At 36.6% G+C, this 72,089-nt stretch overlaps 2 protein-coding genes across 2 annotated transcripts; both read left to right on the top strand.

Moving 5' to 3' along the window:
- The first annotated feature begins 39,773 nt into the window (after positions 1-39,773).
- On the top strand, positions 39,774-41,090 carry LOC109166104 (uncharacterized mitochondrial protein AtMg00810-like). The gene has a single exon (XM_019314994.1). It carries the CDS (start codon positions 39,774-39,776, stop codon positions 41,088-41,090), a length of 1,317 nt encoding a protein of 438 aa, XP_019170539.1.
- A 4,370-nt stretch (positions 41,091-45,460) lies between these two features.
- Positions 45,461-50,365, top strand: LOC109166103 (transcription factor MYB39-like). Its single transcript, XM_019314993.1, has 3 exons — positions 45,461-45,593; positions 49,640-49,769; positions 50,014-50,365. Exons 1-3 carry the CDS (start codon positions 45,461-45,463, stop codon positions 50,363-50,365), a joined length of 615 nt encoding a protein of 204 aa, XP_019170538.1.
- Positions 50,366-72,089: the final 21,724 nt, after the last annotated feature.

Here is a 72,089-nt window from a genome sequence, read left to right as displayed (position 1 = left end):
GTCCAAGATTGGAGTCTCCGACGGATCCTCCATCTTGCGGGGGCGTGTTAAGCCAACATGTGGCTAGAATGCTTTTAGTTGTTACTTGTTCTATTTGTGCTCCTATAGACTAGTTAATGTCTCACGGATAATCCATCTTGTTTGTGTGCTTAATGTGCGTGTGTTGTGTACTTAAAGTGCTTCAATTAATGTTTAATGTGCATCCAACCACACAACCGCACGGGAAGCCCTTCCCGCACCTGATCCCTTCTATATATATATATATTAGGGTTGCATTCAAATACAAACCTTCTTAAAATACAAAACCCCCTTAAAATACAAACTTGAGCTCGTGCACACATAAACATACTTACATGCACAGCGCGCACTGCCAACAATTTCTGGGATTAGCACGTGCACACATTAACATAATTACATGCACATAACGCGTAGGAGGAAAAATGGTGAGCTGTCGTAGGCTCCCAAATTAAAACCTTACAAACGTAGTAGCGGGAGTAAGGATCGATCCCACGAGGAGTAACTAGTTTAACTTTTGTGCTCAAATTAAAGGTAGGGGGGTTTAGAATATATCGTGAATAAAGATAAAATAAAAGAGAATTTAAATAAACAAGTAATTTAATAGAACGAATAAAGAGATGAAAATAATATATTGAAACACTTATAATAGAAAACCTTGGTTAGTAAAGATCCACCACCGGAGTTTAACGCTGATCATTGATTCATAAAGTAATTAATATGCAATTGAATATTTGTCGTGAAATTATTTCATTTCTGTTTTCCCTTAGTTGTAGGTAAATAAAGCACAAGCGGTTTAATTACCCCTAACTACTAAATAACCTAAGACAAGCGCTATAGATTTAATTTAATAGCAGCAATAGGAACTAGGAAAACCGACAAACTAAATAACACAAGCACAAGCGGTTGCATTTAATTTAGGAAAATATTCTACCCGAGTCCAATTATCACTAAGCCGTCAATAATTAACCCAGTTGCTACTGAATATTAGAGTAATTTGTAGCACAACATTATCTAATATAGCAAATAATTATATCAAATAAATAACTAGTAGGCCTCCCTAGCAATTAAATGACACAATTATTTCAAATAACTTAGAAGAATATTTAATACTCAAATGCATAAAAATATATAATAAAAATAAATAAATAACCTTACAGCGTAATGAACTCCGGGGCTTCAATTCACTAAACCAAACAAGAAATTAGCCGCGAATGGGCATTGATAACAACCTTAAAGAATATTCTAGAGGAGGGAAGAATGAACATTTTACAATAGGAAACCTACCCTATTTATACTATTTCTAAAAATAGACTTAGATGCACCTCCACCGCACATTTCCTCATTTTGCGCCAAGCGATGAAATCATCCATGAATGCCACTTGAGTCGTCGAAATTTGCGCTGAAGTTTTGATGAGGTCCTATTTCCCTTGTTGCGCTGTACGTAGGAATCAAACAAGTATAATATTTCATTTGTTTTGTTTAGTTAGCAGGTTGGGCCACCACGTTAGAGTTAGAGTTAGGATTAGGATTATTATTATTATTATTATTATTATTATTATTATTATTATTATTATTATTATTAGTAGGGAGAGAAGGATAATTGTTATTATAAAACACTAATTAATTAATTAAACTCTAAGAATAAATAATAATTATATAAAAGTACTTAATTAATGCAAAAATATTATAAAGACGTATATAAAATAAGAGTGTAAAATATGCCCGTCAAAAAATCACAACCATCTATCAAAACTAGTGCACACATTAACATACTTACATGAACACAGCGCGTATGAGCAAAAAACCACAACCATCCATCAAAGCTCGTGTACACATTAACATACTTACATGCACACTGACCACACTGCCAACAATATCTTGGATTAGCTCGTGCACACATTAATATACGTACATGCACACACTTTGTATTTTAAGGTGTGTTTGTATTTTAAGGGAGGTTTGTATTTGAAAATAATCACATATATATATATATATATATATATATATATATATATATATATATATATATATATATAATATTGTTTTTTAAAATTAGGCCCCCAAAATTTTGGGACCATGTGCGGTCGCCCTGACTAGGGCCAACCCTGTCTATTATCCACTTGAGAACAGATCAATCACATGGAAACCAACCTATGAATCTTCAAAACTGTAGGTCTTCTTTATTCATGTTTTTTTTAATAATTATGTTTTTAATAAGCATATTAATAATTTTATTAAAAAAATATTTTTTTTAAAAAAAATAATGAATAATAAATCTTATTATGTATATCAACTTCAAGAGTCGGTACGATGCTTTTCTCCAACTTTGTATATTTGCTTGCTCATCATGTTCATTCTTAATGATCATATTGTGCATTATGATGCACGCATTCTTAAATATTCCAATAATATCTTATAATTTATCTTTTCTAAATCTTGAAGATAATTCCTTTCAATCTATAAAATAATACATTATTTCTAAATCAGGAAATCACAACTCATTATTTCTAAATCAGGAAACCACAACTGTACTCTTTGAATTCTCAAATCGCCTCTTAATCATTCATCTCACTCTTTGTATTCTATACTCCTCTCCAGTCTCTTTGGCACACACAATCCGAATTGCTTCATACTCAATTGAAGAAGATCAAATCTTTTGTCGTGTGTATGTTGATTTTTCCCAAGATCAAGATACGGGTAATCATCAAGAACAAGAACCCTAAAATTTTGGACACGTATTATCAATGGTTATCATGAATTCCTACCACCACATATTGGTAACACTCGACCATGAAGATCACTTCAAACTCATATGCAAACTGGACTAACACCTGTTGTGAAATTAAGAGGACGCATTCGACATATTGGAAACTTGAACCCAAGTGATGCATCAAAGAAAGATATTATGCCTCGTAATTACAGGAATGAGATTATGATATTTCCTGTTACACAATGCATTGCGAGTGCAGCACCCTTCGTGGTGGCAAAAATGGCTCGCGGATTCTCTTTGTTATGCAGCCTATTACAAGCGTATATAACGCAGCTCGTAATAGACTTTCTGATGCTAAGCTACTCTTTGTTACGAACCTCCGTTATGAGCATAATAACGCTCGTAGTATACAACAATGACCTTTTTCATCCTTAGCATTACGAGCATTGTTACGAGCATAACTTTGCTCGTAAAAGCAGACTTTTGCTTTCATCATATTTTTGCTCCATTTTGTCTACTTTACTCTTGACTTGATCTTATTCCCTACAAAACACAAAAAAAAAAAAAGCCTCAAAGTTAGTCCCTAAACACAATTTATCACATTCAATGCATTTTAAGCACAAATGAAGCAAATCTAATTCCAAATTGGCCACTAAATGCTCCCAAAAGTAGTAAAATTTGACACTCATCACCGACAATAGACCACAGAGAAATCAACATATGTTATCGCCCATAGCTGGTTGACTAAAACTTAACCGATGAGAATTGAAGGAAACTGTATTATGTGAACAGTGGTTACAATGTACATGTAAGGAGAATATATACAAGAGGAATTATAGGGAGGCTTGAATAGGGAGTCATAATATGACTCAAATACAAGAGTCCTAATTCTAGTCCTAATGTTCCCCCTCAAGCACACGGTACACTTGTAACTTGTAGCTTGTCTCTGATAAAAGAAAATCTACGACCAGGCAATGCTTTGGTAAATATGTCTGCAAGTTGATATTTTGTTAAGATGAAGTTAACATGTATTTCTCTAGCAGCAACTCTATCTCGCACAAAGTGATAATCTATTTCTATATGCTTGGTATGAGCATGAAAGATGGGATTGGCACACATATATGTAGCTCCAAAATTATCACACCATAGTTTAGGAACTGAAATACCTCGAACATGGATTTCTCGTAGAGGGGACATTATCCAAATTACATCAGCACAAACATCTGCTAGAGCTTTATATTCAGCCCCAGTCGAAGATCTAGCAACAGTTCTTTGCTTCTTGCAGACCCATGATATACGATTAGACCCAAGAAAAACAGAAAGCTACTTGTGGATTTTCTATCCTCCGGACAGCCATCCCAGTCAGAATCAGAGAAGGCATGAATTTCTCTTGAGGATGGCTGTCTGAGTTGTAGACCAAAATTAACAGTTCCTTTAACATACCTTAAAACTCTCTTTAGTTGATCCCAGTGAGCAGTTGTAGGGGCATGCATATGTTGACACAACTGATTTATTGCAAAGGAAAGATCAGGACGAGTAATAGTTAAACGCTGTAATGTACCAGCTAAACTCTTGTATTGTGTTGAATCATCATGTAACACTGTAGTAGCAGTCACAGGTTTCGATGTGGGAATGGGAGTAGACAATGGTTTGCATTCTGCCATTCCAGCACGTTTTAGAATATCATGCATGTATCTCTGTTGGGAAAGTAAAATTCTATCACTGCATTTGACTGCCTCAATTCAAAGAAAAACTCCTGGCTCACCAAGATCTCTAATTTTAAAAGCGATGGAGAGTTTCGAAACTAGTTGAGTAACTAGATTAGAATCGCTGCCCATTATAAGGATATCATCCACATAACCAACAGATATACACAATCAGATCCTTGAGAGTAGTAAAATAGGGATACGTCCGATTTTTATGCTTGAAAACCAATATATAGTAGAAAGGTGTGCAAACGATTAAACCAAGCTCTGGGTGCCTTTTTTAATCCATAAAGTGATATTTTCAACAAGCAAACATAATCCGAATAGGAGGCATCAATGTACCCGGGTGGTTGCTTCATATACACAACTTAATAGACCCCCCAGATGATAAAGCAAGGGAAAGAAGTAACCTGCCTGTGGTTGGTTTAACCACTGGACTGAATGTGTCAAAAAAATCCTGACCAGGTACCTGATTGAATCCTTTTGCTACAAGCCTTGCCTTATGTCTTTCAATAGTGCCATCAGCTTTTCGTTTTGTACGAAAAACCCACTTACACCCAATAATATTCATGCATGGCTGAGATGGTACAAGTTTCCATGATTGATTTTGTAGGAGGGCATTAAATTCTTGATCCATAGCCTCCCGCCGTTCTGAATACTTAACGACTTGAGAGTAACAAGTAGGATCAGAAGGACAAACTTGAACCGTTAAAGTTGATGGTAGAGCCTGAGATCGGCTCCGAGTGTTCATCTCATGAGTCCAAACAGTGGACTTAACAGTCTTCCCGCGAGGGCGTTTCACGGGCTGAACCGCCTGATCATGCGGCTCACGCTCGGGCGAGCGATCGGCGGTGCTAATATGCGGCGGAGCAGGCGGCACGGACTCGTCGTCAGCGGAGCTGGGTTGGGCGTCTACCGTGCCGAGAGATGGAGAAGCACCAGCCACAGGGTGAAGAACAGACTCAACCCACGGGTGATGCTGCGCCGGTTTAGATGTCTGTACAGTATTGTTAGTAGCAAAAAGATAAACTGTCTCATCAAACCTTACATGCCTGCACACATAAACTTTGTTAGTCTGTATGTCCATGCATCTATACCCCCGAAATGACTCAGGATAACCTAGGAAGACACACAGGGAGGACCGGAATGAGTGTTTGTGACGATTGTATGGCCTGAGATACGGATAACATAGACACCCAAAGACACGAAGAAAAGAGTGTGAAGGATTGGAATTATGAACTTTAAAATGGGGACTAAGATTATTTAATACAACAGATGGAATTTGTTAATTAAATAAACTGCAGTTTCAAAGGCATAATCCCAGAACTTATAAGGAACAGAGGCATGGGCTATAAGAGCCAGACCAGTTTCAACTATGTGTCTATGTTTTCTTTCGACACGACCATTTTGTTCATGAGTGTAGGCACATGACTGTCTATGAAAGATGCCTAATTGGGTGAAGGAATGATGTAATTTTTTGTATTCAGCTCCTATATCAGAGTGAATGGCTTTAATTTTTCTGTTAAAAAGCAGTTCAACCATTGTACGAAATTTATCAAAGATGGCATACAAATCATATTTTAATTTCATGGGAATAAAATACCAAGTGTAGCTAGTATAATCATCTACAAAAATAACAAAATAACGATAGCCATCAACTAACAAAAGAGGAGCTGGACCCCAAATATCAGTATATACTAAATCAAGAACACTAGAACTGTAGGACTCAACGCGTGCCAACGGGAATCGAGAAGATTTACCCAATTGACACGCATTACACAAACTAGAATTACATCGAATAGAATTATTAGACCCACTAACCGCACGACTGAAGAATACGAAGTAAAACACGATGATGTGGATGTCCTAAATGATCACGCCACACTGACGGAGATGTACGAGCTGTAAGAAAAACGAAGGGAGACGGTGTAGCAATTGGAAGTCTATAAAGACCCCCATGACTATTGCCTTTAAGCAGAATTTCCTTGGTGTTGATATCCTTCACAAAAAAAAAAAAAAAAAAAAAAAAAAAAAAAAAAAAGACGGGTGAAACTAAAAAAAACACTTTATTGTCTATTGCAAATTTTGAACAGATAATAAAGATGTAGACAGACTAGGAACATGAAGGATATTGGACAATTGAAAGGGACGAGAAGGGGTATTAAAAGAAGCATGACCTACACGACTAATAGGAAGTGCCTTACCATCACCCACACGCAATGTGTCATTACCTGTGTACTCTTCTGATGTAGATAGGGCCGCAATATCTGGAGTCACATGGTTGGTTGCTCCAGTAGCCGGAATCCAAAACTGAGAGCCATTTGAGTGGTCATTCTGATATGTCAAATTTGCTTGTGGAGGAGGATCATAATGATTGTAACATGTTAATTAAAGCTGAGTACCCCGTACGACCACATAATTGACAAACCACCGGACCATTGTTACTACCACTACCGCCACGCCCACGGTGGCTGTAACACCCCTAAATTTTAAAACTTTTAACGCCTATGAAATAAAGGCAATTCTATTATCAAATCCTAAACAGAGCATAACTAAACATAATTGTCGGGGTGCTATGCCACATCTGAGCTGGAGAACTCAGATGCACAGGCTAAAGTATCCAAATAATAGAAATCCTCAAATCAATATCTAGTACAATTTCAAGGCACGCAGGCCGATGAAAGAACTCATCTAGCTAGGTCCACGGGTCCGACTAGCGCGCTCCGGAGCTACTCATCTGTGCCTGAAAGCCGAATATATCTGTTTAGCGAATAATGCTGGTAACCCACTCCAACGCATTAAGTACAATATAGGTAGATATATAAGGAAAATCATTTTGAAGCCGGAATACATATATACTTATGAAACTCTAATTTAAAACCGAGGGTAGACTCAATCAAGCAATGGTAGACACATTCAATATAATTAATCACACACATAAGGATTCTAGCATGCACCCTAAGGTCACAAGACTATTCCATATCAATAATATCAATATTCAATTACTATTTCAGCCATAATCAACAATAACACACGTTTACACATTTGGTGGTGCCGCAGGACCCTTCACGTGCCCATACACGAAGTGTTAGTGCATATAGCTCTGACATGGCCCCGAAGCACCCTATTGTACCGCAACACAAGGAGATTGATTGCAACCAATCGATGAACCACAACTCATTTATATCATAACGTTTGATCGCAACCAAATGGTGGACCGCAGCCCTATTATCATGTATGTCTGATCGCAACCAGATTATGGACCGCAGCCCTATATATATATATATAACAGCCGATAGTTCTCAACCCATCCAACTGCCTGTATAGCCGACCGATCGCAACTGGTCGGGTTAACACCTGATGGTTCTCAACCCATCAGATGGTCATTATAGCCAATTGATCGCAACCAATTGGGGTATCATGCACATTTAACACAGAAGCCAAGCAACATGCAACCCACATTAACATATAAGGAGGGGGAATCATCGGGGAACACTTATCCTAATATAATTCATACCTAATAAACCACATCAAACTACACACGACACTCCTAAGGGATCATACACCTTCCTCCTAGGCCAACGGGATACCAATTCAACTAGCATGCAATACATAAGACTCTTTTATCCTAAGAACGGTACCCGATACACCAACTAGACTCACACACGACAAACAGGGTACAACGGGACACAACGGGACACGGGGAAACATCAAACGGGGAAAAACATCACGACTCGTGCCGAAATTCCAGCGGGTGCCCGGCGGGCAGTCGCCTGCCCGCTAGGAAGAGGGCACGGGCAGTGGGTAGGTGGCGAGTACGCCTGCCCCCACCTACCCCCCACTGACTCCTATGTAATATTTTGGACCAGGGATCCTTCGTGGAACCCGAAACCATGTCCAGACACATTCAAACACAAACGACGACACCACGTATTCAAGTAACGGATTTAACCCCAGAATCACACCAATTACATCCTAACACGACCTCTAAACATGCCAAGACTCAACACTCGAACATGCAAAATCTCACCCAAACATACCAAGAGTTAACACAATACGAAATCCACGTTTATAACCCTAGGCCTCTAGTCATAATTAAAACACAAGATTGTTCATATAATTTATCGTAGAATCAAGAATTATCAAGACTATCACATAAGTATCAAGATCAACACATAAACCTCAAGATCATCTCATAAATACAATATAAATATCAGGCAAATCTTTATCAAGACTCGAGCATAGAATCAGATATCAAGGAAGCCAATGAAGAAGATATAACAAGGAAAATAGGTTTTGTTTATACATGGGTTACCTCTTAGCCTTAATTAGAATCCTTGGCTACTAAGGTTCTTTCTCTAAGATCTCATCCTCGTGATTTCTCCTAGGTTTGGTGACAGGGGAATTCCTGGGAATTCTTGTGTGCTGGAATCAATTGTGGTGGGATTTCTAGATGCCTCCTAAGTACTTCTATATATATATATATATATATATATATATATATATATATATATATATATATATATATATATATATATATATATTTAGGAATCCTAACTATGGTCTGAATGGTAAGGATTCACTTATTCTATTCCTTATAGGACTAAGGGTTTGGTTTAAGGATAAGGGTCCATGATCTATGGTGGACCCTTCTTAACTAATTAAGGGAATTTAAACCTCTTTTAATGGTAAGCAATTAAATAATTAGTCTGGGTTAGAGGCCGTAACACGCGGTTGGTACTGCGACCTCCACGGTGGTTTTGACCACCTCCGCCGCCTCGCTGTACAGCAAAGTCCACGGGTAGACCACTTAGGAACAGTCCCCCAGATGAACTCTTGTGCACCAAGGAAATCATCGAGCTCACCTAGGGTTACAGGTTGACCGCGCACTGAGAGAGACGCGATTAGATTTTGAAACTCCGACCGAAAACTCCAAAACACATAAAGATTCATCTCGTCCCTACTGGCCGACCGGCCAAGGCAAGATCCTCCAAAATAACACGGGCACGACCAATATAATCAACAACCGTGGAATCTCCCTAGCTTAGGGACTGTAGTTGGCCAAGGAGATTTAACGAGCGGGCGCGAGATGCGGATGCCAAAGATTGTTCAATTAACTCCCAAACCTCCCGTGACGTACGATCTCCAATGGCGAGATGCATAACTTCTTCACTGAGAGAAAAAATCAACATAGACATAAGAGCTCGATCATGTCGAAACCATGTTGCATGATGGGGATTTAGGTCGGCGAGGCTCCTTCGACAGCGGGAAGGAATGGCGGCGGACTGGGATTGGTCCCATCAACGAACGACATGAGACCATGTCCATCAAGAAACGGTACTACTTGAGTTCTCCAAAACAGATAATTTTATGGGTAAGCTTAATACTGATAAAGTGTTGAGCAGTAGAAAGCGAAGAAACAGTTGAGCTAGCGGAAGACGTTGTTAAGGATATGTGTGGTTGATGTTTTCTATCTCTGTGTTGTTCTAATTATTCTCCTTAAGAATAGCTATATTAGATTAACTGTTACAACTCCCTAGCTATTAACTCTCTCTTGTATACTATTTATACCCAGTTGCTTCACATCAATAATATTGAAGTTTATCTCTATAGACGTAACAGCTGTATTGGAAACGGTTCGTTTGGAAGATTGAACAGATTCGTTAGCCATTGCGATAGAGAGAAGGAAAAAATCCTAACTTAACTGATACCAGATGAGAACTGAAGGAATTGAAACTGCATGTATTATGTAAACAGTGCTTACAATGTACATGTAAGGAGAATATATACAAGAGGAATTATAAGGAGACTAGAATAGGGAGTCATACTATGACTCAAATACAAGAATCCTAATTTTAGTCCTAATATAACCAATAAAAATTACAAGGATATAAACCAATCTAAATTTCCCATGATTACTCGGCTCAAACTAAACCATCAATGCATCATAAAGAGATAAATAACAGTGTCAGCCTTATCCAAGTGCGACCAAGCTCCCCAATCTTAAAAGAAAAAAAAAAAACAAAATTCATTTATTATATGCGTACATTTGCATACCGGCATAGGGCGCATGGGCTGTAGCTATATTGCTAGGGTTAGACCTCGAGTTACTAAGGTTTGGTGGCAATTCCCCCACCAATTATATTTTTAGAGGTTGGATTAATTAACGTTGGAAAGTAATGTAAAGGTACTATATCAGTAAATCTGAATGGATACCTTTCTGATCATTATGTAATAATATGTACCAAACACTACGGGAAATTATGAAATTTCCGACCACCTGAAAGTGATCTTAAATTAAGTTAATACCAAAAAGTGGTCAGAAATAGCAACAAAAGTTTTTCCAGATACCAAAAGTGGTCAGAACAAGGCTTTTGACTTGATTTAAGATCACTTTCAGGTGGTCGAAAATTTCATAATTTTCAGTAGTGAAATTACTATTTCCAAATGTAGTATTTGTTTACGTAGTACTAGAACTTTTATATCTAGGGCCAATAATTTTGAATCGATACTATTTATACATTACTGCCAAAATACTACATATGGAGTATTTTCAGAAACGCAACAGTTGTTTACCTAGTTAGTTAAATTGTATTTTATTTTATTTATTACTATTATATTATTGATCAAATTGAATTTTGTTTATATGTGTGTACCCGACAATTGTATACTTTGTACTAAAAGCAACCCAAATAGTGTGGAGTTATTTTGGGGTTTTTCAATTCATGTAGGAAAGAGATGATGATTGATTGTGATTGAAGATTTCTTTTTACAAAAAGTCTTCGAGATAAATTGGCAAAATGTAGTTAATTGGCAAATATTGTGACATTTGCAGTGCAGTGCCCACCGGGCAATATTGGTGTGCTAATGAGTATTGACTTTTTTTTTTTTTTTTTTTTTTTTTTTTAAGTGCGATAGGATTTACAAAAAAAAAAAAAAAAAAAAAAAACTTATATTTCTACGAGATATATAATTTTTTTCTTTCCTACACTCTCTTTCCTCTACCTCACTCAACTTGAAAAGAAAAATAAAAATAAAAATAAAAATAAAAACTGTTTTTGGTTTCTCTAAGAAGGGATGTCAATCTCAGCCATAAACCAATGGGCTGGCCCAATTAGCCCTGAAAAATTATAGGGTTAGGACCAAAAAAATCAACTCAATAAAATGCTAAGTATTTTTTTTTTTTAGCACAATAGTAAGACACACATGCACTTGTAGGCATGAAATTGAGCACTTGAAAGCATAAAGAGGATCACTAAAAGGCAAGGGAAAAAAAAAGACACTAAAAGGGAAAATTAGAAGAAAATTAATTGTGCACTCATAGAAAGAAAAACATGCACTTGAAAGCTACAAAACGTGCACTTGAAGACCAAATTTTTGCACTCAAAGGCACAAAGATGAGCACTCAAAGGAGAAACTAAGTACTAAAACAAAACAGATGCACTTGTAGAAGAGAAATATGCACTAGAAGAAGAAAAATTGTGCACTTGAGTAAGCCCCGAGTCTTTCTCGTTCTCAATGGATGACAAATTGGAGGTTTTAGAGAGTTATCAAATCAAAGAGTGGAATTAATGTCAATCAAGTACCCGTCACAAATAATGTCATGTAACGAATTGTATTGTAGAATACAAACATATAAACGCTTATTGAAATTCTAATTGGGAAAAGATAGGGTTGAGTTGATCATCTCTCACATGATGCATATAGGATCTTTATGACTTAGGTTAGGATATTGCAAAAGTTATAATCTAGCGAAGCTTTGCTATGTCTGTTCACCTCTTGGTTTACCAGTATTCTTCTTGGCTTAGAACGCTTGTTAGGTGACTAAGGAACTAAGAATCACTTCATCAAACACTTGGCCTTCATTTCATTCCTAGCTTAGGCCTCTCGGATCTTAATGCTAGGAAACGCCATGAATTGAAGCTTCAAGTGATCTAGCAATCTCTTGCTTAGATCACTTGCTTACAACACCGCTAGGAGTTGGCCGGATCCCATAGAATGCATACAATTCATTCAAAGGCAACACGAATCTCATACAAATGCCTTATCTCAACCTAAGTAAGAATTACTCATCACATTAGCATCATGTTCAAGAATCACAACTCAAACCCTAAGAGAAATCTAGCCACTCATAGCTAAGTAATTTAACATTGCAACATGAAATAAATCAACAATTAAAAAATGAAAGCTATAAGAGAATACCAAATTAGATTGCAATAGTTGATTACTTCTACAATTGCTTCTTGAATTGAAGGTTGTCAATCTTCTTCTCCAAGAGTCTTCAACAATGAGAGAAGCTAGAGATGACCTGGAATCTAGAGATAGAATGTATACAATTTGAAAATTATAAAATGAATGATGTAAAATTGAGTTCTCATTTTTCAAATTCTAATCTAAGCCTTTAAATAGCCTTTCCCTCCAATGCCCACTTGAAATCCCGCGCTACTCCTTCCCATGCCTCCAACCCACGCACGTGGATCGGTCACTTATACTCAGCACGCCTCCTCCCACGAACGTGGGTTGGGTGCGTGGGAATTTTTGTTTTCATTCCACGCACCATCCCACACACTTGGGCCAACTGCATGGAACTTTATGTCTCCTCTCCATGCAAGGTCGCATGCGCGTGGGTTGGTCCCAACATGACTTCGAGTTTGCTCTTGCCTTGTGACGCTCCAGTGATGCGCATATGCCTCCTTTTCAAGCCTAAATTAAACCTTTTCAAAATCATAAAAATACAAAGTGTGGTGTAGTTTTGTCGTACATTGCATATTTTAGCTTAAATAACCATAAATCATGCACAAAGGATAGCATTTGACTACAAAATACACTCTTTTAGACCCTTAAATATAGGTGCCTTTGGCGCTTATCAGGGTGCATCATTTTCTGTCCTCAAGTACATCATTTTGTTCCTTTGAGTGCATAATTTATTGTATTCGATCGTGTTTATAGTATTGTATATGAGTGCACATATATGTTTTTTTCTAGTTTGTGTTGGTTTGCTTTCGAGTGCACATTTTGATTACTTTGAGTGCACATTTTAGAGTCTTGAAGTGCATTTTGTATCCTTCAAGTGCACATTTTGTATCCTTCAAGTGCATGTTTTCCTCTCTAACTGTGCATATTTTTTTGGTTTCGAATTTTCCCTTTTATGCCTTCGAGTGCACATTTTGGTTACTTTCAGTGCAAATTTTGGAGCCTTGAACTGAATTTTTTTATCTTCAATTGTGTTTCGATTAGGTTGAATTTTTAATACTATCTAATCTTTTTTTTTTTTTTTTTTTTTGCTTTGTTTGTTTGTGTTTAGTTGCAAACCCGCGTAAAAGGCTGAATGAAATTAGGTCAAAATAGATTGTAGTATATAAAAAAATAATAAAAAAAAAAAAAAAAAAAAAAAAAAAAAAAAAACCAAAGAAAGGATCAAGGAATACCTCTAAGGATGTTGGCCCTAGTAATGCAACACCTCCTGTGAATGTAACACGACCTTTACAAGTAAGGCACCCAATCCAGAAGCGTAGTGCTTACCCTGTCTTAAAAACAAGGGCATCCACTAGACTTGTTGAGATTGGATTTGATATTGTTGAGATTGGATTTTAAAAAAAGGGTTGCTATTGTTGAGATTGGATTTGATAGTCTTTTAAATTTAAAAATTGCAGAGCTCCCTACTAGACTTGGGTATTGGCTTGTAGACAATTATAATCTTGTAAATAGTACAGTGTATATGTCTGATGGGAACATGGGACTGGATTGGTTATAACAGATCAGAAGAGAATGTTGCCTTGGTTCTGGGTTTTCCTAGGGGAAATACAGAAATAAAAAGTTGGTCAAGGTCAAAAGAGGACAATGTGTGTGTTTGATGAATGGAGATATTTGATTGGGAAACCAGAGCTGCAAATTACTTATGCTGATGTTATTAATGTAATGGTTTCATGCTATGATGGGGGTGTATGGTTTAGAAGGCATTTTGCAGTCTTGGTCTCGTCTTTATATATGTAGATACCCCTAGCAAATGGTTATGTTAGGCCATTGATCTGTCATCATTTAGAGGATGTTTCCCAAATCAAGCATTTGAATCGGTGCCATTATGTTCTATGTGTAAGATTTTCCCTATTAATATATATTATATATTAGGGCCTTAATTAAGTGGTGCAAGTGGACTAGGCTTATTAAGTGGTCTGGTTGGACTGAATAACTAGAAGTTGTTAGTCAACCAGACTCTGTGCCTAATATAATCATGGATTGATGGGATACAGGATGCTGGATGTTAGCACATTCAATTACGGTACTCAGACTAGTCAGTAGATACCAATACACCATCTAGGGTTCTGAGTCAGGTCTGAGGCAAAACATGGCTAACGGTTTACCGTTAAGAGGCAACACAACAGGAACATCAACTATGGCTGGAGATCAACACGGCTACGCTTCCGCTATCATACGAGGTCAGGTTTCTCTTATACTATGGTTTATTATAGTTAGATTATTTAAATCTAACACTATGTAGTCTAATGGATTCCCGGGAGAGTTGGTCAAAGAATAAATCACCCATTTTCACTGGACCTATATTGTTCTTGCTGGTAAGGCTTATAACTTGTATGGTTTATGGTAAATGTAATAGATTAATGTTGAGAATACTTACATTTTGCATTTGATTTCAGGTTTTGTGAAAATATTGTGAATATCTCTACGCATTATGAGTCTGTGCATGTTGATGAAGCAGTAGTTGAGAGAGTAGATCCATGCAAAACAGTGCCTGAAGTTCAAAAATAAAAAATAAATATATTATATAAAAAAATATTTTGCTAAAAATATCTATTGGGTCGCAGCTTGGAGAATCGAGACCAATATACTGTCACAAAATGTGGCTCTGAGTGTTATCCAAGTATAAAGAACTAAAGTTGCGTCATGGCTGCGCTACTAGCTATAGCTTTCAGCATAATGGTACGTACTACTGGAAATTATGGAATTTCCGACCACCTGAAAGTGATCTTAAATCAAGTCAAAAGTCTTGTTCCGACCACTTTTGGTATCCGGAAAAACCTTTGTTGCTATTTCCGACCACTTTTTACTTTCGACTTGATTTAAAATCACTTTCAGGTGATCGGAAATTTCATAATTTCCAGCAGTGGTGTTTAATTCCGACAGTTGGTATCAACTTCTCCCAACAATTGATGGGAGAGGATTGTTGGGTGGCGACAACGACGACAGTCAAGTTTGGTATCCGGTCATCGAAACATATGTAGCAGCCGCCCAACAATTAATAAGTAGATTCATTTTTTAGCAGAGTGAGATCGACCAATGAATAATAAAAATACAAAATAAAATAAAATAAAAATTATTCTCCGGTAAAAAATTTTAGTCTCTGTAACTCTATTTCAAAATTTAACTCCGAAGGTGGACGTTTGAATGATTACCATTCATGTTTAGGATGAAAAAAAAAAAAAAAAAAAAAAAAAGTCACTGGCAATTCCAGCAGTAAATAAGATATATGCATGCAGGACGTATGAGATTTACTGCATCAGGTACAACAAATTAGGAATATTATTAAAAATATATATTACATTCGATAACTCTGACTTACTTATAAATTTAGAATAAATTTTTCTGTCCAGAAATAAAAAGAATTAAATCCAAAAATTAAATGCCACCGGCAACTTGCATGCATGCATGACTGAAAAATGTTGCAACGGTAAATGCTACGTACTACGGACTATAGTGTGGACCTGTTTTTACTTTTTATTATGCATATGCCATAGTTAATTGTGTATGTTAGTAAAATAATAACTACTATACTTGATTTTTGAGTCATTAGAGAAATTCACAACTAATATTCCAGAGTATATATTAGGTAAATTATGCTTGACGATTCTAACTAACAAAGGATTAAACTAGCTCTAGGTTATTTATAATTGATCAACTCAAATTAAGAAGGCTAATAGGCTAAGAGTATATATATAGGGTCCAGTTCACATGAGACTCATCCTTAGGTGAGGACGTGAAGGACTAATCTAGACTATTAAACCATAATGATGCACGACTCAGATTAAAAAGGGAGAAATTATACTGATTAAGGAAACAAATCTCTTTAAAATATTAAAAAAATATATCATTAGGGTTAAATCAGCCCTATTAGAAGTTGTGCATTGTTATACCAAATGTCGTGCATCCATAACTCTATAGTTGTGAATTCAAACACCGCAAAAAAAAAAAAAAAAAAAAAAAAAAAAATCCTATAATGGACATCGGATATGATGCACTGCACTAAGTGCACCAATGCACAATTCAGTAGCCTACGATGCACAACTCAAAACACTGCGTTGCACACTCAACGCACCCAAATGCACAATTGTACTACCCAAACATGTGTATGTCATATACACCAACATCCAAATATAAGCAATATTATACTCAAACAGTCAAAAGAACGAGCGAAAGAAAAAATAAAAAATACTGATCGCTTTGCATGGACGAACACTTAATCGATAATAAAGAATTGCGACTCCAAAACGCAACAGTGATCATCCAAGAAAATAGGAAATAAATTCGGCCATAGATTACCCATGCGTTCACACTGAAGAAAAAAAAAAAAAAAAAAAAAAAAAAACCTACTCCACTTTAACAAAAAATCAACCCATGTCATCTTTAAAAATCAAATATGGGTCATCCAAATAAGAGGAAATTTCAATTTTGGTCATATGACTATAGGGGTCTTATTAATTTCAGTCCCTGACTTTCAAAAATATCAATTTAGTACCTTAACTATGCAATTTTTGTCAATTTTAGTCACTCCGGCCAAATTGCCGGTCAAATTTCACCGGAAAATTTTAATAGTTAAAATAATGAGGGTATTTGGTCGTTTCACGCCTCTTCTCTTCTTCTCCGACGAGTCCATCTCTTTCTCTTCCGTTTCCGGCATTCTTTCTCCCTCTAAACCCTATCTTTAATATCATAAGCCTCCTTTCCCATCATCTTAGTTCATTGCATTCACTGGAAACTGGAGAGGAAGGGATGGACTCGCATGGGAAGAAGAAAAGAGACGTGAAATGATCAAAATACCCTCATTATTTTAACAATTAAAATTTTCCAGCGAAATTTGGCCGGAGTGACCTAAATTGACAAAAATTACATAGTTAAGGTACTAAATTGACACTTTTAAAAGTCAAGGACTGAAATTAACAAGACTCATATAGTCATATGACCAAAATTGAAATTTTCTCTCCAAAAAAAAAAAAAAAAAAAAACAAAAAAATGAACGCACAAGATTAATCCTTTCTTCCTCACTTGAATTGAACTTTATATATTCAATAACATGTTCTCTCTCTAAAATTATCAGTTAGAAGGAGAATTAATATAAACGTGGTGTTAGTTACTAAGCAAATATAAAGAAATAAAGTTATGTATTTGCTACTAACTACAGTTTTTTATCTAGTAGTAAGCACAATAATTATCATCTTTCGGATCCAAATCTATTAAAAACATGTTGTGCATCGTCTTATCATCGAAACATGACCACTTTTAGCGTAACGATACATGACCACGAATTTGTATTGCCCTGTCATCATGAACTAGTTGGCCGGGACAAGTGATCATCATAACTCATGCATCAAATTCTTATAGGTTTTAGCTAGGATAATAACAATGGCATTAATCAAGAATAAATGGATGGCACGTATACTATTAACAATGGAAGCAAATTCTACATCTGCCAAACACAAATATTATTATTACCAATATTTATAGCTCCCCAACACGCTCCAGTTACATTGCAGTGTGTCGTCTATCTCACTATTTCTTTACAAATAACGACTTTAACTTCACATTAATTCATGTTGTCAGATCGTTGCCATATAGCATTGTGAACAAAGAAAATTGAATATATATATATATATTTTTTTTTTTTGAAAGAAAATTGAATATAATTTAGTAATATCCAAAATTCTAAAGTTACATTGAATATCAAATGCGGTGTGGGTACATGTCTCTGAATATCCTCTGATTCTTCAATTGGTGCCTTGAACACTCCACCATTGAAGGGCCTCCGGGTTTCAAGTGGCTTGATCTTCAAAGAAGGGCTTGTATATATAGCTTGTTCTTCTTGAAGGGCCTCCGGGTTCAAATGGCTTGATCTTCAATGGAGGTTTGGATCAATAGGCATAGGCATAATCATTATGGAGGAGAGACTTCTACTTTCAGTATCACATTTTTATTGTGATCCTGAATAATATTTTTCTAGATGTTTACATCACTTTTCCTAGGATGTGTGTGATTACATAGAAATGAGAGCTCCTATTTATAGCTGTAGGATAGAGAGTTTTGATAAGCTCAAACTCTTTTGATATTATCTAATTAACAAATTAGATAATATCAATATTATCCAAAATATTTCAAATATATTCAAATATACTAATATTGATAAATAATCAATATTTATCAAAATTTAAGTGTCTACAAATGCCCCCTCGAGACTTGCTTGTCCACCACTTGAGAGCATATAACACTTGAAAGTATGTAGTGCAAGAAAGTCTCGACACTACAACTTAAAGATATAAGGCCGTTTCAACTCGTGCCAAGGAGCCTTGAAAGATATGAGGCCGTTTCAACTCGTGCCAAGGAGCCTTGAAATATATGAGGCCGTTTAAACTCGTGCCAAGGAGTCTGAATATAAGGCCGTTTAAACTCGTGCCAAGGAGTATCATTTAGCCTCCTCCATTTCAAATTTCATATGGGGTTTGCTCCCATACCGGTTGAAAGTGCCTATGAAGAGATGAGAGGCAGACCTGTCCCACTGGGCGTGCCAATTTGTGAACAAAGAAAATTGAATTATATTTAGAAATTCAAAATTCCAAAATTCTAAAGTTACATTGAATATCAATGCGGTGTGGGTACATGTCTCTGGATATCCTCTGATTCTTCAATTGGTGCCTTGAACACTCCATCATTGAAGGGCCTCCGGGTTTCAAGTGGCTTGATCTTCAAAGAAGGGCTTGTATATATAGCTTGTTCTTCTTGAAGGGCCTCCGGGTTCAAATGGCTTGATCTTCAATGGAGGTTTGGATCAATAGGCATAGGCATGATCATTATGGAGGAGAGACTTCTACTTTCAGTATCACATTTTTATTGTGATCCTGAATAATATTTTTCTAGATGTTTACATCACTTTTCCTAGGATGTGTGTTTACATAGAAATGAAATGCCCTATTTATAGCGGTAGGATAGAGAGTTTTGATAAGCTCAAACTCTTTTGATATTATCTAATTAACAAATTAGATAATATCAATATTATCCAAAATATTTCAAATATATTTAAATATACTAATATTGATAAATAATCAATATTTATCAAAATTTAAGTGTCTACAAGCATAATTAGGGATGGCAATTTCAATCCGACTCGTGGATATCCACCCGAATCCACCCCGCATGGATCGGGTTTTTTTGGGTGATGGTGGGTGGTGGGTTGGGGGTGGGTCTTAAAAAAAGCAAACCCGCGGTGGGTCGGGTTGGATTCGGGTTCTATGTACAAGACCCGCCTAGAACCCCACCCGACCCACCATGTGTGTGTATATATATATATAATAGTAAAATAAATACTAGTATGTAGTTATTTATAAAAGTTTATATAACTTCCTGTATCTTTTTACTATTTTTTATATCAAAACTACTAAGTTTATTTTTAAAAATTAACAATTTAGTTATTATATTTAAATATTTCCATTATTTATGTTTTAGTACCCCTAATGGATTTTATTTTTTTTATTATGTGTAAATAATTTAAATATTATTTTTGGAAAAACATAATAAGATGATAAGTGGTGGGTACCCGTAGTGGGCACCCGCACCCGGTGGGGGTGGGGGTGGGTTCTGAAAAAGTCCACCCGATGCGGGTTGGAGGTGGGGGTGGGTGGAGAAAATATAAGGTGGGTCGGGTGATGGATGTAGCTCTCCCCGTCTCACACCCGACCCATTGCCATCCCTAATAGCATATGGGAGGATGTACCTACCTTTGCTTAATGCTGCCGCTGGTGAGACTTGATTCCTGATCATTCTTTCAGAATTTCACTCATATTGTCGCTGGTGAGACTCGATCCCTGGTGATTCTTCCCAAATTTCACCCCTGGCCTATTACCAGTTGAACTGCTCATGCGGGCGATCGTTGCTATATATTTGGGGTAAGGATTGACGCACCTTAAAGTTTCAACAAAAAATGCATTCTAAGTTCCCAATTGAAGAACTAACGCACCTTAAATACAGAAATCACGCACCAACAACATGCCTTAAGTTTGACTAATACGCAAAAAGATCAAATTATCATTGCATTATTTTTAAAGTTTTCTTCAATCTGGACTGTTGGTTTTGATTAGATTAAGGGTTGAGATTAAACTCCATCTTTACCTGAAGCCTCTATATATATATATATATATATATATATATATAACAATGGCATTAATCAAGAATAAATGGACACGTATAATATTAACAATGGAAGCAAATTTTATATCTGCCAAACACAAATATTATTATTACCAATATTTATAACCCCGCCCAACACGCTCCAGTTACATTGCAGTGCGTCGTCTGTCTCTTTAACTTCATATTAATTCATGTTGTCGATCGTTGCCATATATACAGTTAGGATTGACCCACCTTAAAATTTCAACAAAAAATGCACATTAACTTCTCAATTGAAGAACTAATCCACCTTAAAAAATCACACACCTTAAGATGGAAAAATGACGCACATTAAGAAGGAGAACGACGCGCACCCATATGGACTGTTAATTTGAATTAGATTAAGGGCTGAGATTAAACTCCATCTTTTACCTAAAACATATTACTGCATTTAATCTCTCTCTCTCTCTCTCTCTATATATATATATATATATATATAAAAGATGGTTGTAATGATAATTGGTCCATAAATCTTTTGATATAGGATAAAACTATTCAAAATAGGAAAATCACGAATAAATTAAATAGATGCTGAAGCCAATAATTTTTGGATTACACTTGTTTCAGAGTGTCTTATAGATCATTATTCTTGAGAAGGATTGAGTCAAGTCGGGTCAATATGAAAATGTAACACTCTTACTGAAATTGTAATACTAATTAGGAATAAAGTGTTTGCTCTTATAAGTAAAAATGTAATAATGACAAAAATCAGAAATAAATGGATGGCACGTATAATATTAACAATGGATGCAAATTCTTCATCTGCCAAACAGAAATATTATTATTACCAATATTTATAATATTAACTGTTTCCTTACAAATAACGACATTAACTAACTTCTAGAGATAGGACACTGCAAGTAAATGTGTATAATGAATCCATTTCTCCCTAAAAGGTACAGCTCAGTTGGATGTGCCCATGAATGCTATTTTAAAGGTTCGAAGTTGTTATTTTACTATTTGGACTCTGATCTTCTGTTATTATATACATATATAAATATAAATTTATCAAAGCGCGTGTGTTTAATTTGTGTTGTGAAACCAAATTGACAAATATGGTAGAATAATGCATCCATGTTGGGCGTCACGGTTCCACTGAGAGTGGCCTGGTGGTCTCATTAGAACAACAACTTTTATATATATATATATATATATATATATATATATATATATATATATATATATATATATTTCAATAATTTTTTTTTAAAAGGCGCGTCCTCAAGAAGCAAACGGTAAATAAAATTGCGCATCTTAATAAGGAAAATTACGCACCTAAAGGTTTAGACCGACGCACTTTAAGTTTCAATAACTAACTCACTTTAAGTGCACAGACCACGCATCTTAAGAAGGAAAACAACGCACCTTAAGAAAGAAAAACCACGGACCTAAAGTTTTAGAATGACGCACCTTAAGTTTCAACAAAGAACGCATCTTAAGATCACAACTGAAAAACTGACGCACCTTAAGCACAAAAGCTACGCACTTTAAGAAGGAAAACAACGCATGTTAAGAAGGAAAACAATGCACCTAAAGTTTGAACTAGACGCAAAAAGACAAAATTTCCCACCGCATTTTTTAAAAAAATTTCTTCAATCTGCGATATTGATATTGATTAGATCAATGGCTGAGATTAAACCTCATCTTTTATCTAAAGCCTATTATCGCATTTGATCTCTATTATATATATATATATATATATATATATATATATATATATATATATATATATATATATATATAAGGGATCAGTTGCGAAAGCTCTCCCAGGTGAAACATGCGGATTAATATAATCATAGTCATTGATCTTGCGAAAATCAACAGTCCTGAATGAACATAAATTTTTTAAAAAAAAAAAAAAAAAAAAAAAAAAACTCGGTGGCATTATGTTAATTTTGCGTACTGTTGAAAGTTTACGGTACGTAATTGTAAAGCTTAAGGTGCGTAATTGTAAAACTTATGGTGCGTCATTTTAAATTTTTTAACACTTAAAGTGCACCATTATAACACTTAAGGTGCGTCAGTTCTTCACTTGAAAACTTAAGGTGCGTATTTTCAAAGCTTAAAGTGCGTCATTTTATAAGGTGAGCCATTTTAACATCGTCTTAAGGTCCGTCTGCTCTACACTTAACGTGCATAAGTTCTACACTTAAGGTGCTTCATTTTAACATTTAAGGTGCGTCATTTTAACACTTAAGGGGCGCCATTTTAACACTTAAGGTGTGCCATTTTTAACATTGAAGGTGCGTCATTTTTAACACTGAAGGTGCGTCATTTTAACATTTAATTAAGTTGCCATTTTAACACTTAAGGTGAGCCATTTTAACACTTGAGCTGTGCCAATTCAATACTAAAGGTGCGTTAAGGTGCATGAATTCAACAATAGTACGAGGAGAATGCATCCAAATCATCGGAAGCAAGTTTTTTTTTTTTTTTTTTTTTAAAAAAATTCATTGATTTGAGCTGTTGATCTAGATTTGATCAACAGGTCAGATCTCACCCATCTTTCACCTTGGAGACTCTTCATCACGTTATATATATATATATATATATATATATATATATATATATATATATATATATATATATATATAAAATAAAAGATGGTTTGAATGGTAATTGGTCCACAAATCTTTTGATGAAGGATAACAGTATTGAAAATAGGAATATCACGAATAAATAGGGATATCCCTTAATTTTTGGGTCACACGTGAGACAATCACACGAATCTTTATTCGTGAGAAGGGTTAGTTGGGTTAGGTCGGATCAATATGAAAATGTAGTACTTTTACTGAAAATGTAATACTAATTATAAATAAAGTGTTTGTTAGTTATAAGGAAAATTAAAATATAATACTTTTGAGGAAAAATGTAATACTTTTAAATTTTGATTTGAAAGTAATACATTTTTCATCAAAAGCATTATACTTTTCCTTATAAGTAATGTTAGCAAGTATTTGTTACTTATAAGATAAAAGAGTAAATACCCAAAATGGTTCCTCGACTATAGCTAAATTCACAAATTGGTCCTCGACTTTCAATTTTAACCAATTAAGTCCTTAACTTTTAATTTTAACACAATTTGATCCTCTGTCTATGTGACCGTTTGTTGACTGTGATTTTTGAGGACATATATGTAATTTCATGGTCCATCGTCGATTTTTTAAGGTTCTGGTTGCATTTCCAGACCGCACTGTTACATTTGAATCCACTGCGGAAAACAATCTACCAAATCCGGTCGCCTTTCTTCATCCTCCCTTTGGATTCAATGTAGTTGAGTTCGTACCAGAGCGAAGAAGACGACGTGTTTCCGAACCAGTGCAACGTCATCCTGGAGGCCTCCAAGTGCTCCGACGAGAGCTGAAGGTTCTTCTGGAGATCGTCGATCACGGTCAACAAACGGTCAAATAGATGGAGGACCAAATCGTGTCAAAATTACAAAGTTAAGGACTTAATTGGTTGAAATTGAAAGTCGATGACCAATTTGTGAATTTAGCTATAGTCAAGGGACCATTTTGTGTATTTACTCAAGATAAAATGTAATACTTGTAAATCAAACTGTAAAAGTATTGCATTTTTCTTCAAAAGTATTACATTTTTTATTAGAACAGATCATAAACCACGCATCTTATTCTTTATTGATATGATATTTATAAACCTTTTTTTACTTTTAACGAGATCAATTTTAAGTTATTCTAAACTATAGTTATTTGAATACTATGATGCACAATAGAAACGTCTAGATTACATTGACTAGATTATTCATGAAACTAAACTATCTTTAAAAATATTTTTGGTAAATTACATAATATATTTTATAGAAATTAATTAATCAAGTTAAATAATTTTATAATACATAACTAATTATAAATCTCACAAAATATCACATGTTTTATAAATAATAAAAGTAAAATATTACTAGTATCTAAATAGATTTCAAAATTAGATATGAATCACAAACCAACCTACACTATAAATCTATACTATCTATACTATATATAATAACAAAATCCTCAAATGTTAACTTCCCGCCCAATTCCTAAAAATTCTCTCTTCCAAATAAAATATATTGATTTCTACTTTCCCATTCGTACAATAATTCTGGGTAAAAATTCTATTCTAAAATTATAAAATAGTGTAATACAATTCCCTTTGCACAATCTATCTATACTATAAATAATCACAAAATCATGAAATTTTAACTTTTCGCCCAATTCCTAAAAATTCTCTCTTCCCAATAAAATATATTGATTTCTACTTTTCCCATTCGTACAATAATTCAGGGTAAAAATTCTATTCTAAAATTATAAAATAGTGTAATACAATTCCCTTTGCACAATCTATACTATATATAATAACAAAATCCTGAAATTTTAACTTTCCGCCCAATTCCTAAAAATTTTCTCTTCCAAATAAAATATATTGATTTCTACTTTCTCATTCGTACAATAATTCTGGGTAAAAATTCTATTCTAAAATTATAAAATAGTGTAATACAATTCCCTTTGCACAATCAATCAATACTATATATAATAACAAAATCATGAAATTTTAACTTCCCGCCCAATTCCTAAAAATTCTCTCTTCCCAATAAAATATATTGATTTCTACTTTCCCATTCGTACAATAATTCTGAGTAAAAATTCTGTTCTAAAATTATAAAATAGTGTAATACAATTCCCTTTGCACAATCTATACTATATATAATAACAAAATCCTGAAATTTTAACTTTCCGCCCAATTCCTAAAAATTTTCTCTTCCAAATAAAATATATTGATTTCTACTTTCCCATTCGTACAATAATTCTGGGTAAAAATTCTGTTCTAAAATTATAAAATAGTGTAATACAATTCCCTTTGCACAATCTATACTATATATAATAACAAAATTCTGAAATTTAAATTCCCGCCCAATTCCTAAAAATTCTCTCTTCCCAATAAAATATACTGATTTCTACTTTTCCCATTCGTACAATAATTCAGGGTAAAAATTCTATTCTAAAATTATAAAATAGTGTAATACTATTCCCTTTGCACAATCTATACTATATATAATAACAAAATCCTGAAATTTTAACTTTCCGCCCTATTCCTAAAAATTCTCTCTTCCAAATAAAATATATTGATTTCTACTTTCCCATTCGTACAATAATTCTGGGTAAAAATTCTATTCTAAAATTATAAAATAATGTAATACAATTCTCTTTGCACAATCTATACTATATATAATAACAAAATCCTGAAATTTTAACTTCCCGCCCAATTCCTTAAAATTAAAATATATTGATTTCTACTTTTCCCATTCGTACAATAATTCTGGGTAAAAATTCTATTCTAAAATTATAAAATAGTGTAATACAATTCCCTTTTGCACAATCTATACTATATATAATAACAAAATCCTGAAATTTTAACTTCCCGCCCCATTCTTAAAAATTCTCTCTTCCCAATAAAATATATTGATTTCTACTTTCCCATTCGTACAATAATTCTGGGTAAAAATTCTATTCTAAAATTATAAAATAGTGTAATACAATTCCCTTTGCACAATCTATCTATACTATATATAATCACAAAATAATGAAATTTTAACTTTTCGCCCAATTCCTAAAAATTCTCTCTTCCCAATAAAATATATTGATTTCAACTTTTCCCATTCGTACAATAATTCAGGGTAAAAATTCTATTCTAAAATTATAAAATAGTGTAATACAATTCCCTTTGCACAATCTATACTATATATAATAACAAAATCCTGAAATTTTAACTTACCGCCCAATTCCTAAAAATTCTCTTTTCCAAATAAAATATATTGATTTCTATTTTTCCCATTCGTACAATAATTCTGAGTAAAAATTCTATTCTAAAATTATAAACTAGTGTGATACAATTCCCTTTGCACAATCTATACTATACTAGTTTTTTTTACGCGCATTGCGCGATTGAGATAATGCCCAATGTTTTTTTTTTTTTTAAATAAGTACTATAAAATATATTAATGCAAGATTATATTGGAATTGTTCATGCATAGATAATTGAATGTTGAATTTGCGTATTTAAATAGGTAATTCTAAGTTTACAAATGCAAGATAATATAGTCAAGATTGATTATAATTGTCAATAAAATAATTGTATGAGTATGATTGAAACCAAATACGGAAAATAAGGGAGAGCAAATAAAAATTAGGGCGTAAATATTAAATATATACTAATATTGAAGAGACAACTGTTGATTGCCAAACAAGGACATTGCGAGATAGTTTCCCACTTCTATTTGTTGTGTGATTTGAATACTCTTTTTGTTAATAAATCGCCCAAGTAGTTAATATGATTGGCTTAATTATATATTTTTTTATTTTTTTAAAACAATTATTATACTTATTATAATAATAATAATAATAATAATAATAATAATAATAATAATAATAATAATAATAATAATAATTATTATTATTATTATTATTATTATTATTATTATTATTATTATTATTATTATTATTATTAAATCTATCTATACCCTTAGGTCTAATTTTTTCAAATATCTTTTTACCAATCGCTGATATAATTCGTTGGTCAAATCCACTAACGCTAACCTTCTAACTGCTTATTATCAAACAAGGACATTGTGATGTAGTTCTCACCTCAATTTGTTGTGTGATTTGAATACTCTCTTTGTCAACAAATTCCTCAAATAGTTAATATGACTTGCTTTATTAATTATGTTTTTTTTTTTAATTTTTAATTTTTTCATGGTATTAATAAAATACTTGGTAAATAAATATATAACATTATTTTGTATTATCACTTTGATATTTAATTTAAAAATAGTGCACGAAAAAGATAATAGACAATGTAGTGAATATAATTAATTGATTAATTTGAATGTAAAGAATTTTTACATTGGAGAAAAATAAAGACAATATAACTAATGAAATTATTTCTCTTATTTAATTTATTGATAATGAATAAAAAAAATTTTTGAATAAAGACATTGTACACACATAATTCTAAATTAAAGAAATGCATATGTATTATTTTTTGTTGTAGCTACTAAATTATTAATTATATAATTTAATATAAGAGTAAAATAGAGTACTAATTATGTCAACTTTAATTTGATTGGGATGGGGTTCGAACCGGTGACCTTTCTTATTAAAATCAATGAGTAAGTTAACGGTGAATTGACAGAAACTAACGGAAAAGATAATATTTAACGGAAAAGTTAACGGATAATCATATTCATTAAGGGTAAATTAGAAAATTTCAAGAAAAAATTAAAATCTAATCAATCTGAGCCATTCATTTGATTTAAAAATTTGACCGCCATTTTTTCTACCCATTATAGGCCTAACTCTCTTGGGCTCTTATTAGTATAGTAGATAGTAGATATAATAACAAAATCCTGATATTTTAACTTTCCGCCCAATTCCTAAAAATTTTCTCTTCCAAATAAAATATATTGATTCCTACTTTCCCATTCGTACAATAATTCTTGGTAAAAATTCTATTCTAAAATTATAAAATAGTGTAATACAATTCCCTTTGCACAATCTATCTATACTATATATAATCACAAAATAATGAAATTTTAACTTTTCGCCCAATTCCTAAAAATTCTCTCTTCCCAATAAAATATATTGATTTCTACTTTTCCCATTCGTACAATAATTCAGGGTAAAAATTCTATTCTAAAATTATAAAATAGTGTAATACAATTCCCTTTGCACAATCTATAATATATATAATAACAAAATCATGAAATTTTAACTTCTCGCCCAATTCCTAAAAATTCCCTCTTCCCAATAAAATATATTGATTTCTACTTTTCCCATTTTTACAATAATTCAGGGTAAAAATTCTATTCTAAAATTATAAAATAGTGTAATACAATCCCCTTTGCACAATCTATACTATATATAATAACAAAATCCTGAAATTTTAACTTTCCGCCCAATTCCTAAAAATTCTCTTTTCCAAATAAAATATATTGATTTCTATTTTTCCCATTCGTACAATAATTCTGGGTAAAAATTCTATTCTAAAATTATAAAATAGTGTAACACAATTCCCTTTGCACGATCTATACTATATATAATAACAAAATCCTGAAATTTTAACTTCCCGCCCAATTCCTAAAAATTTTCTCTTCCAAATAAAATATATTGATTTCTACTTTCCATTCGTACAATAATTCTGGGTAAAAATTCTTTTCTAAAATTATAAAATAGTGTAATACAATTCCCTTTGCACAATCTATACTATATATAATAACAAAATCATGAAATTTTAACTTTCCGCCCAATTCCTAAAAATTCTCTCTTCCCAATAAAATATATTGATTTCTACTTTCCCATTCGTACAATAATTCTGGGTAAAAATTCTTTTCTAAAATTATAAAATAGTGTAATACAATTCCCTTTGCACAATCTATACTCTATATAATAACAAAATCATGAAATTTTAACTTCCCGCCCAATTCCTAAAAAAATGCTTTATTAAATAGTTTCTAAGAAAAAACTATGAGAACCTTATGTTTCATTAATGAATTTTTAAATTTTTTAATTAAAAAATTGTCTCGTGCGTTATTTAATAATCTTTCTTTATAATTGGTCAAATTATTTAATTATGGTAAATTAGGGAATAATTAATGATGGTAATAGAAATCCTAGAAGAATATAGAATTGAAGTATATTTTATTATTGTTATATTATTATTGTGACTCACGGAATACAGTACAAGAATATTTCATTATGGTTATATTATTATTGTGTGGCTCACGGCCATTATATACTAACAAAACTTGAAAAGAAACTAATAATAATAATAATAATAATAATAATAATAATAATAATAATAATAATAATAATAATAATATAAGTGGTAAAAATAATATCTAAAAGTAATTAAGTGTTAATAATAATAGTAAGAATATTAACGTAAGAATTATAACATAGAATAAATTGTAATAATTAATAATTATAGTCTAGGATTAAATTTGGAATTGTCAGGAAAGATAAGCGACCTCTGGTGAATTTAACTCTTAAATAATTATATATCGATTTAAATATTCTTAATATATTACAAAAATTACATTCCGTGCATCGCACGGGTGAAAATACTAGTAATTTTAATACTATTATATATAATATTCCAGTCTCACTCTTGTAGGTGTATTATATATATTAGTTGAGTACGCGCGATACGCGTAGTGCGAGACCCAAAGTAAATTTATATCTAAAATCATAATTTTATAATCATGTGAATACAATATTGTGAGTAGTGTTATTATTATTGTTATTTGTTTTATAATATATAGTTTATATTTTGTGGCTTTAGAAGTAGTCTTTAGTTTGTATCCTAATAGATAGGAGAGATTAGAGGTGTACTGAGATATACACTCGTGTAATCTCTCTCTGTTGCAACTGAATTGAAAGATTGAATTTCAATCTGGTATCAGCCTAACCTTTCGATCCTCCTCTCACCAAATTTTCCCCCTCCAGCCGTATCCCACCATGTCGGCCGGATCGTCTGAGCGTACCCCCTCCGCCACCGGCGGTTCGTCGCCGGCAACTCCTAACCCCCTAGCCGGCGCCCATCACTTCATCTCTATGAAGTTGAATTCCCGCAACTACCTCTTCTGGAGAACCCAACTGGTTCCTTTTTTCACCGGCCAAGATCTGATAGGCTATGTCGATGGTTCGACTCCCTGTCCGCCGGCGATGATCACCAGCACAGGTTCCGGCGACACAGGTTCCGGTGGCGCGACGTCGGCTTCGACTCCGAACCCGGCGTATAGGGCGTGGCGGCTTCAAGATCAATCCATCTTGTCGCTTTTAATATCTTCGATGTCGGACAAAGTGCTGCATCTCGCGGTCGGCCGGACTACCGCCGCCGCCGTTTGGCAGTCCATTACCGCAGCCTTGGGGTCCAATACGCAAGCCCGATGTTTGAGCTTGCTAGGCCAGTTCCAGGCTCTCCGGCAAGGTGGCGCGACTCCGGGCGAATATCTTGGCCGGGCAGAGTTGTTGGTTGAGGCATTGGCGCAAGCTGGGCAGCCATTATCGACGTCCGAGCAGAACCTCTACGTCCTGCGCGGGCTTCGGCCGGAGTACCGGGCATACGCTGCGTCGCTGACCGCCCACGCCCCTGTCTCCCTTCCACACCTTGCAGATCACCTCCAGGCCGCCGACTTCATACTGGCGGATGACTATCCGAGTGGTGGCAGCAGCAACACACCCACCGCTCTCTATGCAGGTCGCGGCAGTTCTGGCCGGAATTCCGGCAGCCACGGTGGCGGAGACGGCGGACGACGTGGAGGCCGTGGTGGTGGCCGCAATAACCGGGATGGTGGACGCAATAATCGGGGTGTACCCCGTTGTCAAATTTGCAGGTCTCAAGGCCACATAGCGGTCTACTGTCACAAACGGTACACCACGCAACCTCCTGCCCAGGTACACGTTGCGGTTTCCGGAGAGTCCCCGGCCACATCCACACCGCCGGAGGACGCATGGTACCCCGATGATTGCTGTAATTTGGGGCAAACAAATAATACCCGGAGTATTCGGGTTGTCGAACCACAGAGAGGTGGTGTACTAATCACTAACTACTAGGTTACTCATATGAAACTAGTCCGAACAAAACTTGAAGGTTGATTGATTGCATAAAATAACAAGCAGAATAAAATAAGTAGCAAGGTTTTGTAGACAATAGAGCAAAATAGGATTCTTGGGATCACAATGTTTAATCACCTAGTGCCAATTAACGTTTGTAATATTTGGTTTGGAATTAAGATTTGTATGGGAATGCAAGGTGGAATCGAATTACTCCCGTAATCTCTATTCCTAGTGAATTTCCACTCTCATGGCTTAAACACCCAATAAGATCAAAGATCAGCATTCAATTATTCCTAATTACTACCATCTCCCGATGAGCAATAATCTAGAATAAACTTCCCCTAATAAGTTCCCCTTTCCCAAGGACCAACCATTAGGTGCAATCGTGTGTGCCCTAATTTATGCCCCAATTCCCATTGGTGACACAAACATGACTGTGAAGCTAGTAATTTAGGCCTTTAACTACCAACAACAACAGATTAAAACAAGATTGCAACACAAATCATAAAACCAAACATAAATATATTAAGAAATTAACGAACTAGGCACATAGGTTCATAAACAAATTCACCCAAAAATCCTTAAGGAATTTAGCCGAGCATGGCTAAATTATACATAGCAAATATGAATAAAGGATTACAAATCATCAGAAGAGTACAAGAATTAACCAAGCGATTCTCCCAAATCTCCCTGGCTTCCTCCTTGCTTCCAAAGACGATTTGAGCCTCTTGATTTCTCTCTTTCTTGTCTACAAAGAACTTTAAAAATCTCTCCGTGTCTTTAGGGTTGAGGAAGGAGGGATTTTATAGTGGGTACAAAGTTGAGATGAAATAGGAATCTTGTACAAAATTGGACTCAAATTATAATTCCTATATTTAAAATAAGAAATTGCCGTTCCACTATTTTGGTTGGAATGTTATTATAGCTAGCAAGCTTTGACTTAGGAAGGAGTGTCCCAATGATTAGGGAATAATTGTTGCTCCAACATTGCAGCCCACCATGCAGTAAGCTTTGCCGCATGAGTAATTCTTCGCGTCATTCTCGACGCGTCGAGCTATGGCTCGACGCGTCGAGACCTGATGGTCTCGATCGGAAGACTTTCTGGAAATTTTCGACGTGTCGAGCCTTTAGCTCGACGCGTCGAGTCCTCTGGGCACCGAACTTGTCCAAAATTGCTCAAAACTCATCCTTGAACTTCCCTTGCTCATATCTTTGACCTAGAATGGTTCAAAAACACTAACAAACACCGTAAAACATTCAAAACAAGTGTGAACCATAATTAAATGATAATAGCAAGGAAAATATGTATTAAATAGATAAAATTAAAGAACTTAATCACTGTGATGATTCAAAAATAACTATAATAACAAGCAAATATGTGATAACATCACCCCCTCACACTTAGGCTTTTGCTTGTCCTCAAGCAAAACCAAAGAATAAAATCACAATCAAAACATACAAATTACTCATGCTCTCTCTTGCACAACCTTTCAAACCACCAACCCACTTGCTACAAAACAACAAGCTTCAAGAATCAAATTAGTTTGGCACATTAGAGACCCATTTCCAAGCCAATAACCAAGCATCAAGAATTTAAAGTGTGTGAGGACCAAGTGTGTACAAGTACTCAGTTGAGATTATGCAAGACACGGTTCATGAATGAGATCCCATAGGCTTGCCTTTCATACTCCCCTAGATCAAATCTAAGAATACATGCTGAGATCAAATAGGACTTTATTTAGCTTGTAATGGGGCTACGGGTGATGGCTAACAAAGGAGTGGTATGGAAAAATTAATCAAAAAGAGAGAATGTCACAATTTATCTAAACTTTTCAAAATTTGGAAGAGATGAGATAATCATAATTCCAAGGAGCAAATTTCTTTTAAGAACTGAGCAACTCTTTGGTAAAGTGGGGATCCAAACTCAAAAACTTTCAATCTCTTTTTTTTTTCTTTTCATTCTTTTCTTTGTCTTTGGACTTCTTTTGGATATAGCAAGATAATTTTAATCCAAACTTTCATGACCTCCACACTTGAACATTTGTAACACTAGCTGCTTTTTTTCGTAGCACAACTCCATAAAACTCTTCTTACGGAAAAGATAAAGATAAAAGTTTCATTCTCTCAAGGGTGGAAGGGAAATATTTGGCCACGGGCTAAGGGTTATAATAATGGGGTAAATCAAAGAAAAACAATCACAAAGAGGGGATAAGTGCTTAGCACTTATTTGAACAAACAAAAGGCGCAATGGGGATACGAAGGATAAAATATATATAGGGACAGGTTTAAAGGCTATGGCTAAACAATAATGGCCTAAATCACTTCAAAACATGCAAAACTTAGACATCGCTTAGGGAGTAATGAGGCAAGTTCTAGCAAAACACCCATGACCGGAATCTCACATAAGCCTTCACTAGCAATGCAAAACACAAGATCAAGGATTAATCCAATTATTAAGTGGTTAACAAAGCTATTGGCAAGGGAATAGATCAAATATGTGTTACACCTCAAATCGTCCATCACAAATTGAGATGCAGCAAGCACCACTAAAACAAACCACAAACCAACAAGAGAGAGTAATTGTAACTGCATGCTAAGACAAGTAACTTATTCACCAAAAATAGCATATGAGTCATCCAAGCAAAAGCAAAAATTTTAAAAATTTTAGAAATATCCCCAAATTAATGATTCCTCCCAATTTGATTGCTGTAATTTGGGGCAAACAAATAATACCCGGAGTATTCGGGTTGTCGAACCACAGAGAGGTGGTGTACTAATCACTAGCTACTAGGTTACTCATATGAAACTAGTCTGAACAAAACTTGAAGGTTGATTGATTGCATAAAATAACAAGCAGAATAAAATAAGTAGCAAGGTTTTGTAGACAATAGAGCAAAATAGGATTCTTGGGGTCACAATGTTTAATCACCTAGTGCCAATTAACGTTTGTAATATTTGGTTTGGAATTAAGATTTGTATGGGAATGCAAAGTGGAATCGAATTACTCCCGTAATCTCTATTCCTAGTGAATTTCCACTCCCATGGCTTAAACACCCAATAAGATCAAAGATCAGCATTCAATTATTCCTAATTACTACCATCTCCCGATGAGCAATAATCTAGAATAAACTTCCCCTAATAAGTTCCCCTTTCCCAAGGACCAACCATTAGGAGCAATCGTGTGTGCCCTAATTTATGCCCCAACTCCCATTGGTGACACAAACATGACTGTGAAGCTAGTAATTTAGGCCTTTAACTACCAACAACAACAGATTAAAACAAGATTGCAACACAAATCATAAAACCAAACATAAATATATTAAGAAATTAACGAACTAGGCACATAGGTTCATAAACAAATTCACCCAAAAATCCTTAAGGAATTTAGCCGAGCATGGCTAAATTATACATAGCAAATATGAATAAAGGATTACAAATCATCAGAAGAGTACAAGAATTAACCAAGCGATTCTCCCAAATCTCCCTGGCTTCCTCCTTGCTTCCAAAGACGATTTGAGCCTCTTGATTTCTCTCTTTCTTGTCTACAAAGAACTTTAAAAATCTCTCCGTGTCTTTAGGGTTGAGGAAGGAGGGATTTTATAGTGGGTACAAAGTTGAGATGAAATAGGAATCTTGTACAAAATTGGACTCAAATTATAATTCCTATATTTAAAATAAGAAATTGCCGTTCCACTATTTTGGTTGGAATGTTATTATAGCTAGCAAGCTTTGACTTAGGAAGGAGTGTCCCAATGATTAGGGAATAATTGTTGCTCCAACATTGCAGCCCACCATGCAGTAAGCTTTGCCGCATGAGTAATTCTTCGCGTCATTCTCGACGCGTCGAGCTATGGCTCGACGCGTCGAGACCTGATGGTCTCGATCGGAAGACTTTCTGGAAATTTTCGACGTGTCGAGCCTTTAGCTCGACGCGTCGAGTCCTCTGGGCACCGAACTTGTCCAAAATTGCTCAAAACTCATCCTTGAACTTCCCTTGCTCATATCTTTGACCTAGAATGGTTCAAAAACACTAACAAACACCGTAAAACATTCAAAACAAGTGTGAACCATAATTAAATGATAATAGCAAGGAAAATATGTATTAAATAGATAAAATTAAAGAACTTAATCACTGTGATGATTCAAAAATAACTATAATAACAAGCAAATATGTGATAACATCACCACCTCACACTTAGGCTTTTGCTTGTCCTCAAGCAAAACCAAGGAATAAAATCACAATCAAAACATACAAATTACTCATGCTCTCTCTTGCACAACCTTTCAAACCACCAACCCACTTGCTACAAAACAACAAGCTTCAAGAATCAAATTAGTTTGGCACATAAGAGACCCATTTCCAAGCCAATAACCAAGCATCAAGAATTTAAAGTGTGTGAGGACCAAGTGTGTACAAGTACTCAGTTGAGATTATGCAAGACACGGTTCATGAATGAGATCCCATAGGCTTGCCTTTCATACTCCCCTAGATCAAATCTAAGAATACATGCTGAGATCAAATAGGACTTTATTAAGCTTGTAATGGGGCTACGGGTGATGGCTAACAAAGAAGTGATATGGAAAAATTAATCAAAAAGAGAGAATGTCACAATTTATCTAAACTTTTCAAAATTTGGAAGACCGAGAGAATTCAGAGATTCTTGGAGACAAGAAGGAGAGAAATCAAGAGCCACAAGTTGTCTTGGAAAGCAAGAAGAAGACTAGGGAGATTTAGGAAAATCGTCTGGTTAATTCTTGTACTCTTTTGATGATTTGTAATTCTTTATTTATATTTGCTATGTATAATTTAGTCATGCTTGGCTAAATTCTTTAGAGATTCTTGGGTAAAAGTGTTTATGAACCTATGTGCCTGAGCTCTCAGTTTCTTTAATATATTATTATTTGGGTTTAATACTTGTGTTGCAATCGTGATAATATTGTTTGATGCTTGTAATTAATGGCCATAATTACTAGCTTCATAGCCATGTTTGTGTCACCAATGGGAGTTGGGGCATAAATTAGGGCACACACGATTGCACCTAATGGTTGGTCCTTGGGAAAGGGGAACTTATTAGGGGAAGTTTATTCTAGATTGTTGCCAATCGGGAGATGGTAGTAATTAGGAATAATTGAATGCTGATCTTTGATCTTATTGGGTGTTTAAGCCATGGGAGTGGAAATTCACTAGGAATAGAGATTACGGGAGTAATTCGATTCCACTTTGCATTCCCACACAAATCTTAATTCCAAACTAAATATTGCAAACGATAATTGGCACTAGGTGATTAAATACTTGAATCCCATGAATCTCAACTTCTCTCTAATTGTTTTCAAAATCCTGAACCTCTGTTTTATTTTATTTATTTTATGCCAATCAATCATCTAAGTAATTGTTAGGATTAGCTCTAATGAATAAGTTAGTAACTAGTGCTTGATACAACCACTTCCCTGTGGATCGATAACTCGTACTCCGAGAATTATTTGTTTGCAAATATACTACGCATCAAATTGGCGCATTGGTGACACAAACTCCCATTGGTGACACAAACATGGCTGGTCCTTGGGAAAGGGGAACTTATTAGGGGAAGTTTATTCTAGATTGTTGCCAATCGGGAGATGGTAGTAATTAGGAATAATTGAATGCTGATCTTTGATCTTATTGGGTGTTTAAGCCATGGGAGTGGAAATTCACTAGGAATAGAGATTACGGGAGTAATTCGATTCCACTTTGCATTCCCACACAAATCTTAATTCCAAACTAAATATTGCAAACGATAATTGGCACTAGGTGATTAAATACTTGAATCCCATGAATCTCAACTTCTCTCTAATTGTTTTCAAAATCCTGAACCTCTGTTTTATTTTATTTATTTTATGCCAATCAATCATCTAAGTAATTGTTAGGATTAGCTCTAATGAATAAGTTAGTAACTAGTGCTTGATACAACCACTTCCCTGTGGATCGATAACTCGTACTCCGAGAATTATTTGTTTGCAAATATACTACGCATCAAATCAAGAGCCACAAGTTGTCTTGGAAAGCAAGAAGAAGACTAGGGAGATTTGGGAAAATCGTCTGGTTAATTCTTGTACTCTTTTGATGATTTGTAATTCTTTATTTATATTTGCTATGTATAATTTAGTCATGCTTGGCTAAATTCTTTAGAGATTCTTGGGTAAAAGTGTTTATGAACCTATGTGCCTGAGCTCTCAGTTTCTTTAATATATTATTATTTGGGTTTAATACTTGTGTTGCAATCGTGATAATATTGTTTGATGCTTGTAATTAATGGCCATAATTACTAGCTTCATAGCCATGTTTGTGTCACCAATGGGAGTTGGGGCATAAATTAGGGCACACACGATTGCACCTAATGGTTGGTCCTTGGGAAAGGGGAACTTATTAGGGGAAGTTTATTCTAGATTGTTGCCAATCCCTAGCTCGACGCGTCGAGACCTGATGGTCTCGATCGGAAGACTTTCTGGAAATTTTCGACGTGTCGAGCCTTTAGCTCGACGCGTCGAGTCCTCTGGGCACCGAACTTGTCCAAAATTGCTCAAAACTCATCCTTGAACTTCCCTTGCTCATATCTTTGACCTAGAATGGTTCAAAAACACTAACAAACACCGTAAAACATTCAAAACAAGTGTGAACCATAATTAAATGATAATAGCAAGGAAAATATGTATTAAATAGATAAAATTAAAGAACTTAATCACTGTGATGATTCAAAAATAACTATAATAACAAGCAAATATGTGATAACATCACCCGATACGGGTGCCACGGCGCATGCAACTCCAGATGCTGGCATGATGGCCTCATCTGAAGATTACACCGGCCCGGATACACTCAGAGTTTGAAACGGTACAGGTTTAGTTATCTCCCGAGTGGGCCATGCATCAATCCCGTCAAAATCCAAACACTTATCTCTATCTAATATTTTACACGTCCCGAAATTAACAGTTCCGTTATTATCAGTTCAAAAATTCGCTAACGAAAATGGTGTTTTTTTTGAATTTCATAATCATCATTTTTTTGTGAAGGATTCCACAACTCAGGAGGTGCTTCTTAAAGGCCACACCTCCGGAGGACTATACAAGCTTCCAATGTCTCGGAGTCAGTTCGCGTTCGTGACTACTCGTGCTACACCATCAACCTGGCACCGTAGGCTCGGGCATCCTCACAGTTTGGTCCAGAATAAAATCCTTCAACATTGTCCGGTCACCAAAATTAATAATAGTTTCGGGTCATGTACTGCTTGTCATCTCGGCAAGTCTTCTAGGTTTAAATTAGATAGGGTCAGTGATTCTAGCGAAAATATTTTAGACTTATGGTATACAGACATCTGGGGTCCAGCTCCAGTACTCTCGTCTAGCGGTTATCGCTATTTTCTTTTGTTTGTTGACGATTACTCCCGTTATTGCTGGTTTTATCCATTAAGGGTAAAATCAGACATTTATAAAATATTTGAAACGTTTCGCGTGTTGGTAGAGCGGCAGTTCTCGCGCTCTATCAAATCGATTCAGTCGGACTTAGGGGGTGAGTACCGAAAATTGCATACTACCCTCCAGTCCCTTGGCATTAATCATCGCCAATCCTGTGCATACACGCACGAACAAAATGGACGAGTTGAGCGCCGTAACAGGCATGTCGTTGAAACAGGTCTGGCTCTAATGGCCCAAGGGTCGGTCCCGCAACAATATTGGGACCACGCATTCGAAACAGCCACGTGTCTAATTAATTATCTCCCGTCCTCGGCTTTACAATTTGAAAGCCCATACTTCCGTGTCCACAAAAAGTTACCACCTTATCAATTCTTACGAGTCTTTGGGTGCTTATGCTACCCCTATCTAAGGCCGTACAATCGGCACAAGATAGAGTTTCGTTCCACTCCCTGTGTTTTCCTTGGCTACCCTCCGTCTTTTCGAGGGTATAGATGCATGGACCTATCGAGTGGGAAAACTTACATCTGTCGCCATGTGCGCTTTGACGAGACAATTTTCTCTTTTGCCGCAGGTACAACAACGCGGGTTAATGAGCCACAACCCGCGCCATGGGCTTCTGGACCGATAGTTCCAGTGCCCGCTATCACGTCTGCGCATGTTCCTACAGTGGAGCCACATGACTCTAGCCCTATTCCGCTAGCCCAGGAGATCCCGCTTCTAGCCATTGAGCCTGCTACCCTAGCGACTCGGGGATGAGGTCGGGGTCGGGGTCGGGATCGAGGCCGAGGTAGGACTCAACCTCAGGAAAGGGACCACAGCATGCGGCTGCGTCACATGACTCAGGGCACTAATGAGGAATTTCAAGCCTTGGTAACTGTAACAACGGACCCAACGTGTTACTCACAAGCTGTGGGCCACCCACACTGGCGGGATGCTATGGACCAAGAGTTCAACGCTCTTCTCCATAACAACACCTGGCAGCTTGTTGCACCTGCACTGGATATGAATATAATCGGATGCAAGTGGGTGTTCCGTACGAAGCGTACGGCTGATGGCACGGTTGAGCGGCACAAGGCACGCCTTGTTGCCAAGGGTTTCAATCAGGTAGCGGGCGAAGACTTCTTCGACACTTTCAGCCCGGTGGTTAAACCAACCACGGTGCGCATGCTACTGTCGCTGGCCATCACCCACAGCTGGACTCTACGGCAGCTAGATGTCCACAATGCCTTCCTAAATGGGCACTTAGCCGAGACAGTCTACATGAACCAACCACCTGGGTATGAAGATCCAGCACACCCAGATCACGTTTGTTTGCTCCAGCGGTCTCTCTATGGTCTGAAGCAGGCACCTCGGGCCTGGTTCAAACGCTTGCATGATTTCTTACTCACTACAGGGTTCTGTGCATCGAAGACGGATGTTTCTCTATTCTACTACGTCTCGGATGGGTCTCGTGTCTACCTCCTGGTCTACGTAGACGACATCATCATGATGGGCAGTAATCCTACTTTGGTCAACACCTTACTAAACCGTTTGGCTACAACTTTTAAAGTCAGGGACCTTGGCAAACCGGGCTTCTTCTTAGGCATTGAAACAATACACACGAGTGCAGGAATGATCTTATCGCAAAGGCGTTATATGAATGATTTATTGAATCGGGCAGGGATGACAGATTGCAAGCCTCTAGCAACTCCAGCTTCCACGACGCAAGCAGTAACCCCGTCTGACGAGCTGTTCGATAATCCTACTCAGTATCGTCGTATAGTTGGCGCACTGCAGTATCTGACCATCACTCGTCCTGACTTATCTTATGCTGTCAACCGCTTATGTCAATTCATGCACTCACCGACCGTTGATCACTGGGCCATGGTCAAGCGTGTGTTACGGTATGTCAAGGGCACTATGGATTACGGGCTCCGGCTATCGGCTTCCACTTCCACGTCAGTACAGGCATATTCCGACTCCGATTGGGCTGGTTGTCCGGTAGATAGGAAGAGCACCAGTGGGTATGCAGTCTTTCTCGGGACCAATCTCATTTCCTGGCTTTCCCGGAAACAACGGACTGTGGCCCGGTCGTCCACAGAAGCAGAGTACAAGGCCTTAGCAGATGTGGCAGCTGAGGTACGTGGGTTGTATCCCTTCTCCGTGAGCTAGGCCTGCATACGGGTCAGCCGTCCAGTCTGTGGTGTGATAATTTAGGGGCCACATACCTGTGCGCTAATCCAGTTTTTCACGCCAGAACGAAGCATGTTGAGATTGATTACCACTTCGTTCGCGATAAAGTAGCATCAGGGGAGTTTGTGGTTAATTTTGTTTCGACTAAAGACCAGCTAGCTGACATCCTCACCAAACCACTACCAGGGGCACGGTTCGTGGCTCTACGAGACAAGCTCAATGTGGTTTCTCACCAGCCTTGTGCTTGAGGGGGTGTTTGAGCAGTGTTATTATTATTGTTATTTGTTTTATAATATATAGTTTATATTTTGTGGCTTTAGAAGTAGTCTTTAGTTTGTATCCTAATAGATAGGAGAGATTAGAGGTGTACTGAGATATACACTCGTGTAATCTCTCTCTGTTGCAACTGAATTGAAAGATTGAATTTTCATGACTTAAATTTCGGAAGAAGCGGTTTGAGTGTAACCGGAAGGACAAGATCAGATCAGTGTGACTATCGTATCGAAAGGCAAATTTTCTTGTAAGTAGGAAAGACCTGACGCCGGAAGAAGTCATCGGAAGAAAAGAAAACATCTCTCAAAAGTCTTAACTGGCATAAGACATTGAATCATTGATTGTGTGAGTGAGTATGGTTCACTAGACCATTCCAATATTTTGTACTTAGCGGTGTTAGCGCTTCGCTATAAAAAATAATAAAAAATAAAAGGAGAAATTGATAGGAATTACGTTGTTAGCATTTTGATGATACAAAACCAATCGTACAAGGATTACAGACTGACTGAAATTTATTTTCTAAATGATTGGAATTATCTCTTGTAAATCAAACTCAATGATTATTTCTTTTCTAAATTTCGGAAGGAAATGAATCAAAAAACACTATTGGAAATTATAGAATTTCCGACCACCTAAAAGTAATCTTAAATCAAATTGAAAGTAAAAAGTGGTCGGAAATATCAACAAAGGTTTTTTCGGATATCAAAAGTGGTCGGAACAAGACTTTTGACTTGATTTATGATCACTTTCAGGTGGTCGGAAATTCCATAATTTTCAGTAGTGAAGGTATTTGTTCAAAGATCGCAAGAAAGCAAGACTAGAAGGAAACAACATTAGAAGGAAGCTAGAAAAAAAAAAGTACGAAGCGAAAACAATTCACGCATATACGAAATAAAAGTTAAACTAAAATGGTAAATGAGTGTTGGGGAGTTATATAGTAAATTAGTAATGGAGATTAATGTTTCATCTGTATTACCATGAAAGCTTAAATAATAATTGAGGTGTTGTGGAGTTATATATATTATTTTAAGATTGGTAGAAAGTTAATTGGAATTGGGAAATATGGGTGTAAGTGAAACATGGCTTAAATTTCGGAAGAACCGATTTGAGTGTAACCGGAGGGACAAGATAGGCATGGCAAGCATATCGGAAGGCAAGACGTAACGTCTGAAGAAGAGAAAACATCTCTCAAAAGTCTTGATTTAAGTCACTCTCCGTAAACTACTACATTATATTATTTACATGTGATAAACATTATTTTTGTTGTTACTTTAAATAATTTTTTATAGTTAAGTTGCAAATAATTGATTATTTTTTATCTTATTTTAGTTATTTTACTTATTATTGTTATAAGTAGTTTTTATTAATATTGTTTAATTTTTGGGTTGTTTTTGTTATTAATTTAGTTTTGTTATAAGAATTGTCAGTTCAATAATTCTTTGATTCTAATTTAATAATAATATATTAATAATTGGTTTTAGTAGTAATTGTAGATTAGTTATATATGGACTCTAACATATTTAAGCTTTTAATAAGATGTATTTTATTTAATTAGTAATAATTATTTCTTGGTTGAGACTCTTTCAACAACGACCAGTCAAAACAACGAACGGAAGAAGAGCATCTCCTTCGGGCATGGTGACTGCTCGGAGCTTTGACCGACTATAGCGTAGAACTTGAGAAAATTGTTGGGTTCAAACAATATAAATACATGCGCGTTCGAGGAAGGGGATCATCAAGTTCACTCCGGACCAGTTCCGGTCGGAGGTGATTTCCAGTGTTTGGCCGTACGAATCTTTGGCGGACAGTAATTCTGGTTTGGTGGTCGGCGAATTCTGATCGGCAACTTCTCTTCCGGTCGTGACGGCAAGTTCTCCTGGCGGCAACAAATTGGTGGTCTGTGCAGCAACGATAGTTATACGGCAATTTCCATTCTCCTTACTCTTATTATCATTAGTTTACTTAATTAGTGATTGAAATATTATGTTTTGTGAGTTGTGTTGGTTCAGTTTCTTGGTTATCTAAGCAATCTTTTTGGTTAGCAGTAAAGTTATACTGGTAATTGTTTTCCTTCTCTTCACCCATTATTGTTAATTGTCATATTATTTAGTGCTTATTAATTGCAAATTAGATTGTTAATTGCCATCTTATTTAGTGTTTAATTGCAAATTAGATTGTGATTAGTCTTTTGAAAGTTGATGTTGCCTGAACTTGTTGCTACTGAGTCACTATGCATTGCTAAGCATTTGTCTTCTGGGAATGTGATAGAAATCGCCAAGAAAGTTTTGCATTAACTTAGGTTTTTATGTTGCCAATACAATTGATTAAGTTTTTCCCCATGATTCGTATATTTAAGTTCAATTCGACCAATTTAGTATTTATTAGTCTGTTTGAGAGAAGTATTGAGTAAACACCATACCTTTTAAATTCATGTTCTTATGCTTTTCAGGTTTAATTGTTCTTTGATTTTTTTTGCTTCTCGATAATTTATTTGTTCACCTTTAAATTTTGATTCAATTATTCATTGTTTAATTTCCTGAATTTAATTGATCGTTATCTTTGGCATTTAATCCTAGTACCTTAAATTATCCAATTTTTATTAACTGCAATTAAAACTTTATGTTAAAGTCTTTTCTTTCCACTCTTTTTAGTTATTAAATTGCATAATATCAATTCCCTGTGGGATCGACCCTTGCCTTTGCACACTATCACTACACTGACTCGTGCACTTGCGAGGACTTAATTAAATTGTCCATCAACATGCACTACGTGATTTACGTATATACAATTTTATTATTTCTCAAGCTCGATATATATTGTTATTTATATATATCTTTTGGAAGTAGGAGCCAAACTGTCGTATAACGTAATAAAGACACCTATGTTATAATTCAAGTATGGATCAGAATAATCAACAAATACAACGATAAAACGAATGAGAAGACAAGTAGAAATTAAAATATTGCAACTGCCAAAGTACCTGTAGAATTAGAAATTAAAATATTGCGCCTACCCTTGTCACTGGTGTCGACATTTTATTGGTGTGGCACAAAGTAGAGGAAATGAAATGACAGTTCTGCCTCACTCCATCCTTATTTATTAGGCCGTACCGCCGTAGTATACTATTTAACAACGAATGGGCATCTCATACTCATTTCCACGTGATGAGTACCAAATTATGGCAGTAGATGTCGCAATTTATTTCGTTATTATCTTAGGGTATGTTTGATTTGCACATGAAAATTGGAATCAAAATGGGTATTAAATACTTTGTAATAATAATGGGTTTTAGTGAAAAGTATTTTGCATGTTTGATAGTAAAGTGGAATGAGAATGATTATCAATAATGTTGTTTGGTTATATATGATCATATAATGGGAATAAAATTTTTAAAAATACAAAGAACACAAAATCAACACAATTGATTCTAATATAAAGACATCCAAAATACCAATATGAACAAAAAAAAATAAAAACAAAAATCTAAAAGCACTAATCAAAGGGGATGAGAAGGAATAAGGGAATGAAATGGGATGATACTCTTATTTTATTTGGGTATGGGGTTTTCAATTAAGGGAGTATTTGAAACCCATAGTAGTGTTTTAAAACCTATCAATCAAACTATAACAATCACTTTGTTACTCATTACTTAGACCTAAACTTGTCAACCAAACACACCCTTATTATTTCTCTATCTATTTCTATTTTTATTTTTATTTTTATTTTTTTTACAAAAATACTACTTGGAGACCAAAAATCTATTCTCAACTTATACTCTCATTAAGTATTCAAATTCTATTAGAGAAAAAAAAAAAGAATGAATAAAAATAATGATCTTAGCAATCAACACATGCCACATCATAAAAAGTAGAAAATAATGAGACTATAGAATGGAAGTATGATTAAATAGGTTGTACAAAGACCATATTATATTCCTACCTCTTCTCTGTTATATAACGTCCACTTAGCTTCCTGTGACCTAAGCACTTCCCCACCCTCTCTCTCTCTCTCTCTCTCTCTTTCTTTTCTTTCTCTTTCTATATAGACAGACTGAGCAAGCCAAGCTAGGGTTGAGAATGGGAAGCTCACCATGCTTTGAAAACGTAGGGTTGAAGAAAAGGCCGTGGACACCTGATGAAGACCAGAAGCTGGTTGCTTACGTTCAGCAGTACGGCCATGGAAGCTGGCATGCTTTGCCTTCAAAAGCTGGTATCCTATACATTCTTTCTTTCTTTCTTTAGGCTATCAATGAAAAGTTAGAAGTCACTGTCCAAAAGCATACACGAATAAACTTTACCTTGCAATTCTAACTCACAAGGAAATAAATCAACATTTGTTGTTTATAATAGACCGACTCATTGAATAAAAGAGGCCAATAAGCTGGGTGGGACACTGCATTGTAGAGCCACCACTGTTTTGTGCATTTCAGGATTGTGTTTATGCTTCTTTTCAGTGTGCACAATTAATTCAAGTATGTTGACAGTAGTATGCACGGAATCCGGCATCGTGTGCATATAATCATTTATGTCAAAGTGGTGTCTGTTGTTATTGTTTTCGGGTTCATATGTGCACACATATGCTATTGTAAGTGCACTTACATATTGTGCATGGTTTTAAAGGCCTGCATTTGTGTATTACCATGAAAGCTTAAATAATAATTGAGGTGTTGTGGATTTATATATATTATTTTAAGATTGGTAGAAAGTTAATTGAGAAATATGGGTGTGAGTACAACATGACTTAAATTTCGGAAGAACCAATTTGAGTATAACCGGAAGGACAAGATAGGCATGACAATCATATGGGAAGGCAAGTTTTCCCGTCGATTGGAAAGACCTAACGTCGGAAGAGGAGAAAACATCTCTCAAAAGTCTTAATTTAAGTTACTCTACATAAACTACTGCATTATATTATTTACATGTAGTACATGATTTACGTAGATACAATTTTATTATTTCTCAAGCCAGATATATATTATTATTTATATATATCTTTTGAAAGTTGGAGCCAAACTGTCGTATAACATAATAAAGACACCTATGTTGTAATTCAAGTATCGACCAAAATAATTTACATGTAGTACGTGATTTACGTAGATACAATTTTATTATTTCTCAAACCAGATATATATTATTATTTATATATATCTTTTGGAAGTTGGAGCCAAACTGTCGTATAACATAATAAAGACACCTATGTTGTAATTTTCAAGTATCGACCAAAATAATTCATACAAATACAACGACAAAACTAGAACAAATGTTATTAATGAGAAGACAAGTAGAAATTAAAGTATTGCGCCTCAAAAAATCTTGGACAAGGCAAATTAAATTATTGTGTGGACCATGGTCCATATAGCTGTGTGGATCATGAATTTCATGTACATTTTTAATATACTATAAGTACATTATTTGTATACTGAAGGTACATTATTTGATAGTATATAAAATAATGTACTTTCAGTACAAAAATAATGCACTTTTAAAAAATATACTTTACATAGACAAATAATATTACCTTTAATATATTTTGAAAATGTAATTTGTATTTATGGTGCACATAATTGTGCGGACCATGGTCCATGTAATAATGATTGGATAATGGATGCCTGGATGGGGTGGGCTCTTTCGAGCAAGAGTTTTGCCTCACTCAGGCCGTACTATACTATTTACGCAAATTATGCTGTGAAAACGTGTTCACCATGCGTATGGTGAGCACAGGGGTAGATTCATAATTTCTATACTGTAGATTCATAATTTTTTTTTTTTTTTGAAAACGTAGATTCATAATTTTGTTTTTCATTTGTTATTACAGATATTATAAATCTACAGTACAGAAATTATAAATCTACAGTATAGAAATTATGAATCTACAGTATATAAATTATGAATTTACAGTATAGAAATTATGAATTTACAGTACAGAAATTATGAATCTACAGTATAGAAATTATGAATCTATAGTATAGATGTTATGAATCTACAGTATAGAAATTATGAATCTACAGCTTAGAAATTATGGATCTATCTCGTTAACAAAAAATAAAAAATAAAAACAAAATTATGAATCTACGTTTTCAAAAAAAAAAAATTATAAATCTACCTCTGTGTTTACCATGTGCATGATCAACATATTTCCACAGCATAACTATTGTACCAGGGCCGGTCCTATCATTTTATAGGCCCGGGGCAAATAAGGAAAAAGGGCCCTATGGAGACAGTTATGCCACACCCGGCTCCACTTTGCAAGGTAGATCCGGGTCAAAATACACAATTTATATACTGAATATTCACAATTTACATACTGAATGTTCACAATTTAAATTGTGTACATTCAGTATGTAAATTGTGAATATTTATTATATAAAATTGTAAATATTCAATATATAAAATTGTAAACATTTAGTATGTAAATTGTGAATAGTCAATATAAAATTTTGAATATTCCGTAGGTAAATTGTGAACATTCTGTATATAAATCGTGTTCGTATACTTCATAGATCTAGTCAACATATACCTTCAATTCCTTCATAAATAAATGAATAAAGAAATTTAAAACCAAAATAAAATCAATCTTCAAATAATAAAATTACTAAATTTACAATTTCATTTTACACAGAATACTAAATAGAATTAAAAGACAAATAAAATTCCTAATTCTTAAGTTTAACTAGTTAAGAATCCCAAATCTCAAATAGAATTAAAAGACAGATAAAATTCCTAATTATGAAGGTTAACTGGTTAAATAGAATTAAAAGACAATTGGAATACCTATTAGTTTAATTGATGGAATTAAAATACAATTCGGCAGTTTACAAATAATATCCAGAGAATTTAGATATATAATTACTAATTAGAGGCTATTCAGTGTATTTTGAACAATTGCAGTTTGCAGAGAATGAGAAAAATAAGAGTCCAGAGAGTCAAACATAATAGAATAATATATTTTGAATACAGTTATACAAAAAGAATACCCTTGAACAATTAATTAAAGGTGTTGGTCACTCCGTTGGTCGGCAATTAGGCCATTGCAAATTGCAGATTTGCGGTGGCCTAGCGATTATGAGAAGCGGCCGAAGCCTCGACATTGGCCCAGCGATTATCTGATCCAGGTTAGCAGATTGCCGATTTCCCATGTAAGATTGTAATATGTAGGTTTACTAAATTACTTTAGTTTTAGATGTTAAGAAGCTTTGGATGGTTGCTGGTTGAGACGCGACTCCTGGGCACTCGTTGGGCGGCGCGAGTGCGAGACTGTGGTTGTCTCTTCCGCTCCTCCACTCCTCAACTTCAGAAAATCATAAATCGATAAATGCAGTTTTTAATTTTTAATATATATACAATGTATTATATTATACTGGGCCCTTTCTAGAGGTGGGCCCTGGGCAAGGGCCCAGCCTGCACTTGCCCAGGGCTGGGCTTGTATTGTACTATTACCCGCATGGGCAGCTCAACTGGTCACAGAGGTGAAATTTTGAAAGAATGACCAGGGATCGAGTCTCACCAGCAGCAGTGAGGGGGGTTCCTTGTGCGCAGTGAGCACCGGTCTAGCCTCTGGGACCCTTAGGGTTGGGGTTCAGCCTTGAATAACTATTGTACTATTTAACAACGAATGGGGATCTCATTTCCACGTGATGAGTACCAAATTATGGCAGTAGATGTCGCAAATTATGGCTTAATTGTGTGCTTGCAAATAAATTAACGAAGTAAAAATAGATGATATACACGAATGGAGGACTGTATTCAGACTTTGTTATCTTTACGGATGCAATGTGCACAAAAATGGGCTAATTTGCCTTTAGTTGAATGTTTTAATGTAATTATGTTGGTTATTATTACATGGTGTATGATTTTACTAGATAATATGTTTAATCTGAGGCATTAATCTCTCTATTTATAGAGCTTGGATCTATTTTCATGTTCTCAATGTGGGGAAGGGACCTGAGCTCATGTATAATATATATATATATATATATATATATATATATATATATATATATATATATATATATATTAGGACTAAAAATTGAATTAACTCTTTATTGAAAATAGTAAGGAGATTTTCATTTCCCTTCTTTTTTTTTATTTTTTATTTATTTATTTATTTATTTTGTCTATTCATCAAAATCTTTCCCAAATACTACAAAATTTTCCTGCATTGAGAATCAACCCCACCCGACCCTTTGTCATCCATAGATATGATAATGTATGCTTAGTTAGGGTTTGGATTAACTTTTTCTAGAAACATTTGTTTAGGGCTGAAAAGATGTGGAAAGAGCTGCAGACTGAGATGGACTAACTATTTGAGACCTGACATTAAAAGAGGGAAGTTTAGTCGGCAAGAAGAACAAACCATCATTCAGCTCCATGCTCTTCTTGGCAATAGGTAACTAATCATATTCAAATCCTTCTTGTTATAGTGACTAGGAAAACTTGCAAACACAATTTGAGAGTATGCATTTGATAATTCCCGCCTTATGATCTTGGTAACGAATCATAAAGATATAAACCAACCTATATTAACCATATTCAAACTCTGCTTGCAATTATGTTCTTTGGTAATTATTATATTCCCCTTCTCGGGTCCGTTTACTAACTTGAGAAATTCATTTTTGTTTGAATATGTATAGATGGTCGGCTATTGCAGCACACCTGCCAATGAGAACAGATAATGGGATAAAGAATTATTGGAATTCACATTTGAAGAAGAGACTAAGTAAGATGGGAATTGATCCAACGACGCACAAGCCAAAGAGCAATCCCTTCGGCTTCAAGGAAGCCGCCAACCTCCGCCACATGGCTCAATGGGAGACCGCTCGGCTCGAAGCCGAAGCTCGCCTCGTTCGCCGCCACTCCACCATGTTCGGTTCCTCTCTCCACAAGCCGCCGAGCAAGCCTCCGCCGCCGCCCACAGTTCCGCCGACTCTCGACGTGCTAAAAGCTTGGCAAGCGGCGTGGACTGAGCCGCCGATGACGGCATGAAACCCTAGGGTTTCACTTTCACCCATTAATGTAGGCGATGACGACATGTTTGTCTCCGCCGCCGCTCTTGACCAATCTCCGACAACCTTAAACTTTTCCGACCAAAACCTAGCAGCGTTCCCCGCTGTTGGATTCGGCGATGATATGCTGTTGTGTTACTTGGAAGGCAGTACTTGTAATATGAATACCTTAGGAAACCCTAACACCACCGGCGACGACATAATTGGCCCGGAAATGGATCCTTTATCAGAGTTTCCAACCTTCATTCTACCGGAAAACCTCAGCGCCCATTGCTTCACCGGATACTTGGATAGCGTCGTCAGAAACTGCGGCGCGGCGGATAGCATCCTTAATCTGGTTGCGTCACCAGTTGGGAATTAATTAATTATCACTAAAAAGTTACCTTAATAAGGATGATTATTATTTACTAAAACCAGGATTAGTGTCTGCCCAGCCCTTTAATAATCAATCGTTATGTTGTGGAACCGTGTCCACCTTGCAGTTTTATGTTCATAATTACTGAACTATATGTTCATAATTATAAAGCTATATATTCATAATTTTTGAACTTCATATTCATAATTATTGAATTTTATATTCACAATTACAGAACTCTATGTTCATATATAATTACTGAACTATATATTCATAATTATAAAACTATATATTCATAATTTTTTAACTTTCATATTCACAATTATTGAATCTCTATATTCATAATTACAGAACTATATGTTCATAATTATGTTCACAACTCTATGTTCATAATTATAGAAATATATGTTCATAATTTTTGAACTATATATTCATAATTATGAACAATTTTGGAACTGTGTCCACCTTGCAAGGTGGACACGGTTCCACAGCTTAATTTGCCTTTAATAATCAATACCGATAGCAACGCTTCTTCTCACAAATACGGTCTACTAAACTATTGAGTTACGCCCGTGTGGGCCCAATAACACCACTCTTGTCTAGAGAGTTTGCTTGATAACTACAAGGTGTTAAGCTCGACTTTTTGTGTAGCTATCTATTGGTCTTCTTGATTTAAGTTAGTCAACTATAGATAATTTAAGTTGTTTTACTTTTTTATTGTGATTTTTCAATTTACTATGCATTTAGTTTCACAATGCGGAATTCACCAAATAAACATTTTTAGATAACAGTTGCGGATTTTTTTTTAAAGTCAAAGGTTACCATTACTCCTAGCTAGTTAATAATGTCATTTGCTAGCTAAAATGTAATAGTAATCAGTTGTGGTTTGGTAATAAGGATTCCTTCTGCGTGCGATTGACATCAATCTGTTGAGGTTTTCTATATCATTATTAATTCCAGTTATTATGTTACATAATCTTTCGAATATCCTTAAATTCCTAGATGTTTACTTTATTAACAGATTTTCATGGATAAAACATTGAAATTCGCAGTTATTTAAATTATAGTTATTTATATTGGAATTTTAGCAATCTCTCTCTAGAACTCTAGGGTTTTGCTTCCTCTCCTAGGGTTTGGCTAGGTTTTTGCTACTTTGATTCTTTTCTCCGGTTACTCACGCCGGATTTCGACGCTGTTTCACGCACGAACGGGTAGAGCAGTGCTGAATCTTCATCGGAGATCGATCATGGCGGAAGGAGAGTATGAGACGCATGTTGACGAGTTGGCAGTACGAACGGCGGAGGTTGCGATTGTTGAGGAGGATGACTGCTTTGTGCCGGTGGTGGAAGGGGAGTCGAATGAAGCTAGTGCGGTGGCGCAGACGTGGAGCGTGGTGGGCAGATTCTTGACGGCAAGACTGATAAAGCTAGAATATATGAGACAGGTTCTGGCTTCGGTTTGGCAACCGGTGATGGGGGTTACGGTAACGGAGATACATAAGGGCCTATTTTTGTTCGTTTTCTTCCACAAGACGGATGTAGATTACGTCCTAGATGGCGGACCATGGGCGTTCGAGAATAATACTCTGGTGTGCCGTTTGGTTGATGATGGGGTGCTAACGGTGAATGTTGTGTTAGACTCTGTTGATATGTGGGTACAGCTTCATGATGTTCCCATGGGATATACATCGTTATCGATTCTGGAGCAGATGGGAAACTATATTGGAACCTTTGTTAAACATGATGAAAGGTTTTTGGGAGCACATTGGCTAACTTTCTACCGGATCCGTGTAACGATCCCGGTAGATAAACCGTTACGTAGAAGGATGAAATTGATGAAGCGGGATAAAACAACGTGCTGGATTAACTTCAGGTATGAAAGGCTCCACTCCTTTTGCTTTTTTTTGTGGACTCATGGGACACACATATAAGTTTTGTGTTAAAGCCCGGGTTTCTACGGTGCCGGTTGATCTTTATCAGTATGGAGCCGATATGAGGGTTGGGGGTGCTCGGGGACCGAGGGAGGTGGGGGAGAGTTGGCTAGTTCCGGTGGGGGGACAGCCAAGGGTGGCCGAGGGGTTACGGGTTGGGGGAGGCCGAATGGTTGGTTCGAGGGGAAAGGGGTTGGCTCGGGTTGAGGGAGTTGGAGGTGAGGGGGCCGAGACGACAGTCACGGCAGTCTCGAAAAGGAGGAGGGAAGGGGGGTATGAGGGGGATAGGAGTGGAATGGGAAAGGATGTCACTATGGCAGATGTGCCAAAAAACTTGCACATGGCGGGAGCTGCGGAGCAGTCCCGCCCATCTCAATGAGTACGTTATGCTGGAACTGTCGTGGCTTGGGCAATCCACGAACAGTTCGTGAGGTGGTGGACATGGTGTCCAGTAAGAAGCCGAATTTTGTTTTCCTGATTGAGACGATGGTGAAAGGTGATCATGTGGAGAGATTGCGAGTTAAGTTGGGGTTCGAGGGGGTTTTCTTTGTGAACCCGGAGCGTAGACGTGGTGGATTGGCTTTGTTGTGGAGATCGAATAATACGGCCAGACTAATTACTTATTCTAAAAACCATGTGGATGTGGAGGTAACAGTGGATGATAGGCCACCATGGCGTATGACTTGCTTTTATGGTTATCCTCAGAGGTCTAGACGGCGTGAATCTTGGGCATTGTTGAAGAGATTAGCAACACAATCCTCATTACCATGGGTTGTGATTGGTGATTTCAATGACCTTCTTTTCCAGTCAGAAAAGCGGGGTCGGGTACCACACCCGGAGAACTTGTTGCGAGGGTTTGGCGAGACTTTAGACTCATGTGGGCTGATGCAGTTGCCCATGGAAGGGTATCCGTATACATGGGAGAGGGGTGAGGGGACGGAAGACTGGGTAGAGGAAAGGCTTGATAGAGTGGTGGTGACAATGGAGTGGCGTGAGTTGTTGGTGGAGGCCAAAGTTGTCAATATTCTAACACGTAAGTCTGATCACTCGGCCATTTATCTTAGTGTCTCAAATCCGGCTGATTATGGGGTGGGTGGTCGACGAGCGTTCCGTTTTGAGATGGCTTGGTTACTGGATTCGGGTTGCCGGGGGGTGGTGGAGCAGGCGTGGTTCGATGCCCAGGGGGAGGGATTGTTGAGTGCCTTACAATTATGCAGAGATCGTTTGCAGGCATGGGGAGGAGACCGCTTCCACATGTTTGGTAAACAGATAAAATTGTTACAGGGCAAGTTGATGAGACTAAAAGGGAGTAGGGGCCATGTGGCGCTGGAAGAGTATAATATGATCCGAGCTGAGCTGACTCAGCTGGAGGCACAGGAGGATACGTACTGGCGGCAGAGGGCAAAACAACATTGGCTACGAGGAGCGGATGCCAACACCAGATTTTATCATAGGTATGCATCTTCTCGTAAGCGTAAAAATTCCCTTTCTAAGATTAAAAGGTCTGATGGTGTTTGGGTGTCTAAAGGGGCAATGAATACAGTAATTATTGATTATTTTGCTGGAATTTTTAAATCATCTGTTACCCCGGTTCATAGTGATTTCTTTGGTTCAATTTTACCCCGTGTGAATGATGTACAAAATGAAGCCTTAATTAAACCGTTTGAGGCAGAGGAGGTGAAGATAGCCCTATTCGCTATGTTCCCGGATAAGGCGCCGGGCCCGGATGGAGTGAATCCGGGATTTTACCAACACTTTTGGGGGGTGTTGGGGACTGAGGTGACTGGCTTTGTGCTTAATTGTCTGAATGGGGGTGTGTTCCCAGAGGGGTTGAATGATTCTAATGTGGTGTTAATCCCGAAGAAAAAGGTCCCTGAGTATCCTACGGATTTGAGACCAATTGCGTTAAGTAACGTGGTTTACAAAATAATGGCCAAAATGATTGCAAATAGAATGAAACCATTGATGAATTCTATTATCTCAGACACGCAGAGCGCGTTCATCCCTGATAGATTGATAACTGACAACATACTGATTGCTGCGGAGGTGGGCCACTTTCTGAAAAGGAAGCAATGTGGTAAGATGGGGTGGGGGGCTTTAAAGCTTGATATGGCAAAAGCCTATGATAAGATGGAATGGGTCTTCTTGAGGCAAATGATGATAGCCCTAGGATTTGCGGAACAGTGGGTCAATTTGATTATGATGTGTGTTACGACTGTTTCGTATAATATTCAGATTAATGGTAAGGTTGGTGGTGTAGTAGTGCCAACGAGAGGCCTCAGGCAGGGTGACCCCCTGTCTCCTTATCTTTTTATTATATGTGCAGAGGGCTTATCATTGATGTTGCAGCAGGCACAGGCTTCGGGAGCCATTCATGGTTGTAGAGTGGCACGGGGTGCCCCACCCATTTCACAATTGTTTTTTGCAGATGATTGCCTTTTATTCTTTAAGGCAAATTTGCAGGAAGCAGAGGCAGTGAGGCGTTGTCTGGAGCTCTATGAGTTGTTGTCTGGTCAGTATGTTAACTTCCATAAATCCAGTATTTGTTTCAGCAAAAATACTGGGGACCAGGAACGAGAAGAGGTGAGTGCACTGTTGGGGGTGGTCCAGGCCATTGATTTTGGGAGGTATTTGGGATTACCTTCATTTGTTGGAAGAAATAAGAGACATGTGTTTGCATATATTGAGGAAAAAATCCAACAACGGCTAAGCTCTTGGAATAAAAAGTTGTTATCGCAGGCAGGAAAAGAGATCCTATTGAAAACGGTAGCTCAGTCTATGCCTACCTTTTCAATGAGTGTCTTTCTGTTAACGGATTCCCTTTGCTTGGCATTACAGAGAATTATGAATAGATATTACTGGAGCAAAGGCGGGGCGAGTGGTATACATTGGATGGCTTGGGATCGTCTCAGTAAGCCTAAAAATGCTGGGGGCCTGGGTTTTAAAGATCTGAGGGCATTTAATCTTGCTATGTTGGGCAAACAAGGCTGGCGTTTTCTCACTAAACCAGACTCATTGGTTACGAGAGTATATAAAGCAAGGTATTTCCCCAAGACTGATTTTAAAAATGCGGTTGTAGGGAACAATCCTAGTTATTGTTGGAGGAGTGTTATGGCTGCACACAGTCTCATTTGTGGAGGTATAAGGAGGCGGATTGGCGATGGGAAGAATACCACAATAGGGAACGACCCGTGGCTACTTGATTCAGATTATAAAATACATACTGCTTTGCCGCATAGTATTTATGATTCCAAAGTTTCAGGTTTGATGGATCCGGATACTCGTACCTGGGATCAGGATATTTTGCAAGATGTTTTTGACCCCCAGGATGGGAGCCGTATTCGTAGAGTGCCTGTCTGTCCGGAATATGAGGATACTTGGTACTGGCATAAGGAACTTAATGGCATGTATTCGGTAAAGAGCGCATACCGTATGATTGTAGGAGAGATACATAATAATACGAGTTTTGAAAAATGGCCAGCACTATGGAAACTGAATGTACCCCCGAGGTGGAAAACGTTCCTCTGGAGAGCGTTGAGTGGTGTGCTCCCAACAACAACAACTCTTGCTTCTAGGAGAGTTGATGTGGATCTTGCCTGCCCTATGTGTCTTGATTTTAGTGAGGATATTATGCACTGCCTAATAGAGTGTCAATATGCGTGTTATGTCTGGAATGAATCTTGCCTTGTTATTTCTGCTGTGCATGGAGGGACTTTTATTGAGTGGTTTCAGAATGCAATGCTTGTGCTAACCATGGATATTTTAATTCCAGTTGTTGCAGTCTTGTACTATATTTGGTACGCCAGAAATACGGCAGTATGGGAAGCCTGCATGGAATCGCCCAAAGCAGTGTGGAAGCAAGCCGAAGCAGCTGTGGCGGCTTGGAGGCTCTCTCGGCCGACAGCAGCAGTCCAACAGCAGCACCACGAGGCGCTGCCGACCGGCCTCAACTGCCGTGTCGACGCAGCCTGGTCTTCGACGTCCTGGGCAGCGGCCTTTGGGGCGGTACTTCTCGACGACCGCGGGGATTTCGTTGCAGCCATAAACGGTCCGTTGCGACCATGTGAAAATGCTATTACAGCTGAAGCATTAGCCTGTAAAGAAGCTTTATCTTGGCTTAGGGGCCGCCAGGTTTCTTCAGTTACTCTACTCACGGATTGCTCGGTGTTGAAGACCTACCTATCCAAAGTTGAACAACATCCAAGATCGTATGTTGGTGTGATTGTTCGTGACTGTCAGACCATTATGGCTCACTTTAATTCATGTTCTTTACGATTTATTCCTAGACGATTAAATACTATTGCTCATACTTTAGCTGCTAGGGTCACTGACCAGGATTCTACTATGTCATGGGATGATATCCCACCTCAGTTTATTGCTTCGCAGATTCATTAATAATATTCGATTAAAAAGCTTTCAAAAAAAAATATTGGAATTTTAGCATAAAATGCTATAGAAAGTGGTTATTTTGTGGTACAAATATATATAGAGTCCACTTTTGATTTGGGTCGGGTCAACATGAATTCAAGTTCTTCGTTGTGATATATTGTACGTTCAAAACGGATAATGAGTGAATGAAAAATTGATTCTCAAAGTAGACCCATTTGAGTTGAAAAATGAAGGTGAAAAGGCTTTTTTAAAAGCACTTGTCCCACATTGCTTTGAAAAGTAGGTTTGCACCACTATATATACAAGAGCCTTTTCAAGATATATTGATTTGTATAATATAGTGGCTCTCTCTCGCGCGTAGAGGGGTGATGGAGTTGGGCAAATCAAATAAAAAATGTATGTATGCTAAATTATGTGACTTGTGCGCGTGTATGGAAATCGAACGTTGAATGCTATGTTGATAAGTTCGGGCGTACGTTTATGTGAGGTAAGGCGGTTTTGTGAAGCAGGATGATGAATGCTATGTTGATAAGTCCGGGAGTCCGGGCGTACATTTAATGAATGCTATGTTGATAAGTCCGGGCGTACGTTTATGTGAGGTAAGGCGGTTTTGTGAAGCAATTATCACGGAAAATCACACGTTGAAAGAGATGATGAATGCTATGTTGATAAGTCCGGGCCTACCTCAAACATTGAATGCTATGTTGATAAGTCCGGGCATACGTTTATGTGAGGTAAGGCGGTTTTGTGAAGCAATTATCACGGAAAATCACACGTTGAAAGAGATGATGAATGCTATGTTGATAAGTCCGGGCCTACCTCAAAGTATGTGGGGTAAGGCGGTTTTGTCAAGCAATTACCTTTTAAATAATGTTAACTGCAAGAAGATCGATAAGACTCTTTATGAGTTGTGGAATAGTAGGAAGCCTTCTTACCAGTACCTGAAGGTGTATGGGTGTCTTGCCAAAGTATTGGTGCCAACACCTAAGAAAATAAAGATATGTCCTAAAACGGCGGACTGTATCTTTATTGGTTATGCACATAACAGTAGTGTGTATCGGTGCTTAGTACATGAGTTCCATAATCCGAACGTACATAAGAAAACGATAATTGAATCGAGGAATGCATTGCTCTTTGAAGATGTATTTCCGTGTATGCCTAGTGATGGGCCTAGTACGTCGAAACAGACATTCGACGAGGCTATGAATAATGACAGTGAAGGGTCTGAAAAAGAACTTGAGCTTAAAGTTAGACATAGCAAGCGAGCTAGGATTGAAAAATCCTTTGGTCCTGATTTTCTGACGTACATGTTAGAGTGTGATACGCATATTATTATAACTTGTTTAGTAGAAAATAAACCGGATTTTTTGACATGTTTGTTAGAAAACAAGCCTAGAACGTATGTAGAAGTTGTAACTTCTACTGAATGACCAATGTGGAAAGATGCTATAAAAAGTGAAGTGGATTCTATCCTACAAAATCACACCTGGGAATTGGTTGATCTTCCTCCGGGTAGTAAGCCCTTGGGATCCAAATGGGTCTTTAGAAGGAAGTGAAACCTGATGGTTCCATTGAGAAATGTAATACTAGGTTTGTAATTAAAGGTTACAGGCAACGCGAGGGTCTTGATTACTTCGACACGTATTCTCCTATGACGAGAATAAATTCATACGGATGATACTTGGCACAGTCGCACTGGGAATTTGGAAGTGATCACCAAATGGATGTGAAAACAACATTCTTGAATGGCGAGTTAGATGAGGAAATCTATATAGAACAACTTGAGGGTTTTGTGGTTCCGGGCCAAGAGAAGAAAGTCTTTAAATTGGTTAAATCGTTATATGGTTTAAAACAAGAGCCTAAGTAATGACACAAGAAGTTTGACCATACGATGTTAACCAATGGATTTAATATAAACGAAAGTGACAAGTGTGTCTACACTAAGGAAACGATAGACAGTTATGCCATTCTTTATTGATATGTGGATGATATACTCATCGTGGGTCACTAGTACAGAATGGACAATACGCGTCCAAAGTTGCTTGGACGCGTATGTAGGAGACGCTGAACAATCAGCGTCCAAGGTAACTTTGGGTGCGATTATAATGTGAAGAGGCTAAATGGCTACGCCAATTTGTTGAGGATATTCCTTGTTGGGATAAACCTATACCTCCAATTTGTGTGCATTATGATAGTCAAACCGCAATTGGAAGGGTACAAAGTAATATGTATAATGGTAAGTCTAGACATATATGTCGTACACATAATACTATTAAACAACTTCTCACAAAGGGTGTTATCTCTGTTGACTACGTAAGGCCAAAGGATAATATAGCGGATCTGATAACCATGGAATAAAAGTTCTATAGTGGACACCCAACCTAGCGGGCACCTAGGTTCAATGGGACAACTAAATTATGGAACGAAGCGTGTTACTGTGGGAGGTCTCGAACTCCCTAACATCCCTCGTTAGAATAGTGACTGGCACACGAGGCTAGCACGTTGATGCTTTAACAATTCGAATGTCAGTTGACATGTGTGAGTATACGGGATACTCGGAAAATAATCAGCTATGTGAGAGAAAATTGGGGTCGCTTCAAAGGAGAATTGATCGGGCTTAGTTCTTTAGAAACTCTCTGTGAGACCCCAAAATACATTTTTACCAAACTCCTATTATATTCAAATATTTGAAATCAAAATTTTATTTTTATTCCTACGACAATTTCTCTACAAGTAAAAAATTTAATATTTTCAAACCTCCTATTCCAAAGTTTTAATATAAAATATCTATGTAGTTATTTTTGGTTTTGGAAATCCTACATAAGGGATATATTTATTTGCCAAAACTTTGACCTAAAAGTTATTTGAGCGCAATCTATGAATATGATAGAATTGTTTTTAACCCAAAAATAATTTTTAAATGAATCTAACCTAGTTTTATGATTTTTATGTTATAATTATCCCGAGCTTGACTCAACTTTTGACCAAAAATTATAACCCGAGATTTGAACTGTGAAATTCTCCTTCTACTCTTTCTTAGCCGTGCAACTCCCTAAACCTAGGGTTTTGAGCCTATATATACTACACTATTCCATCGCCTAAGCTTAGCCCCTCCATGTTCTTCCTCAAAAAAAAAAAGAAAAAAAACCTCCAGAGGAATTCATCTACTCTAAGGAAGGCATCATTGTGAGCATTTCTCTTATTTTCCTTTCTTCTTCATTTCTCCCATACATAAATCATCTTCTTCTCCCTTCTTCATTTCACTGCTATGGTGTATGTATATGCTTGTGTATGATGTGTGTTATCTATGTTCTTGCTGGGGGGTTGATAGGAGGTGAACGAAGTGGACATTGTTGAAGGAAGGAGAAGGTATTCAAGCTAGAAGGTTGAAAAGTTAGAGGTATAACCATGGATACCCAAAACCTAATCACTTACCCAAAAATCTGTTTATATATGTTTTATGTTTAGATGTTGATAGGAATATTTTTGTAAGTTTTTATGAGCCAAATGTACTTTAGATCCCCTTAGATTTTAGGTCTTTTAGTACAAGCATCATAAACCAGAATATCGAGTCAAAGGAAATCTACCATATGAAGAACAAAATTAATTTGGGAAATTAATTTTGGTCCTACGAGTATTCATCCGAGAAAGAAGCATAAAAGAATGGCGTTACAACAAATGACCGGATGAGCCTGTAATTTTGCATTTTCTCTTTTTAAACAGATTAACTGGATTAATCGATTGACATAATGGACTGACTGATTCAGCGATGAAGTCAGTCAGTAATAACAAATCATAGAGAAGATTAAAGAAAAGATAACAGCACAAAGCCAACGACACATAATGTTTACCCAGTTCGATACAGTGTGTATCTACGTCTGGGGGACGATCACATAGGCGTCCAATCCACTAAATCATAATCCAATGTACAAAGGTAGATATACAATAATCTTACCCAAGTGCCCCACACAAGGTACATACCCAGTCTACACAGGTTTAGTGGATTGTTGAAGATGGAGAGCCATGCGTACAGAAGTCCAATGAAATCCCTTCACTTGGAGAGCCCACTCTGATGCAGTCCACTTCAATGACGCTCTTTACAGTTGTTCCCACAACAGTGTGATCACAGTGTCCTTTTGTTTAAGCAGCAGTGATTCTTCTCAAGTTCGTCATCTTAATCACCACGAACATGTTGTATTGAGAAGAGGCAAGGTAATCAAAGATCTGATCTCATAAAACTGATGTGGAGTGTTTCTTCTTTCTCAAGGCGTAACCCTAATTCTCTTAGAATGAGGGTACTTATAGATCCGTCGATAGAACACTCCTTCCATAGATGTCTTTGATTGTAGATGGTAAGACAATATTTGAAGAATGTAATCTTAAAAATTCGGTCCATACCTTTCCAAAGCAGATACGCTGATCTTCCTTCCAAAACTGTCTTCTGTAAACCGCGTACAACTTTTAAGTAAACAGCTTCTTAAATCAGATCTTCAGTGTCAGTTCTTCTGTTGTTGCTTCTGATTGATCAGTCTTCTGTAAAGCTGAACGGACACTAAGCTAAACCTATCTTAGTATGCCATAATAATATTGCCAATTATAAGATGGGGTTTTTGAACAATTAAAAACACTAACAGAGCCTAACGGCGAAATGGTAGAAGTCTTTACTTAAAATGATTATACCTAAGATCGATTCCCCCTAAGGATTTATTTTTTACAAGTCAAGAATTCAGACAAGCACAATGTTCCCAAAGGAGGATCACAATGTCCAAAAGGAGCACAATGTGAACCAGCACGATGTGTCCAAAGGAGTACAATGTGATCAAATCAGAAAAGCACAATGTTCAAGTCAAACAAGCAAGAAGTGCCTAAGTTAAAGGAGCACAATCTGGCAAAGAAGCAAGATGTTCAGAAAATGAATAAATTCGAAGGAATTTATTTTGAATCAGCCCACATGCCACAAGAATCTAAAATTGCCTGAAGATATTGATCAGAACGGGAGAAATATTTGTGAAGACATGAATATAAAAACTTATCCTAGAAATAAATTCTATCAGAGGAATTTATTTCAAAGATTCGTTGGATATTCAAATTGACAACAAAAATAATATTTTAAGAAACAACTTGAAAATCAAGTTGAGATAAAATATTATTTTGTCAGGTAAGTTGACAATCAAATCATATTGAAGACCTACCATTGTCAACAATATCAGGCTATGAAGATTCAAATTTCAAATATCAAATTATCCCACCCCAACGGATATATTTGGTTATCTATAAAAAGGCCATGAAGACTTGAAGAAAGGATAGAGGGGAATACAAAAAGAAGATAGACAAGAGATAGAAAACAAAGTGCAAAATTCGAAAAGTGCAAGTGCTCAAATACTCATTGGAGACTTAGCCTCAATAGTCTCAAAACTAGTTGAAGAGAGATACAATTACCTTTGTATTTGTAATTGTAAAAAGAGTATAGCTGTGTGCAAAATACTCTTGTGAGTGTACCTGTGTGCAAAACACTCGTGACTGCTAAGTGTAGCTGTGTGCAAAACACTTGGTTGGCGTTGAGTATAGCTGTGTGCGAAATACTCGTAGTTGAGTGTAGCTGTGTGCGAGACACTCGAAGTTGGGTGTAGCTGTGTGCAAGACATCCGGAAGAAGTGCTGTGTAGCGCTTATTCACTATTGTAACTGTGTGTGGAAAATAGTGAATTACTCCTAGAAGTGAATGGAGTAAAGTGGACTAGGAAGATTACGCCACTTCCGAACCACTATAAATTGCCTCTCTCATTTACATACCGCACTTACATAATTTGCTCTATCTATCTATCTTATCCGACTAACCCATTTACTATTCACAGTTAATCTTAACCTTTCGGGTTTAGCGTGTTTTCACGTATGCATGTAACTCAAACTTTCCAGGCTTTAAATATTGAATTATTCTAAGCAAGTTTGACGTATTGCATGTGACGCTCGTCATACGGTCGACGTGATACGATATCTTATTTATAGTCTTGAATATTATTGTTAAATATTGAGTGAACCATCTCCTTTAAATATTCAAGATATTCATGTCATCCTCACACCTCATCTGAGCTTATCATACGTGTGCATGTGATTCAAATTATTAATTGGGCATAACTATTTACACTTATTTATTCCGCTGTGTAGTTCAAGGTTACTCTATTTACTTGTTACTTAGAGTTGAACTTACCAAAGAGTTATTAAGTGTGAGAAAAACTTGAAAGTCTATTCACCCCCCCCCCTCTAGATTTTCACCACCCTATCGGGTCCAACAATTGGTATCAGAGCGGTTGTCTATTTGAGTCAATTTGACTGCTAGACAGATCTCGAAAAATCAAGATGATGAAAAGAGATATGGCTCTTGCCCAAAATCTACTGTTTTCCTTAGAAAAATTTGATGATTGAAAAATTCGCATGCAGGTACATCTATCCGCATTACACGATGAAATGTGGGAAGGGGTTACGAGTGGTCCTATTGAGATTTTACAAGTCAACACTTCATCCGTACAAACAAGCGACACTCAACAATACATTCCAAAACCAAAAGCAGAATGGTCTCATGAAGATAGAACAAGAAATAACTTGGACAATATTGCCAAGGATATTTTGTTTAAGTCTATCGATGACACGATATTCGCAAAAGTTCGAAAATGTCAATCCGCGAAGGAAGTTTGGGAAACGCTCATTCAAATTGGTGAAGGAGACGAGCAAGAAAAGGATAATAAGCTCACCATAGCATTAAAGAAATTTGAGGATTTCAAAATGCTAAACGGCGAGAATATTACCGACATGGAAACAAGATTTGCTAAAATCTTAGGAGAGATTAATGATCTTGGAAAAGATATTAATCAAAAGGAAATTTCTCTCAAAATTCTACGTGGTCTACCGTCTACATGGGACATGAAGGTCACGGCCATGAGAGATCATAGGGATCTAAAAACCCTATCAACTGATAAGCTATTTAGTGATCTAAAAGCTTATGAATTTGAGATGAAATCAAGAATAGAGGAAGATCATGAAGAGAAGAACAACGCACTCGTAGCTAAGCAACCATCAACTTCAAGGTCAGTACAAAATGTTGAATTATTGCCTAATGATCAATTTGCTCTCTTTGTCAAAAAATTTAGGAAATTCATTAAGAGAAGCAACTACAAGAAAAATCCACAAGGAAAATCGTGGAATGCAACAAAGAATTCGAAGAAAGAAATGGTTGAGGAAGATTCAAATTTGTGTTACAATTGTAGAAAGCCTGGACATTTTGCAGCAAGTTGTCCACACCCTAAGGTAAGTAAAAGTCAATATACAAATACTTCTAACTCTCAACAGGAAGAATTCAAGACCAAAGATAAAAGATTTACAAAGGAGAGAAGAAAAGCACTTATTAGTGACCCACTTGAGACAAGTGAGTCAGAAGAATCTTCAAGTGATGAAAGTGACACCTCAAAAGATGACAATGCAATGTTTTGCATGAGTATCTCCAACAACTCATCATGCGAGGACATGTGTCTTATGGCAAAAGAAAATGAAGAAAATGAGGTAACATCTAATTCTTATGACTCTATAAATTCTTCATTCTCTAGAGAGTCATTCTTTCACTTAATGGAAGAATATCAAACCGTAATGGACACTCACTCTCAACTCAAAGAGCGCAATGATTTTTTAATTCGTGAAAAAGATGAATTAAATAAAAAATTGCAAAATGCTCTACTTGAAGTGAAAGACTTGAAAGATAAAATCATTTGTCTTCAAGAAGAGTGTAAATCAAGGGAAGTGAGAGAACACAACCTTAGAGAGGTTATAGCAACATGTACACATTCATCCAAAATAATGGACAAAATGGTAAATATGCAAAAACCCTCAAGTGATAAAATCTGACTTGGTTATGATCCATCGTGTTCTCAAACCTCTAAGAAATTGACCAATTCTACTACTACTTTAAATAATAAAGTCCAAGTAGTAAAATTTGTAAAAGGTCAAGAAAGCACAGTGAGACAAGGAATTGGTTATCAAACTGATGTCAAATTAAATGCTGTTAGGCCAAGACCTCAAAGAAACAACATTTCGCCTAAGCAGTATATAAAAAGACAAAAGTTTGTTCCTAAATGAAAATACACCAATGAGTCTAGTGCACAAAGCCCTCATAGGAAAATGGGAAGAAATCCGAGAATTGGGGCAGGGAAATTCTATCCCTCTAAACAAGATTGGATTGATTATATTAAACCATGGACTAAGTCCAGATATAATGCCTACCATAAGCTCAAACAATCTACTTCCCAAGTGCCAAAAAATCGAGTCAATTTTCAAAAATCGGCACCAAAAATATTTTCAAAAATTAGTTATGATTATAATACGCTTAATGGTTACCAATCACCTAAACTTAAATCAGTGAGTACAAGGTGGATTTGGGTACCAAAAATGACTAACATCCAAGGACCCAAATCATGTTGGGTACCTAAAAATGTGTAATTTATTTGCAGGAAGCTTGATACTTCGATAGTGGATGTTCTAGACATATGACTGGAAATAAAACTAGTCTTGTGGATTTTAAAAATATCGAAGGACCAAAAGTCGTATTCCGAGGAAATGAACGATACGGCATAACCAAAGGAATTGGTACAATATTTTGCAATGGTTTGAAAATCGAAGATGTGTCCTTTGTTGAAGGTATAAAATTTAACTTGTTGAGTACAAGTCAATTTTGTGACAAAGGATATCTAGTAGAATTCTTTAAAGACAAATGTCAAGTGAAGGATAATTCCTCGGTAGAAGTTGTGCTCGAAGGAAAAAGGAAGAAAAATATATACGTGGTTGGTTGATTGGAACATGACAAAAGATTCAGTATGTCTACTAGCAAACAACGCACACGCAACAAGTTGGGAATGGCATAGGAAGTTGAATCATCTAAACTTCAAGACCATCAACAAGCTAGCAAGAAACAAACTAGTTGAAGGTCTACATGATATTGTTTACAAGAAAAATCAAATATGTGATGCGTGCCAAAGAGGAAAGCAGATCAAGTCATCATTCAAATCCAAAGCTCAAGAATCTTCAACAAGACCGCTAAGTCTACTACACATGGATCTATTCGGTCCAGTAGACCCAGTAAGTCTAAGTGGTAAGAAATATACACTAGTTGTTGTTGACGATTTTTCCAGGTACACATGGACGATATTTCTCAAGAAGAAAAATGAAGTGGAGCAAAAGTTGCCAGAATTACTTAAGCTACTACAAAACGAGAAAGACTTGAAGATTGCAAAAATCCGAACTGATCGTGGAACAGAGTTCGTGAATCAAGTAATTGAAGCCTACTGCAATTCTCAAGGAATTCTACATCAATTATCTGCCGCACGTACACCTCAACAAAATGGTGTAGCCGAAAGAAGAAATAGAACGCTAAAAGAAGCCGCACGAGTGATGATTACGTCAGCCGAGCTACCTAAAAGATATTGGGCTGAAGCAATCAACACCGCATGTTATACGCAAAATCGAAGCTTGATAAACAAGTCTTACAATAAGACTCCGTACGAATTATGGAAAGGGAGAAAACCTAAACTCAGCTATTTTCATACTTTTGGCATCAGATGTTTTATTCTTAATAATGGTAAAACATATCAAAAGACTTTTGATGAGCGTGCAGATGAAGGAATATTTTTGGGATATTCATCTACCAGCAAAGCATTCAGAGTATTGAACAAGAAATCAATGGCGGTAGAAGAATCAATTCATGTTACATTTGATGAAGCTCATAAGAAGGAAACCCAGAGCAACAAAAATGATCAGGAAAGTTGTCAAGTTGAAAAGTCATTTAATGATACTGACATATCTTTTAAAGATCAAGTTGTACAGGGTATGAAGCAATTGGACATTGATTGCAATAGTGAAGGACACGTGGAAGTAAATGAAGATCCACACGTGGGAAATCAAAATTCTCAAGCAGATGCACAAGTTGGAGAACTATCTGATGAGCAAAATGTGTCTTCTTCCAACTTACCTACTGATCAAGGAAACGTGGAAAACCCATGCAACCTACAACCTGACTTGAGATGGCTCAAAAATCATCCTCCAGAGCTAGTGATTGGAGATCCACGAGAAGGAGTAAAAATAATGTCCTCAAATATAGATACTTTATTTTCTTGTTTTCTTTCTCAGGTGGAGCCCACAAGCATTGAAGAAGCTCTAAGTGATCCAGATTGGATTAATGCAATGCAAGAAGAGCTTGATCAATTTAAAAGAAGTGACGTTTGGGAATTAGTTCAAAGACCCGAAAATTACAATGTGATTGGAACAAAATGGGACTTTCAGAATAAAGCAAATGAGGACAGAATTGTTGTTCAAAATAAAGCAAGATTAGTGGCAAAAGGATATTCACAAGAAGAAGGAATAGACTTCGATGAAACATTTGCACCCGTTGCAAGACTTGAAGCCATCAGAATATTTCTAGCATATGCCGCATACAAGAATTTCACGGTCTACCAAATGGACGTGAAAAGTGCATTTCTAAATGGCTTACTTGAAGATGAAGTCTACGTCGAGCAACCACCCAGTTTCGAGGTAAAAGGTGATATTAATAAGGTCTACAGATTAAAGAAGGCGTTATATGGTTTAAAACAACCACCGAGAGCTTGGTATGACACCTCAACGTTCCTAATTAACTGTGGTTTCACAAAAGGCCTTGTTGATAAAACCTTATTTAGAATTCAAGAAAATGATCATATTTTATTGGTACAAATTTATGTTGATGATATTATCTTTGGAAGTACTAATAAAACTTTATGTGAGAAATTTTCCAAGCTAATGCAGAATAAGTTTGAGATGAGCATGATGGGAGAGTTGAACTACTTTCTTGGATTACAAGTAAAGCAACTCAACGAAGGAATATTCATCAATCAGGCAAAATACACGAAAGATCTCATAAAGAAATTCGGTCAAGATGGAAAATGTAACACCCCGTGTTACGACCCCTAAGATCAATTAAATCATTTAATCAATTACCCAAAAGAAAGAATTAAAACACAATAATTAATTAGGAAAGGCCCACCATAGTCCACGGACCCTTATCCCTAAACCCAACCCTTAGTCCCAAAAGAAATAGAATTAGCAAGCTCATAATATTAGTTCCCAACTAGGACTCCTAAATATATAAATAGGGGACTTAAGAGGCACCTAGAAACCCCCACCACAAGAATAACGCCCACCACCCCAAAGAGCTCCAAGAATCCCCCTAGAAGAAATCAAGAAAGCAAGAAAGCTTAAAGAAAGACCCTTCATAGCCAAGGAATTAATTAAGGCTAAGAGGTAACCCATGTCTCAACAAAACCTATTTTCGTAGCTATGATTTCCCCCGTAGGATTTCCCCATATTATTATGTATTAATGACTTGTGATGATTATGATTGATGATTGATGTGATGATCCCATGGGGATCTTGACAATCTTGATATTGGGAGATTCTTGATAATTATGATGTTCTTGATGATTATATGGAGTTCTTGATGATTATGTGTTGTTCTTGATAATTGTGTGATGCCCTTGATGCTTATGTGTTATTCTTACCGAATATTGCAATTAGAAGGCGAATCGTATTCTTGTTGATATAAAAGTGATTAGAACCCTAGGTTGTATCGTATGATATTATTCTTGGATTATCGGGTGGGGTAATCGCATGTTTGGGTGTTGATTATGTTTAGAAAAGCATGATAGGTTATGTGCCGTTCGTTTCTCGTATTTGATCCGTTAATTGTTGACGTGTTGTCGTTGATTGCGTTGTAAAGTGTCTAAGCATGGTTTCGGGTTCCACAATGGTTCCCGGGGCGAAATTGTGTGATAAGAGTCAGTGGGGGGTAGGGGACCCGCCACCTACCCACGGCCGGAATGGTGATCCCGGCAGCAGGCAGCCGGCGGGCGGGCAGCTGCCCGCCGGCGACCCGCTGCCCGGAATAGTGAATCCGGCGGGTGGCCCCCCACCCAACGGCTACCCGCTGGAATTTTCCCCATCTTGGGTTCCCGGCTTCCCCGTTTGATGTTTCCCCGTCCCCCGTGGTGTCCCAACGTACTCCGTTTATCGTGCCTATGACTAGTTTGATATTTCGGGTACCGTTCGTAGGTTTATGAGTCTATTATATTGCATGCTAGTTGAATTGGTATCCCGTTGAACTAGGTGGAAGAAGTATGAACCCCTTAGGACTATTCTTAGTATGTGATGGATCACGCATAGGTTTTGTTATACTTTTTCTCCCCCTTCCCAATGTGTTAATGTGGGTTGCATGTACTTGCTATGTGTTACGTGTGCATGTAACCCCGAGTTGGTTAAGATCAATCGGGCTATACAGGCAGTCGGGTAGGCTGAGAACCATACCGGCTGTTAACCAGGCTGGTAGAGACCGGTCAGGTATATAAATATTATATAGGACTAAGTTCCACTATACGGGCAGTCGGATGGGCTGAGAACCATACCGGCTATTAACCAGGCTGGTAGAGACCGGTCAGGTATACAAATATTATATAGGACAAAGGTCCACTATACGGGCAGTTGAATGGGCTGAGAACCATCCCAACTGTTAACCAGGCTGGTAAAGACCGGTCAGGTATATAAATATTATGTAAGACAAAGGTCCATCAGTCGGTTGCGATCGGCCCCTCCGTAATGTGAGACGGGGCAGGGTGCTGCGGGGCCGTGTCAGAGCTATATGCGCTGACCCTCATGTATGGGCATGCGATTGGTCCTGTGGCGCCAACAAAGTGTGCTATGTGATGAGATATGGAGGAGTTGTGTTTATGAGTATATTGGGGGATGTGACTAAGGGATTTATGCTGGGGATTTTTTATGTTGGGTTATGATTATTAATTGTGCTCAGCTTTATCTGTCTTGCCTGTTGTGGATTGTATACGCCTGTTATAACTGTTGCTTGTGTCTAGCCTTATCTGTCGAGTCATTCCCGGTTTTAAAAGCTAGAGTCTCATAGGATATATCTTCATGCTTTAAAATGGTTTTCGTATATCTATATATATCTCTATACGTATTGTATTTCAACGCGTTGGAGTGGGTTACCAGCATCTCTCGCTGAACAGATATATTTGGCTTTCAGGCACAGAAGATTAAGTCACTGGAGTGCGCTAGAGCTTGGAACATAGAAGTAGTTAGTTTCCCTTTCGGCCTGCGTGCCATGTTTATGCATTCATATCATTGAGACATTAGTTAGTTAGCCTGTGCACCTGAGTTCTCTAGCTCAGGTGTGGCATAGCACCCCGTACACTCGTACTCTGTTTGGGATTTAATGAGATTTCACCTTTATTTTATAAGTTTTAAATATCTTGAAAATCTGGGGTGTTACAGAAAATCCTCAATCAAGATCCCGATGAGCACATCTTTAAGATTGGATAAAGATGATGAAGGCAAGGACGTTAACGAAACAAAATATCGAGGAATGATTGGATCATTACTATATCTCACTGCAAGCCGACCAGATATATCTTACTCAGGGGGAGTATGTGCTAGGTTCCAGTCAAAGCCAAAAGAAAGTCATTTTCTTGCTACCAAGAAAATCATCCGATACCTAAAAGGAACAGTCAATGTGGGATTATGGTATCCCAAAGAAGGTAATTTTACACTAACTGGTTTCTCAGATGCAGATTTTGCAGGATGTAAAATCGATCGAAAAAGTACCTCAGGAGCATGCCAGTTCTTAGGGGGAAGATTGGTATCATGGTTTAGCAAAAAGCAAAACTCCATAGCTACAAGCACAACCGAAGCTGAATATATAGCTGTCGGGAGTTGTTGTGCGCAAATTCTGTGGATGAAACAACAACTGAAGGATTATGGCGTGAATTGTGAAAATGTCAACATACTGTACGATAATACAAGTGTCATAGCCATAACACACAATCCCGTGTTACATTCAAGAACAAAACATATTGATGTGAGACATCATTTTATCATGGATCATGTCGAAAAGAAGGAATTATCAATTGAATACATCCCGACCGAAAATCAAATAGCTGATATTCTCACAAAGCCTCTGTGTGAATCAAGATTTTCTAAATTAAGACACGAGATGGGAATGATTGAATTGAGCTAAGTTTCTACACTCTATTTAAATTAAAAGCTCAATTTTTCATCTGAAATATTCTTTACTGTATCTGATTTAATTAAATTATTTTCGTGCCTATGTGTCCCACATGCAAAATATGTCACATCTTAGCATTTAAGTCTACCTATCTTAATTGAATGTTGATAAAGCACATAATGCATGCATGCCTCTCTAACCGTGTATCAATATATATACATATATGCACAAATAAAATTTATTTAGATTTACAAAATCTTTACCATTTAAAGTTGACAAGATAGTACGATGATGAGTTTATCTTAAATGAGAACACCTTTTTATGGTAGTTGCACATAATAAATTGTCTAAAAAGAATCAATTTTCTTTTTCTCCCAACTACATAAAACGTGTATATATGTACATGCATATATTATTTTCGGAACAGATTTAGTGCTCTATGAATTTTATTTCAGGTAAAATCAGTCCGAGTATCTAAATTTTTTGCGCCACATCAGCAGACAAATTGGATGGAGAATGTATAACCTAAACTAACTATCAGTTAGGTCAAAGGTTGGAAACCCTTGAAATATCAAAAATAACCCTCACCTATTAAAAGTCAAAATTCAATTTTGAGGATATTTTTGTAAAGACACCCCCTCTCCACCCAACCGGTCGAAAAGCCACCATTCCACTCAACACCCTCCAAAAACTTTCCATCTTCCATAGCCGAAAATTCTCTCAAACTCCATCTCTCTCAAATCTCAATCCAAAAATACCAAACACATTATGACTACCATTGGAGATTCAAGCTCTCAACCGAATGAGGAACATTCTACACAACTCAATCTCACCAAGCTAGCAGTTAGAATCAAAGCCGGAGGAAGCTTTGACCCCCACGGATTTCTCAAGGAGGCCAAGAACACCGAACTAGCACAAAGAATCATCCATGCACTTCAAAGTAGCAATCTA

The sequence above is a fragment of the Ipomoea nil genome, unplaced genomic scaffold (genome assembly GCF_001879475.1).
Source record: "Ipomoea nil cultivar Tokyo-kokei standard unplaced genomic scaffold, Asagao_1.1 scaffold3087, whole genome shotgun sequence".
Lineage (NCBI taxonomy): Eukaryota > Viridiplantae > Streptophyta > Magnoliopsida > Solanales > Convolvulaceae > Ipomoea > Ipomoea nil.
The sequence above is the reverse complement of the archived record's forward strand: the minus strand, read 5'-3'. Positions and strand labels throughout refer to the sequence as shown.

Excerpts from the sequence above, each read along its gene's own strand:
- LOC109166104 (XM_019314994.1), top strand. The coding sequence starts at position 39,774 with ATGACTCAGGGCACTAATGAGGAATTTCAAGCCTTGGTAACTGTAACA.
- LOC109166103 (XM_019314993.1), top strand. The coding sequence starts at position 45,461 with ATGGGAAGCTCACCATGCTTTGAAAACGTAGGGTTGAAGAAAAGGCCG. Across the intron at positions 45,594-49,639 it reads TGCTTTGCCTTCAAAAGCTG|GGCTGAAAAGATGTGGAAAG; the intron begins GTATCCTATACA and ends ACATTTGTTTAG. Across the intron at positions 49,770-50,013 it reads CATGCTCTTCTTGGCAATAG|ATGGTCGGCTATTGCAGCAC; the intron begins GTAACTAATCAT and ends GAATATGTATAG.